This window comes from Lolium perenne, chromosome 5, assembly GCF_019359855.2.
Source record: "Lolium perenne isolate Kyuss_39 chromosome 5, Kyuss_2.0, whole genome shotgun sequence".
Classification (NCBI taxonomy): Eukaryota; Viridiplantae; Streptophyta; class Magnoliopsida; order Poales; family Poaceae; genus Lolium; species Lolium perenne.
Genome location: NC_067248.2, coordinates 32,929,236 through 32,990,183, shown reverse-complemented (window position 1 = coordinate 32,990,183; position 60,948 = coordinate 32,929,236). Strand labels below are relative to the sequence as shown.

Sequence of the window (60,948 nt, the reverse complement as noted above, 5' to 3'; positions counted from 1 at the left end):
GCGAGTTCACTACGGGTTTGAAAGATTTCCTCGTAGTGGCTAATGCGAACAAGCAGGGGGGTTTTGTTATCTGTCCATGTGTTAACTGTAAGAATCAGAAGGGTTACTCTTCCTCAAGAGATGTTCACATGCACCTGCTTCGGCACGGTTTCATGCCAAGCTATAATTGTTGGACCAAGCATGGAGAAAGAGGGGTTATAATGGAAGAAGATGAAGAAGGGGATAATTTCATCGATGAAAGCTATCTTGCTCATTTCGGTGATACTTTCATGGAGGATGCTGAAGGTGAAGGGGAAGGTGAAGGGGAAGGTGAAGAAGAGGCACGTGATGAGCCCGTTGATGATCTTGGTCGGACCATTGCTGATGCACGGAGACGCTGCGAAACTGAAAAGGAGAGGGAGAATTTGGATCGCATGTTAGAGGATCACAGAAAGGCGTTGTACCCCAAATGCGATGATGGTCTGGAAAAGCTGGGCTGCACACTGGATTTGCTGAAATGGAAGGCACAGGCAGGTGTAGCTGACTCGGCATTTGAAAACTTGCTGAAAATGTTGAAGAGTATGTTTCCAAAGAATAACGAGTTGCCCGCCAGTACGTACGAAGCAAAGAAGGTTGTCTGCCCTCTAGGTTTAGAGGTTCTGAAGATACATGCATGCATCAACGACTTCATCCTCTACCGCGGTGAATACGAGAATTTGAATGAATGCCCGGTATGCACTGCATTGCGTTATAAGATCAGAGGCGATGACCCTGGTGACGATGTTGAGGACGAGAAACCCAGGAAGAGGGTTCCCGCCAAGGTGATGTGGTATGCTCCTATAATACCACGGTTGAAACGTCTGTTCAGGAACAAAGAGCATGCCAAGTTGTTGCGATGGCACAAAGAGGACCGTAAGTCGGACGGGGAGTTGTGACACCCCGCAGATGGAACGCAGTCGGATGGAACGTAAGACCCTGATGACCGGCATCCGGAATGGTTTCAAGGTCGTGCCAGCTACGCTCTGACCAAAGAAGAGAAGGTCATCTTTTTTGAATGCCTGAGCAGTATGAAGGTCCCGTCTGGATTCTCGTCCAATATAAAGGGAATAATAAACATGGCGGAGAAAAAGTTCCAAAACCTGAAGTCTCACGACTGCCACGTGATTATGACGCAATTGCTTCCGATTGCTTTGAGGGGGCTCCTGCTGGAAAATATTCGAGTAGCCATTGTGAAGCTATGTGCATTCCTCAATGCAATATCTCAGAAGGTAATCAATCCAGAAGTTCTACCACGGTTACAGAACGATGTGATCCAATGTCTTGTTAGTTTCGAGTTGGTGTTCCCGCCATCCTTCTTCAATATTATGACGCACCTCCTGGTTCACCTAGTCGAAGAGATTTCCATTCTCGGTCATGTATTTCTACACAATATGTTCCCCTTCAAGAGGTTCATGGGATTATTAAAGAAATATGTTCGTAACCGTGCTAGGACAGAAGGAAGCATCGCCAAGGGCTATGGAAATGAGGAGGTAATTGAGTTTTGTGTTGACTTTGTTCCTGACCTTAAGCCGATTGGTCTTCCTCGATCGCGGCACGAGGGGAGACTAAGTGGAAAAGGCACGATCGGAAGGAAATCAACGATATGTATGGACGGCCATTCTCTGACTGAAGCACACCACACAGTTCTGACCAATTCCAGCTTGGTGGCTCCATACTTTGAGAAACACAAGAATATTTTACACTCGGACAACCCTGGGAAGCCTGAACCCTGGATTAGGAAGGCCCACATGGAGACTTTCGGCAGTTGGTTGAGAAAACATTTAATGAATGATGATCATGTTGTAGATCAGCTGTACATGTTGGCCAAGACACCATCTTCGACTATAACGACTTTCCAAGGGTAAGAGATAAATGGGAATACATTTTACACGATCGCCCAAGATAAAAAGAGCACCAACCAAAACAGTGGTGTCCGCTTTGATGCAGCAACCGAGAATGGGCAAAAGGTCACATATTATGGTTACATAGAGGAGATATGGGAACTTGACTATGGACCCTCCTTTAAGGTCCCTTTGTTCCGGTGCAAATGGTTCAAGCTAACAGGAGGTGGGGTAAAGGTGGACCAGCAATACGGAATGACAATGGTGGATTTCAACAATCTTGGTTACCTTGACGAACCATTCGTCCTAGCGAAAGATGTCGCTCAGGTTTTCTATGTGAAGGACATGAGTAGCAAACCGAGGAAACGGAAAGATAAGAAAACGATCAGTACATCATGCGATGATCCATAGCGCCACATTGTTCTTTCAGGGAAAAGAAACATCGTGGGAGTGGAGGACAAGACAGACATGTCAGAAGATTATAATATGTTTGCTGAAATTCCGCCCTTCAAAGTGAACACCGACCCAAGCACTAAGTTAAATGATGAGGATGCTCCATGGATACGGCACAATCGTAAGCAAGCAGGGACACAAGGAAAGAAATGATGTGTAATAATTTATTGTACCAAACTTTGTTGAATGGATCATGTGAATTATATTACCCGTGATGTGTTTGGTGTCCATTTTCAAATGATTCAATTGACTCAAGATAGCACTGATGATACATGAAATTTGGAGTGATTCAGTCATACTCCTGCCTAGGTGTATAATATGCATACTCGTAGTCTTTATAGCCGCCGCCGTTGTTGACATAGGCATCCCAAATGGGCCTGCCGAAGATGGTACCCGGGGTTTACTGGAAGCCCAATACCCGAAGAATAAGAAGATTCGGGAGCCCAAGATTTACTAAGGAAAGATAGAGTTGTAATAGGAAGTGTTGTTTGTAATCTGGCGGGATGAGTTAGAAACCGTCCCGGACTCTGTAAACTTGTATAGCACGAATCCCTCGGCTTCACCTCATAGATAAGGGGGAGTCGAGGGACAAAGAATAAATCGAATCATTGTCTGCAAACCCTAGTTTTCATAGTCGTCGAGTACTTTTCGGCTGAAACCTTCGAGATCTACTTGCCCTCTACTTCTAACTAAACCCTAGCCTACAATCCATAGGTATTGATAAGTTAATCCCTTGTCAATTGGCGCCGTCTGTGGGAATTAGAGGCGTAAGGAGCTGATCTCGATGGCACGCTCAAGATCTTCGACATCGTCAACCGCAAGCAACACAATGGATCGAGGTAAACAGATCGCTACTGGTCTTGTCGATTTTGTTCCTCACCCACCCTCCCGTTTGGATGCATATGCGTATCTGGCGGAGCCCATGGAGATGACGTTCGGAAGGTTCCACTTTCGCGTCGAGAAGGAAGGATCGTATCGTGTCGAGATTCCGATTTCGTCGGGATCATCAGTGGCCGATTCCGATTTTTCAAGCTATGCATCGTCAAACGAGTCAGGAGAAGAAGAAACCTCGGCGACACGCTACGTCGCATCGAGCAAGAGAGAAACTCGCCAAGATCTTCAACGACATATCGTTTGAGTCATCTGCGGACTCGTATATAAGCGATGGCTCAAGCGATGTCGACAGTCATGACTTCATCGACAAATCTCTCACAGTGGGCAAGGTCTTCATCAATCTCAACGATGATGTCACCAAACCCAACATAGATCTGAGTACAAGGTATCATCAGATTTACGCCATTGAAGGTCAAGAGGAGACATCTGAGGCTTTCGACAGTTTGGGAAATCCATACGTCGATCCCTCCAATCTGCGACAAGGCTTGGGCAACAAATACGTCGGGCGAGCCGCGAGATAGAGTTCAACTTTCACAAGCAGCGTGGGACAGAGCTGCGAGAGCTATGAACGGCACAGAACCAATGGCTACCACAGCCACACCAGAAGAATTGCAAGCATATCAATATAGGCTCGCACGAGCTGCCAGGGAATTGGAAAAACAGACAGCTGAGTTGAACAGGAGAAAGGAGGCAGCTTCTGCATCCAGCAGGAGAAGGGCAGATTTAAGTCGACAATCTAGAACTACGGGTGATAGCCATCGGGAGGCGCGGAACAGAGCAAGATCAAGGCTGCAACACATACCCGAGGCAGAAAGAGAACACTTGGTTCAAAACCTCGACATGTCCTTTATGTCGATAGATACAAGAGGAAACATCATCCCTAAGACACCAGAGGCTGGGTATATGGCGACACATGCTTTTATCCTTGCATCTAAACCACCTCCGGGTGACCCAAGGGAAACACTGTACAATATGGCGGTAGCAGGAGTTGGAGCTATGGGGACAGCGTTTATATCAACGCCTCCCGAAGGAGTGGCAAGGCAAAACAGTCCGCGACCCGCAAAGAAGAACAGCCGGCAGCACTCGAAGGGCCAAGTGGAGCAAGAGACACAGCAGCACAAGCAAGAGTCGACAGAGCGCGGCAAAGCAGAAGGGATCATCGGCAATCCCCAGAACTTAACGACGAAGATATGTGCGGCTTACCATGCTTCACGAGGAGAGTCCGAAAAACGCGAGTCCCCTCAGGATTCAAGTTACCCGATAATTTCAAGAAATTCGACGGCCTTCAAGATCCAGAGGATTGGCTAGTCGACTATCTGGAGACGGTGAAGCTGACAGGAGGAACTAGGGCAACAGCCATGCAAAGCATCCAGGTGCACCTGAGTGGTGCCGCACGATCATGGATAAAGAAACTCGCTCCAGGATCCATCGACAACTGGGAAAGTTTCGAGGACGTGTTCGTCAAGAACTTCAGATCCACGTGCAAAAAACCCGCATCGTTAGAGGAGTTGAGAGCGTGTCGACAAAAGCCTTATGAGCCAATGAGAAAGTACATCCAGAGGTGGAATATCATCAAAAACTCGGCAGAAAACATATCTGACGAGAGAGCAATAGATGCGTTTGTCGCAGGAGTCAGGCGTGGAGACTTTGTCGAGGATTTGGGAAGGACCAATCCAAGGACAGTATCCGCGTTGATGGAGATAGCAAATAAATGGGCAGATGGAGAAGACGCTGTCCACAACAAACGACACAGGTCGCGCAGGAGGACCGTGGTCGAAACTATCAACCGAGGCGAAGATTTCCTCGGACGTACGAACTACGACGCCCAGGACAAATTTCGGCAGGTTTTCGGACAAATACAGAGGCAACAGAGATGATTACCAGAGAAGCAGTGAACAGCGAGGTGATAATAGGGATGATTCACGCAACAGTGCAAAATAGTGGGCCGAGGTTTCCAAGACCTTTCGTGTCCCCCGAGGAAATGCTGAACGGACCGTGTCGATGCACTTCTTCCTCGACAAAGAACGGGAAAAGACAACGTGGCACCTGCAGAAAGACTGTCGAAATTTTCGTGCAATGTTCAGATACGCGAGAAAATGCTCACGCTCGAGCAGCACAGAGAAACCCTCGGGAGCCTAGGAGCGAGGTTCATCTACCGCCACCTCCCGCGATTACAGAGAGGACAATCGACACCAGCTAAGAATAGCGGCAGCACCTGCACCACCACCCTATGTTGATCCTAACTCCAACGGAGCAGTGTTGATGATTCAAGGGAAGGCCGTCCAATAGAGCTCAAAAAGTAATCTCACGACAGGTGTTTATGGCAGAGAAAATGCCTCCACCAACAGTTGAGTACCTTAATTGGTCAGGACAAGATATCGGCTTCACAATAGCAGATCATCCGCAGCAAGTTCCTCGACCAGGGCAGTCAGCACTTATTCTGCCAAAGCTAGCTATCGCAGGATTTGATGTCTCTCGAGTGTTCATAGACGGCGGCAGCAGCTTGAACCTCATGTATGCAGATACATTGAGGAAGATGAACATATCCTTAGCAAATTTGAAACCAACAGACACAAGATTCCACGGCATCACACCAGAGAAACCAAGTTATCCATTGGGAAAAATCAATCTCGATGTTCAATTTGGGACCCGAGAAAATTATAGAATCGAGAAGCTCGAATTTGAAGTCGTGGATTTTCCATCACAATACCACGCTCTGTTGGGACGACCCAGCATATGCTAGATTTATGGCAAGTACCACACTATACATACCTGTTGTGGAGGTTGCCCGGACCAAGAGGACCAATCACGGTCAAGGGAAGCTTTGCCTTAGCCGATAAGTGCGACAAGGATTTTCACAAAGTTGGCGTAAACTTTCGGGATGCAAGCCGAGTACTTGGCGTCAAAAAGCATGACTGATTACGACGCATCGCGTACGCCGGAAGGCCAACTAATGAATCAAGTTTCAACACTGGGCAAAATTCTAAGGAGGTGCAGATTCACCCGTCGGATCCAAAAAGACGACATCTATCGCAAACGATATGGATATCGCATAGGAAAGCGCGTCAAGTTCCTCCGTGAGAACTGGAAAATCTTTGCATGGTGTCCAGCTGACATGCCAGGAGTACCTGTGGAACTTGCCGAGCACCACCTAAATTTGGATCCAACAAAGAAAACCAATCAGACAACCTTTGCGGCGTTTTTCGAACCAAACCGCAAAGCCATGCTTTCGTAAAATAAATCGACTCGAAGAAGCTGGTTTTATCGTAGAAATATCTACAGAAGCCACATGGGTAGCTAACCTGATGATGGTGCCGAAGAAAAACACGACAGTCCTTCGCATGTGCGTCGACTTTACGTGTCTCAATAAACATTGTCCTAAGGATCACTTTCCCCTCCCAAGGATCGATCAAATTATCGACTCCACGGCAGGTTGCGAACGTCTTTCCTTCTTGGATGCATACTCTGGTTATAACCAGATCAGATTAAAAGAAGATGATGAAGCCAAGACAGCGTTTATTACACCTTACGGCGTGTTTTGCTACAAGACAATGCCCTTTGGTCTAAAAAATGCGGGAGCAACATATCGAGGATGATGCGAAGTGTTTAGCAACACAGATCGGGAAAACGTGCAAGTATACATCGATGATGTCGTCATAACATCAAAAAAGGGGACAACATTGATCGAGGATCTCAAAGAAACTTTTGACAACCTCGACAAATTCTGCCTCAAACTGAACCCGACGAAGTGTTCTTTTGGCGTCCCAAACAGGAGAACTTCGGGGTTTCTAGTTTCGGCAAGAGGGATTGAAGCAAACCCCGACAAAATACAAGCCATAGTAACAATGAGAAAGCCAATAAAGTTGAAAGAAATACAAAGCAGCTAATCGGGCGAGTCGCAGCTTTGAGCAGGTTCGTCGCCAGGTTAGGAGAAAAAGCGTTACCATTTTATGCGCCGATAAAACAAGGAGATAAATTCCAAGTGGAACGAAGAGGCCGACGTGAGCTTTCGAGGATCTGAAGCGAAAAATCTCGACACCACCAATCCTGGTGGCTCCAAAGGAAAAGGAACCTCTCCTATCGTATATTGCAGCCACGCCCCAAGTGGTTAGCACAAGTATTAGTTGTCGAAAGAGAGGAAGAAGGGAAAATCCATGGAGTGCAGCGGCCAAGATACTTCGTGAGCGAAGTCTTGTCACCTTCAAAACAAAGGTACCCTCAGTACCAAAAGCTAGCATATGGAGTGTTCACGACATGCACGAAAATTGCGCCACTATTTTTCGGCACACCCGATCATAGTGGTCAATGAAGCTCCCTTGTCAAATATACTGAATAACCTGAAGTTACGGGTCGTGTCTCCCTTTGGGGAATAGAACTTTCCCTCGGGACATCACGTATGAAAAAGAAAAGCAATAAAGTCGCAAATACCGCGCACTTCATCGCAGAATGGATGGAGTTGCAAAATACAGGACCTCCAGATTTATCGAGAACTTGGACCATGAACTTTGATGGGTCCAAGAGACTAGAAGGAGCTGGCGCAGGAGTAGTACTCATATCACCGTAAGGCGACAAATTGAAGTACATCCTCCGGATGACGTTCCTTAACGCATCTAACAATGAAGCAGAATATGAGGCCCTCATACACGGGATGAAGATGGCGAAAGATCATGGAGCAACTCGATTAAAAATCTTTGGCGACTCACGCTTGGTGGCTCAGCAAGTTATGAACCAATGTGATGCAATCAATGATAGCATGATGGCATACAAGGAGGTGTACAACGAGCTTGAGAAGTTATTCGATGGATGCGAAGTAAATCATATTAGCAGGTTGAGCAACGACGAAGCCGACGTTCTTGCAAACATCGGGTCACAAGGTGCCTTCCAATTCCCGCCAGTGTGTATTCTGGGGAAGAGATAACAGAGAGATCCACTAAGCCAACAAAGTCAAAAAAGAAGGAGAAGAAACCCTCGGGGCTGCCAAGGAAAAGCAAGAGGACGAAGAAGAGGATCAGGACTTGGTCATGGTGATACAGATACCGTGGATGCAGCCGTACATATCATACATCATGAGGAAAGAAATACCCGATGATCCAGCTTGAAGCAAGGCGAGTAATTCGACGCTCCAAAGCTTTTACGGTGGTCAAGGGAGAATTGTATAAGCGAAGTATTTCTGTGCGTTTTGCAAAGGTGCGTTACACCCGAAGAAGGAAGAGTAATCCTGAAGGATGTACACGAAGGAATATGTGGCCACCACGCAAGTAGTCGAGCTATCGCAGCCAAGGTTTTTCGGGCAGGATTCTACCGGTTGACGGCAATCGAGGACGCCAAGGACATAGTAAGAACTTGCGACGCATGTCAAAGGTTCGCCGCAAAACCTCACTCTCCAAAGAAGCAGAGCTAGCACCAATACCATTGTCTTGGCCCTTTGCTCAATGGGGACTTGATATGGTGGGTAAGTTACACAAATCCTGGCCAGGAGGAAAGGAGTACATGCTAGTAGCTGTCGATAAGTTTACAAAGTGGATAGAAGCGAAGCCGATAAATTCACCAGATGGAGCATCCGCAGTAAAATTCGTAAAAGGCCTCGTCTTCAGATTTGGAGTGCCCCACAAAGCATCGTCACTACAACGGCAGCAACTTCACATCCCATGAATTCAAAGATTATTGCGAAGAGGTGGGTATTAAGCTGAACTTTGCGTCGCTTGCACATCCTCAAACCAATGGGCAAGTCGAGAAAGCCAATGGCATCATCTGCAATGGTATCAAGAAGCGCTTGTTAGGACCACTGGAAAAGCTCGACATACCTGGCCGTAAGAACTACCAAGCGTGTTGTGGAGCATCCGAACAACACCAAACACAAAGAACGCAGGAAACTCCGTTTTCCCGGTTCATGGAGCAGAGGCAAGACTACCAATCGAGATAGAGCACAACTCTCCACGTGTCGCTGAATATGATGAAGAAACGTCGAGAAGAGTGCTAGAAGACGACGTCGACGCACTTGATGAAGCCCGAGATGAAGTATTATCTCGGGTAACCAAATATCAACAGGACTTGAAGAATTACCACAGTCGACGTTTGCGGCCAAGATCTTTTCAGGTGGGAGACCTAGTTCTTCGGCTCACGCAAAAAAGTCATGAAAAACTCGAGTCACCATGGCTTGGCCCTTACATTGTCACGGAAGTAATTGGAGGAGGAGCATACAGAATAAAGGACAAGAAGACAGGGGTGGAGGAGCCAAACCCCTGGAACGTGGCGCAACTTAGGCGTTTTTACGCCTAGAGTCAAAATATAGTCTTTGTAAAGCTTCAATGTACAGAAACGCCCGCGAGTTTTCAGACGCACTCTTTTCCTTTTTCGGGGCACCGAGTGGGGCCGGAGAAGGTTTTTAATGAGGCGGGCTCGCGGTGCTGCAATATAATAAAGATAGTGACAATATAACTTTTCTTCTTTATCGACATGACCAAAGTCTTCGCTCCGACGAATTTCAATATAGTTCATCGACAAAAGGAAAAACTTGCCTTGGTATTCAAATACCTCGTGAGTCAACAAAAATACAAAATAGTACTCAATAAAAAGCTTGGGGGCTCATATTCGCCTTAAATATATAAATGCCTTGGTTCAAAACCTCGCAAGTATACAAATATAGTAAAGAGTCACCGAAACACTCGGGGGCTAAACAAACAGAGAAATATAATGATTGCTTTACAATATAGTCATGGATTACAAAGAAAAAATATCTACAAGAAGAAACTAACTAGTCTTGATTCAATATGTCATCAAGAGTAACCCTGTTTTCCTCAGGAGCAGCACCAAGAAAATCGGCATAATGGCCATCGGCAAAAAAGTCGGCATCCATCCGAAGTAGGTCTTCAATCATTTCTTCGGCTATAGGCGTAACCTTCGTGTTAATCCTGTCAACACCAACTCTCCGACGTTTTACTTTTTGGTGAACCTTCTCGACAACCTGGGTAAGGTCAAGCTTCGAGTGGCAGATTTGGAGCATGATAAGAGCAAATCTGGCGCCAGCTACTAGTTGAGCTTTGACAAAATCATGGATACTGCGAGCATCCTTGAACCTTTCCATCAATTCAGGAAGAGTTTTTGGTTGGACGCTCCGAGGAAACATGGAGTTGTAAACCATGGACAAGGTCTTGGTACAGAAGTCAAGGAAATCGCGAGTTTGAGAGGCGCGATCTTGAAATCTGACAATTTGGCGGGTCCTCTCTGGGGTAGCCCAAAACAACGAACCATGGTCCAGGGAAAGATTAACAAGGAGGGTTGTCCTAGCATTTACCCTCTCTTCCTCGGCAGCAGCATCAACAAAGGCACCTATCAAAACAAAGAAGTGGAAACCTCTAAGAAACAGTAGCATGAAGATAAAAAATATCAGCGGACGAAACAGGCATACCCGACATATCTGCACTGGCTTCATTCATTAATTCGAGCATGAAATTTTCTCGAGTAGTTGCCTTTTCAGCCTCGGAAGCAGCAATTTCCTTAGCAGCCACGGCTTCGTGAGCTTGTTGAAGAGCAATTTTTTCGGCTTCAGATGACTTACGAGATTGCTCCATCATCACAAGTGTTTGCTTCTTCGCATACTGAAGTTGCTGCCGAAGTTCATCCAGTTCTTGCGACAAGGTATCGTCGACAGGTGCAGTATCAGCAAAAGCTCTCCTCGCACGAGAAGAAGGCGATACATTGGAAGGAGCGGAAGTTGGAGTATAGTTATCAAATATCAACTGAAATTTAGACAAGACAACATCAAATGACAGATAGAGTTTTTCATTAATTTCTTGGAATCATTACAAGGGCACTACAGTAGAGCTAAAGAAATGAGTGTCGCCAAAACAACTACTTTGGCAACAAAAGCAAAAGAAACAGAAAAAGAAACAAGGAGGCATGCAACTAGACCTCCGGCCTCGAGGAGCTAGGAGTCGAAGCTGGCTTGATCCCCAGATACGCCAAGATCTTCTTAGTGTTGGGCTTGGCTGCCTTGATCAGCGACCTCCATCTCGAATGCTCTATCTGGCTGGTGTCGCCAACCTTCATCCAATCAAGCGTCTGTTGGCTGTCAGCAACCAGGGCAACAAGATTTCGACAAAGCAACCTTCATATTCTCTGACGCATCTTCAATCCCAGGTCTTCCGACGAATTGAAAAGCTTGGCAAGGGCAAGGAAAGTCGAAGGTTCCTCTTTCTTCGGGAAGAAGTAGGGGAACAACGCCGACAAACTTGCACTGGCATTGGCCACGCCTTCACGAATTTCGCGCCCATGGAACTCCAGAAGAGAAAGTGCATCAAGGAGAGGGTCATTGACGGGATTCTCCAGATCAAAATCTTGGTTTGTTTGGGCTGCCACACGAGACAAACCATTAGTCAAAAACCAAGAAACAGGAAGTACAATAGAAGGGGTTGATGATATTACTCAGCGTACGTCGACTTTGCGACTTCAGACGCTTGATGATCTCTTGTTCACGCACAGTTTGTGCAGTTTTCTGCTCATCTAAGGCAGATTCGGCATCTTTGAGCCTTCTCTGCAGCTCCTCGACACTAGCAGCTTTCACCTTGGCTTCATCAACCTCGGCCTTGGCTTTGCTAGCAGCAAGTTCAGCTTTCTTGCGAGCCGCCTCACTTTGCTCGAGTTTTTGAGCAAGTGCGTCGACACGTTCGTTGGCCTCTCGAAAGTTTTTCTGTCGAGATATGAAAAAGAAAGAAAAGAAAGTTCAAAAAATAGCGACAAGCAACAGGAATAGAAAGTCAAAGAAAAATAGCAAGTATAAAAGTCGTTACCTTCGGCTCGCAAGCATATTCACGGTACCCAACAAATTGGGACCCGATCCGAAGAAGCTCTTTGATCATTGGCTGTTCAAAGGTAAGTACATCAAAAGAAACGTCGGCATGAAAAAGAGAAAAGGTGTGAAAAAACAAAATAAGGAAAATATAGATGCCGACAAACTTACATCATCTAAGAGCAGAGTCGACGAACTGCCCAACTGAGGGGCAGGATCAACAATCTTTTCAACCCGTGCCCTTTTTGGTGAAGGGGCACGGGGGCTCGAAGGAGGAGTAGATGTATCAACATTTTGTTGAGGAGGCGACGATTCCTCCCCTTCAACCGGTTTTTCTGAAATAACTAAAGTATGTGACGTGCTCGTTCGAGCAGCCACATCTAAAGTTGGTGTTTCTTCATCATCACCGTGACAAAATAGTGGCAGCATAAAAAGCAAGGCAAAATAAAATTCTTCAAATAGAAAAGGAAAAGAGCAAGGAACCTACGAGCTGATGATACTCTCGATGTATGGATCATAAGCTGCTTTTCGAGGTAAAGGAGCAGCTTTCTTCGGGTTTCGAGGTCCCGGAATCTTCGGCATTGCTCCTTTTCCTTTTGCTCTTCGGAGAAACAGCAGGAGGAGGAGATTGCGCTGATGTTGTATCTTCAGAGGCAGCATCCTTCTCAGAGATCCCGCAGATTTTCGAGAATCATGCGGGTTCATTCACAAAAGAGGGGGTCTCTGGTTGACATCATCGACAACGGCTCTTTCTTCGACCTCTCCATCCTCGGGAAGAGGAGGAAGGGAAGCCATAGTAGGATGATTCTACAAAGAAATAGTGACAAAAGAGAATAAGTGAGATACCACCGCAAATAAGATACGAGGAACAGTTCAAAACAAGATAAAACTTCGAGAAGACAAAATACCTCGGGAAGAGGATTGGAAGCACCGTATGGTTCCACTCGACAGAGGAGGGAATAGGATCCTTCTTGCCTAATCGAGAAATTCTTCGAACCAATTTTTCCAAATCCTTTACAGAAAGATCACCGGAGATTCTCGTTGGCGTCATTTTCACCAGAATCACGTCCAAAGGGGATTTTTGCGAGCCTGAAGAGGCTGCACTCTAATCCTAAGGAAGTAGGCAGTAATTTGAACACCAGATAGCTCTTTGCCTCGAGTGTTTTGAAGATGACGGATACGAGCCATGAGCGCCTCTCGTCGCCTTTTTCTCTTCTTCGAAGCTTCGCATCCCAGAACGGCGACGCTGAATCCTGGCACTTCCGTCAAAAGGAACTATGTTGTGCTCCACAGAATTGGCGCTTTCTTCGTGGATGTAGAGCCACTTTTTGCGCCATCCTTGGACAGAATCAGGAAACTTGACGTCGAAATAATCGACATCAGTCCGAACACAGATAACAACGCCACCTATGTTATAAGTGACGTTGTGGGAGCCATTACGGCGGAGGCAGAAAATGCGCTTCCACAGAGCCCAATTGGGAGTGATTCCGAGGAAGCATTCGCAAAGTGTGATAAAAATAGAAATGTGAAGGATGGAATTGGGAGTCAACTGGTGCGCTTGAATCCCATAAACAAAAAGAAGGCCGCGGAGGAAATCGTGGATTGGGGTTGAAAGGCCGCGGATCAGGTGATCAACAAAACTAACCCGATACTCCATTGGAGGCTTGGGGTAGCTTTCTTCGCTAGGAAAGCGGATGGCGTCCTCCTTCGTCATGAGGCCGAGCCTCTTCAGCGTGTTGATGTCTTGATTGGAGATTTTGGATCTCTCCCACTCAAAATCCTCGGCGGCCATCTTGGATTCCGGCGTGCTGTGGCGAGTCAGACGCGTGCGCGGTGGCATCAACGGCAGTGGGCAGAGCAATGTATGTGCGTACGGAAGATTGGAGAGAGTTGGGCGCAGGGGAAGTTTTGCGAAAAGGAACAGGTGAGCGGCGCAAGCGAGGGGATGAACGAAGGTTGAAGAAGGGTTTATATAAGATTCGGGTGAAGCAGTGTGCCGTTGGATGAAGAAATCGTGTGGTGAGGATGGATCTTCTAGACACAAGGGCAAAAGAGTATTTTTACTGAAATAGGCGTTACCGTACGTGCGCCAGGAAAAGCGGAGGACGTGTGTCCACTACTTGCACGACGTGTCAACATGGTCGAAGCAATGGACCCACAGGGCAGAGAACTCACGACTATTCGAGAAGGATGAAGTAAATTTGATTAAGGGAAGTATGTCGACAAGAAAAATAAAAGAAAAGTGGCGACAGAAAGAATTATTCAATACTTCGGGAGCCTTTGATCAAATACAAGTTTTTGCCCAAATGCTCGGGGGCTACTTCAGAAAAAAGTAAATTTTCGAGTATGACAAATATAGAAATTGCGGGAGCCTACAACCAAGCACAAGTCCTTGGCTGTAGCCTCGGGGGCTACTCCCATCGAGAACGCTGTTCGCGCACCCGAGAGATAAAAAAAGAGAGAAGAAGAAAGAGATCATATTGGGAAGTAATGAAAATATAGCGACAAGGTGGACTAAAATGTTGAGCCTACAACCAAGCACAAGTTCTTGGTTGTAGCCTCGGTGTTTACTCCCATCGGGAACGCTGTTCGCGTGCCCGATGAAATTAACAAAAATAGAAAAACAAGAGAGTATATTTCGAGTTATAATTAACTCTACATATACTCCCATCGGGAGAACAATATAAGTCATATATGACTCGATAAAATGTGCCATTCCAACAGCCGGAAAAGCACTCGACAATATATTCTCAGAACGCCGAAGTTGCGATCAATTTCTGAATGCCGCAAATTTGCGAAGGTAAGACCCCAGATCCGTTCGCCGGGCGTGGCATCGCCAAAGACTGCGCTCGTTACTTTTATCCGTATCAACGTATACGAAGAAAAATCCTAACGGACGCGTTAGGTACCCGATAAATTTGATCGGGACTCGACGTAATGGTAAGACCTTAAGCGGCACTGTCGACGTTTACACCAGTATCCCGAGATCATGTCCGGGGACGTGATTTTGAAGTAGGTTTTTGCGGATTGCCACTAGAGCAGTTAACTAGTACCTGATCCGTCAGATGAACTAGCCCCAATTACCAGTATCCCTGTACAATATAGAATTTTATGTGAAGAAATATAAAAGGTTAAAGCTTTCGAGTAAAAATAAACAATGGAGATTTTCCCTGACTCTACGATTCAAGCAAAATCTCGGGGGCTACTGACATAGGCATCCCAAATGGGCCTGCCGAAGATGGTACCCGGGGTTTACTGGAAGCCCAATACCCGAAGAATAAGAAGATTCGGGAGCCCAAGATTTACTAAGGAAAGATAGAGTTGTAATAGGAAGTGTTGTTTGTAATCTGGCGGGATGAGTTAGAAACCGTCCCGGACTCTGTAAACTTGTATAGCACGAATCCCTCGGCTTCACCTCATAGATAAGGGGGAGTCGAGGGACAAAGAATAAATCGAATCATTGTCTGCAAACCCTAGTTTTCATAGTCGTCGAGTACTTTTCGGCTGAAACCTTCGAGATCTACTTGCCCTCTACTTCTAACTAAACCCTAGCCTACAATCCATAGGTATTGATAAGTTAATCCCTTGTCAGTTGTACTGGTAGTCATCGCCTTCTAAGTTGCCGCCGTCGTCGTCGCTGCTATCGTCGCTGTCGTTGGGCGGCGCTCGTGGCTCGAACTGAGGGTAGTGCAGGCGGGGGATATCACCGGCCGTGATGTAGTCCATGACGCTCTGCAGAGTCCGGCCGTACCACCATAGCCGACGGCCGACCTCGTGGAAGTTCCCAGGAGGCAGACCGTCCTCCTCATACCTGGCGAGCGCCCTCTCACGCCGATTGATGAAGAAGGCATCCCAAGTATGCTGGTTATCGGGATGCCAGCGGGGATTCATCCGCTGCTCCGGCGTGAGGTCGAGGAAGTAGTGGTTCGTGATGGCCGCCCGGCGCGCAGTACCCTGAGGGACGGGTGGGACCGGCACGCCGCCGGCGCTTAGGCTCCAGCCGGCGGGGACGCGGTAGCTCGGTGGGCAAGGGTAGTTCGAGGCGCAAAGCTCCTCCACCTGCTGGTAGGTTAGAGTGGGTGCGGTGGAAGCCATGAGAGAGTGATGAGAGATTGTAGAGATGTGATAATGCTGGCCAAGCCGGGCTACATATACGTAGTGACAAATGGCGGGAAAAATGGGAGCGGGAAGACAGGAGGCGGGAAGAAAGTGGCGGGAAGAAAGAGGCGGGAAGAAATTGGCGGGAAGAAATTGGCGGGAAGAAAGAGGCGGGAAGACAGGAGGCTGGAAGAAAGAGGCGGAAAGACAGAGGCGGGAAGAGGGGGCTGGCGCCGGAAAGACAGAGGCGGCCAGGAACAACTGGTGGGAAGAACTGGTGGTAAGAGGGAGGCGGAAAGATTTTTAAATGAATTAGTTTATTTTTCTGAATTTCTTGATATATTATTTATATTTTTAAGATTTTTAAATGAATTAGTTTTATTTTCTGAATTTTTTGATATATTATTTGTATTTTTAAGATTTTTAAATGAATTAGTTTTATTTTTCTGAATTTTTTGATATATTATTTGTATTTTTAAGATTTTTAAATGAACTAGTTTTATTTTTCTTTATTTTTTGATATATTATTTGTATTTTCAGATTTTGAAATGAATTAGTTTTATTTTTCTGAATTTATTGATATATTATATGTATTTTTAACATTTTGAAAAAGAAAAGTATTTTGAAAAATACCTTTAGTCGCGGTTGGCCTCGCCAACCGTGACTAAAGGGTATTTTTCCGCGGGAAACGAAAACCCGGCGAAAAATACCCTTTGGTCGCGGATGGGGTCGCCAACCGCGACTAAAGGTACCCCTTTAGTCGCGGTTGGGGTCCCCATCCGCGACTAAAGGGCGTTCCCTATTTAAACGCGTGCGTGCGCGAGGCGGTTCACTTCTCTCTTCTTCCTCGAACACACAGGCGCGCTCCGGCGATCGATCTCCTCGCTCTCAGACGCCGTCAGGGTGCTCACCACCGTCACCCGCCGCCAACGCCCGCCGTCGCCCGCCGCCAACGCCGGCCCCCAGCATTGTCGTCCTCCACCGCCGTAAGTCAACGCGCCGCGCCTCTCCGGTACTGTCGCGCGCGCCGCCGCCTCCCTCGCCGGCCGCCGCCGCGGCCCTCGCCGCCCGACGCGACGTCGCCGCCCGCCTCCCTCGCTTCGCCGCTCGATCGCGTGCGCGCCCTAGCTCCCGCCGCCCTCGATCGCCCGGCCAGCGCGCACCGCCGTGGGCGCCATTGGCGCAGAGAGAGAGATGAGCAGAGGGAGAGGAGAGAAGTGCCAGGGGCACCCTGGCCGGTTTTTTTTGTTTTTTTGTTTTTTTTTAAATCGTAACTAAGTTTTTTTAATTAAAATTGTAACTTAAATAAATTGTAAACCTGTATATATGTGAAGAACTAATTTGTAACTTAACTAAATTGTAAATGTGTATATGTGAAGAAACTAAACAAACTTAGTTACAAATTCAAAAAACAAAACTAAAGACTTAATTAAATTTGTAACTTAATTAAATTGTAAACGAAAATAACGCGCTCGTCCTCGCCTCCCTCTTCCGCGACACCCTCTCCCACCCCTTCCTCGCCCCCTCCTTTTGCCACCGCCATTTCGCCACCGCCACCGGTCTTTCGCCACCACCCTTTCGCCACCGCCACCGGTCTCTCGGTCACGCGGTCACTGCGTCCCCCCTCTCGCCTCCCTCGTCGCCCTCTCTCTTTATATGTAGAAGAGATGTGATAATGCATATACACAATTAATTTGTTTTGACTACATGTTTTCAGGACTGACATATGGCGGACGATAGAGCTGACCCGATTATGGAGAACTATGATCCGGACGCTGAAGACCATATGTTCGGCATCATAAACGGCGATATTCTATATGTGCCGACCAGATAAGAAGAAGATGATATCTCTTCTTATCTGAACCTTGACGGTGAAGATGAAGGGCGCCGTCAGCAAGATGATGCCGAAGAAACATCGATAAACGACGATGTTCAATTGGAAGTAGCAACCACCTCCGGCGCCGAGGTATATATATACATTGAGCCTCTGGTGATACAAACTAACTGATTTGAATAAATATGTGTGTACTAACGCGCGCGACACTCTTTCTTATTTTAGCCCTCGGCCGGATCGTCGAAACAATCGAGTACGTCGTCAAAGCGTGGCGCAACCAAGACGATGAAACAAGGAGAAACATGTACCATCGAGGTTGTCGACAGTGCAACCGGCAGGCCGCTGGAGCCCCGCAAGAACGCCACCAAGTTTATCAGCCAATGCGGAGCCGTTGTTAGAGACAACGTCTCGATCACCGTCCAGGAGTGGAATGAGCCAAAGAAGGCACGTCTTGTTTTCACTTTTGTCGATAAGAGAACAAAAAAAGATTGCTTCAAGAAGCTTATGGAACATTTCGTTCTATCTCCGGAATACAACAAATTCGATGAGAGGAGGAGGCTAGTCAAATAGTTCGCTCTTCATAAGATGTCAGACGCATTCCAGAAATTCAAGCAAAATCTAGCCCATGACTTTGTCAAGCAGAACAAGACTCTGGATTTCAAAGGACAATATGAGAAACTGCAACATGATTGGCCAGAATTTGTGAAGCAAAAGAAATCGGAGCAGTTCATTCAAATATCGAAAAAAAATAAGGAAAATGCGGCTAAGAAGGAGTACAATCATATTATGGGGCCAGGAGGGTATCGCCTTTGGGAGCCTAGGTGGGAGAAGATGGAGAACGAGCTGAGGGTGCGAGGAATCCGTCCAGGTACAGAGGGATGGGACCCAAGGGCCAAAAGCTGGTGGTACGGGCATGGGGAATCGCTGAACCCGGAGACATGGGAGTGTGTTTACCGGGGCAAAATAATTAAACCCACCCAAAAGCTTATTGAGGCAATGAGGGATGCTCAAGAGGGGAAGATCAAGTTCAACAGAGAGAACGACGCGCTGACAAAAGCCCTCGGGAATCCTGAACACGGAGGACGTGTACGAGGCATGGGGCACATTCCGTGGAAAATAGGGTTCCCCCAGAACGATGACCCGTACGGTTACAGAAGCCGTAAGAGAAAGATGGATCGGGAAGCAGATGTTGTGGTGCGGTTGGCATCGGAAATGGATGTGATGAAGAAAACCGTGAGTGTACTAGTAGCCGAAAGAGATGCAGCTCGGGCGTAGCATGAAGATCATCCATTGGATCTCGGAAGCCAGCAGCGGAGAAGCAGTGTGGCTTCCACGGAGGCCCCACCAGCTGGTGCACCGACGATCGAAATTACTGCACCGGAGCCTCTGGTGGTCGAAATTACTGCACCGGAGCCTCCTCGCTACCCCGTGGACGATATAAAGGAGATGAAAGAATGTCATCTGTATTATCCTATCGGGAACATGTCGATGAAGGTAGCCATCGGCAGTGCTTTACCATGTTTACCTGGAGCACTCCACCACAACTACCCCATGCAAGAGGGCTATGCTCGTGTCACGGTGGAGGACATAGTCCAAGGGTTTGAGGACCTGGACATTGACATTGCTACACCTGAAGGGGCGAGAAGACTTGGAGATGTCAAGCACCATTTCATTCTATGGCAAAAGAAGTTTATCAAGTTTCCAGGCGAGGCGCCAACAAGTCCACCCCCCTACGGTGGTGGTGGTGGTGGCGGTGGTGGTGGTGGTGGTGCTTCACCTACACCTCCTTCACGTCAGCCGACGCCGCCCCCCAATTCACCTCCGGCGGGTAAGCAGCCGCCACCCCCTAGTCCGCCCCGGGTGGGTAAGCAGACGCCGCCCCCCAATCCACCTCCGGCGAAGAAGCAGAAGCAGTAGTCCTGGAGTATTAACCCGGACCCTTATGTACCTAAGATAACAAAGGTACCGGAGCCATCACTGAAGCTTCTCCCCACGAGGCCTTGGGAACGTAGTGCCGAGGAAGTCGAGGCGGCCGCGACTGCTGATTATGAGAAATGGAAGGCGGACTGCAAGAAGAAAAGAGAGCCCGAGCCCAAGCCAGTATTTTCTGATGAGCAAAAGAAGTGGGCTAAGTCATTTTTGAACACACCGTCCCAAGCCGCGAAGAATCTGCCTGACGACTATGCACGTGAACTTCGTAAGCAGGCACGTATGTTCAAGGAGAAGAAAGAGGAGGCCGAGAAAGCGGAATTAGAAAGTGCACAAAGCGGGAAACGAGTTGCCCAGCTCGGGGAACAAAGTAAACAATCGATTGCCCCGCTTATAGTGACAGCCGCCGGTCCGGATGCCCCCGATATCATAGAAGCTGCGGCAGCACAGGGATTGACTGTAACGAGTGCCAGAGAACAAGCAGCCAACTTAGGTATTACTCTTCGTGAATTGTTAGGCCTTGATGAGGCGCCAGTGAAGGAGGTAGTACTTACATATGTGAAGAATGGGCCTCTCGTCGAGCCTGCGCAGGAAGAGGATCTACCTCCACAAATGAAAGGTCTGCTGAAATGGTACAAGGGTTACATAAAAAATAAAAACGCCAAAGAATATATTTATGCGGAAGTTGAATATGAGCATCACTTCAAAGATTACTCTGTATAAATTCATCTGAGTGAATTGTTCCAGCTTTTCAATCTGCGCGAGCTCGACAAATCTATCATCAGTTGCTACGTTTTGTAAGTGATTTATTTCTTCCCCATCTCGTTCATAGTGCCTGCACTATATATATATATATATATGTCCTAACTATATTGTTGTGTCCGCTATTATACATGCAGAATGAAGATTAAGGAATGCAAAGTAAGGAACATCCATGATGTTGGGTTCATTGACCAACACATCGTTAATGGATATACGTTACAGCATCACCCCGCCGACGTGGAGGCAGACCTGTGGCAGTTTCTTACAAAGCAGGAACTCAAAAGTGATATTCTATTTCCTTACCATTTTGGGTGAGTGTTTATGTCTTGAGCACATTCTCTTTTGTTTACTCCATGCATGGTATGTGGCCGGCTAATCGATGAGTTATGCATGACGTACTGTGCATGTATCGTATCCGCAGGTTCCACTGGATTCTGCTAGTAATTAAAGTTGACAAATCAGAATGTCTCGTCCACGACTCTCTGACTCTGGATACAAATCTTTGGACCGACATGAGAAGAATGCTGCAGAAGTAATTATTTTCATTCATTTGCGCTCTATATTGATCGGCCTATTTCGTTCATTTCCTAATTAAGCTTCAAGTAATTAAGTAATAACTCTCTTGTTCATTTAATTTTCTTTGCCTCGTAGGGTTTGGAGACGGTTCTCAGATACAAAGGTCGGTGAATTCAAAAAAGAGCTACATTATATTTCATGCGGTCAAAGGCTGTTATCACCAGATTTTGACCAAATCAGGAGGTGGGCCGTAAGGGAGATGGGCTTGGAAGATTACACGTGGAAGATCTCTGAAGCGGCCTTGCACGAAGAGTTTGGGCTAGATTGCCCATATATCTGTAATATAGTAGATCGCATCTTAGATTAGAAGATAGAGTTTTACCCGTGCACGGTTAGGTGCACGCCTAAATTAGAAAGTCCCCTGGACTATAAATATGTATCTAGGGTTTATGAAATAAACAACAACCAACGTTCAACCAACAAATCAATCTCAGCGCATCGCCAACTCCTTCGTCTCGAGGGTTTCTACCGGTAAGCACCATGCTGCCTAGATCGCATCTTGCAATCTAGGCAGCAGAAGCTTTATGTTGTTCATGCATTGCTCGTACTGAAGCCTTTTTGATGGCGAGCAACGTAGTTATCATAGATGTGTTAGGGTTAGCATAGTTCTTCGTATAACATGCTATCGTAGTGCAACCCTTGCATATCTAGCCGCCCTTACACCTATCTTAGGTGTAGGGGCGGCACCCCGCTTGATCATTATTTAGTAGATCCGATCCATTACGGTTGCTCCTTGTTCATCAAGGATTAGTTTAATATCTGCAATAGTTAGGCCTTACAAAGGGTTGGAGGATCCAGCGGCACGTAGGGTGTCGTTTGCTAGTCCTAGACAGGATGTTCCGGGGATCAACCTCGTGTTGGTTTTTAGGCCCTATCTAGGATCGGCTTACGATCACCGTGCGTGGCCGCGAGGCCCAATCGTGAGTAGGATGATCCGATTATGCGGTGAAAACCCTAAATCGTCGTAGATCTCATTAGCTTTATCTTGATCAAGCAGGACCACCATATATTCGTGCACCTCGTACGAATCATGGGTGGATCGGCTCCTTGAGCCGATTCACAGGATAACCTGAGAGCCGATCGAGGCTCGTATTTAATGTTTACGTGTATGCCATGCAGGAAACTAAGCGAGGCATCTCCATCACCTTCCTGACCAGGTATAGGTCAGGTGGCACGCCCTTGCATCAGCATCGGACGTGTGTACCAGAGGCTTTGCGGGCCGTCGCTCGGAGGGACCTCGGCCAGCCGCAGCCCTAGGTTGTTCCCGGCTCTACTGTGTTGCCCGTCGCTGCCCGCCGGTGGGTTTTGACTGCAACACATTCTGGCACGCCCCGTGGGACAAGCTTCGACATCAACCACCTCGCCATCTACATCTGAGATGGCGGACGGCACTCCAGTCATGTACGAGGATCTGACCGACGAGCTCAAGAAGAAGTATGACGAGATCAAAGTCATCCTCGAAGCCGACCTCATCGGCTCTTTCCACAGAACCCGTTCGCATGGCATCAGGTGGAAGGGGTTCTCGCCTAATGGTGCGCTCGATGGGATAGACCTCTCTGCCCCGTCGGAAGAACGCACCAGGTCCCTGCGGCAGGAGATCAACTACTTGGTGGCTCATTCGCTACACCGCCACTCTGAGAACCTGGTAAACACGTTGGAGCGTGTCGCTCTTCGCGTGATCCAGGAGATCATGAGCCACCAGTACTCGCCGTCAGGACCAGCTCTCGGGACGCATCAAGGAGAGTTGCCACTCCAGTCCCGTCCACCGCTGCCATTTGCGTTGGCAGCACCAGAAGTGCCGACTGCACCGGCATTCGTCGTCTACAAGATCGGTGGTGACCCTAGTGACTACCAGTTCTTGCATGAGGCGCCTAAGGAGATCCCTCACGGGTACACGTGCACGTACGTGCCAGATTGCGGTAACTGGGCGCTCACAAACCAGGCCACAACATCAGGGACTTCTGGGAAAACAGGAGGGACGTCAGCGACAGATCTTGAGAAGCAGACGTGGCTAACTAAGTACGCCACCCCGACGAACCTCCAGAGCTCAGCTCCTGCAGCTGGCTCAGAGCTGGAAAAGCAAGCATGGCTGGCTAAGTACGCCACCCCGGCAAATCTTCAGAGTTCAACTCCTGCAGCCAGCACAGCGGATCAGATCAACACCATATTGAGAGACCAGTTCGGCATGGTGCCGAAAAGGAGGGCAATCGGCTATTCCAAGCCGTACCCCGACGACTACGAGATGATCCCGCTACCACCTAAATATCGGCTCCCTGATTTCTCCAAATTCAGTGGATCGGATGGTTCCAGCTCCATCGAGCACGTGGGCCGGTATTTGGCACAGCTAGGAACGGCCTCAGTGTCGGATTCGCTACGCGTGAGGTTTTTCTCACAGTCCCTCACGGGATCGGCTTTCGGGTGGTACACCTCGTTGCCACCAGACTCGATCCGGACTTGGAAGCAGTTGGAAGAACAGTTCCATATGCAGTACCACTCAGAGGTTTCCGAGTCTGGCCTTGCCGATCTAGCACAAATACGTCAGAAGCGTGGGAAGCGTGACAGAATACATCCAGCGCTTCAGGACTCTTAGGAACCGATGTTATTCGGTTCGTGTGACTGAAAAGGAAGCAGTCGAGTTGGCAGTAGCGGGCCTTGCAACACCGCTCAAGGACATGGCCTCCCAAGCAGACTACCCCTCACTGGCGCACATGGTTCAGAAACTGTCGGCATATGAACAGCGCCACCCGGACCTGTACCAGGACAAATTCAAGCGTGCAGTAGTCCTGGTCGAGGCAGGGGAAGATGAAGTTTCTGCGGGAGATCAAGAGGTAGCAGTGGCTGAATGGACTCGGGGGGGAACCCCCGTGTCCTGCAAATGGGTAAAGCCACCAGGCCCGCCCAGGGGGTTTGATTTTGACGTGACCAAAACTGAGCAAATCTTCGACCTCCTGCTCAAGGAGAAGCAGTTGACGATTCCTGAAGGTCTCAAATTCCCCACGGTACAAGAGCTGAACGGAAAGCCATACTGCAAATGGCATAAGTCGCTCTCCCATGCCACCAACGACTGCAGGGTGTGGCATCAACACATCAAATCGGCGATAGAAAAAGGACGTCTGATTTTCAACCAGTACGCCATGAAGGTCGACACCCAACCCTTCCCCACCGTTAACATGGTGGAATGCACTTACCCTGAAGGTTGCCAGCCATGATCCTCGTTCAGCATCAACATGGTAGGACCTGGGCACCACTCTGGCAAAGATGGAGACGAGGGCAGCTGCTCTCGTAGCAAGGACACAGAGGAGGCCGCTCCACGCGATCGGCTCCGTCATGATGGCAAGCGCTACGTCACAGAGGGAGAAGTGAAGAACATGAGATATCAGCGACCCCTCTCTGATCACCTCCTCAACAAGTATGTGAGTCAGTATGACCAACGCCGACGGTCCAGCTATGATGATGAAAGAGATCGTCTGGCTAGAGAAGCCAGAAGATATCGTCGGCATGATCGCGATGAGGAGGAGCACGAGCGCCGTGCCGAAGAAAAATCAAGGGAGCAAGATGACAACGACAGGCACTGGGACTGCCCCTTCTTCAGACACTGCTGGGATTCAGGAATGAGCCGATTGCCCACAATCGGCAATTGCCCAGAATGCAACCAGAAGAAGAAGGAGGCAGCCAACGTGTCTGTGTTCAGGCGCTTAGGGCCTCTCCCGCCACGAAGCAAACGCACTGAGTCCCCTCGGTGGGAAGATCTCGAGGATTCAGAGGACGAGGGACAAGAATAAGAAGACAGGTACCACCGGCCAAGGTGGTGCCCTGATGGACTCAGCCGTTCACAAAAGCGCAGGGTTCAGCGATTGCGCGGCCTGGAGGAAGCCGAAAGGTTATACTTGCATACGCTAAGGAAGGCACGACCTGATCTGGCTGTGAAAGTTCAGCGAACCCTGGACGAAGAGGGTCGTCCACGGAAAATGGAGTGGCGTCCCAAGCAAAGGAAAGCCGATGATGAAACATCGGCTGGTACAAACATGGTGCTCGTCCTTCCGACGGAGCTTAGTGCTCCACGGTTACACGATGTATTCAAGGTGGACGACAGCAAGCGCATCAAGTCAGAGGTTGGGCTGGTTTTATCCACCAGCCTGACCGAGTAGCTGAAGCAAAGCGATGAGCAAACGTGGCGAGGCTGATCCTTGTGATCGGCCCCAAAAATCTATGAAGGGACATTACAAAACCTTCAGTCAGCGCTTCAATCGATATGGAGGCCGATTCCAGCAATCGGCCAAAATTATCTTCACCACATGTTCTGCTTGTGTTCAACATCGATCTACTGGGCAGCGGTCATGTCGGCGGATGAAAGTCAACACGAATCCTCGCAGAGCCGACGTACAAGTACAGTGCCCTGGCTAACCACAAAGCCGATATCTGCAGTCACCTGGCAGATTCGGCTCGGGGGGCATATAGGCAGATAAACATGTGTAAACATGTGCGCAGTGAAACATTATGGGCCGATTAGGAAAAATCGGCCAGTAAAAAAAAAATTTCATAACAACATACAACCGATGCGCAGCCATCGACTTTAGTACAGTTGCACAAGGCCAAGACCTACTGGTTATGTGCTCAGGGCTCACATTGTCGCCAAGATGGCCAACCCTTTGCGTCAGTTAAGCTGTTGGTGTTTCATCTACAACATCGGCACCCAGTGGAAGGAAACTGATCGATGGGGGCAAGTCTGGCTGATTCTTCATGGTGGCTATCTCGGATTGCCAGATTACCTAAGGTCAGAGCCTTTTTGTTTGATCTGTACATCCATGCCGGTATTCTCGCCTTGATTGAGGCTCGGGGGGCAGCTTGCCCTCAAATATCTTTGTTTTGGAGAGCCGATTTCGTCGGCTGGTTCCATATTAATAACTTGGAAGCCAATGGTAACGTGTTTGGCTGATTCATCACTATTCTCGCCTTGGGTGAGGCTTGGGGGGCAACTCGCCTGAAAGTTACTTGGCTCTGGAGAGCAAATTTGGTTGGAATCGGCTGGCTCTACATCGCAACTGTTTTGAAAAGGGGTGCTTTTGCTACAAAGGTATCAGCTTTAGCATCCAAGCTGATTCAGCGACAGTTCCAGGGTCTTTGTAAAGACACCTGCTCAAGACTAAACCCACGGCTTACTGCGATCAGCAATGCTATCATCATCGGTAAGACTGGCTAATTTGGAGGGATGACTGAATTGACCTGTCTCACAGATTATCGTGAGAGACCGATGCGTTGCCATCAGTCATTGGACATTGATTGGGCTAACGGTCGACAAAGTCAGATGAGGGAAAATCGGCTGAATCAGCATACAGGACATCGGCAAAGTCAAAAGAAGTTTTCATTGATAATAAAATTTCTTACAAGGAGAAGCCGATTGTTCAACAAAAGGGAACGGATTATTACTGCCAACCCTATGCTAGCAAATCCCTACCCTAAGGGCTGTTGCTGTCGTTGCCGTCGCTGAGGTAGCTGCCGCCATTGCTGCTGTCGGCAAGTTCTTCGTTGCTGCTACTGTGACCTTCAGCAGAGGCCTCCTCCTCATCATCATCATCGTCCTCGTCTGACCAAGTCCAGCCCCGAATACGCTTTGGTGGTGGTTCGTCGGAGGAGGTGTCGTCCTCCTGTTCCTTCTTCAGGTCGGAGGAGACGTCTTCTTCTTCGTCGTCCTCTTCTTCTTTGGTGACGGAGGTGAATTTGCCCCGGAAGGGAGGGTCGTCGTCATCGCTCTCCGCCTCCAGTGCTCCGTCAACCAGGTACCAGAGGTCATCTTCCCCGTCGGTTAGGGGCATGGCCCCATCTGACCGGACGAGGTCCTCACCCTCCGGCACAAAGTCGAAGTCCCACTCCCGCTTGTCCCAATGTTTGGGAGCCCGGCGGTTGTACGCCTCCATCTGGTCGTGCTCTGGAACCAACTCGCTTGAGGAAGAGGATTGGAGAGAGACGGAAGAGGAGGAAGAAGACGACATGGCTGAGGGAGAAGAGGGTTTTTTGGTGCCGATAGCTAGAACAGAGGAAGGGGATGAAGAGGGCTAATCGATCGGCACGGATAAATAATGAGAAATCTGGTGGAAATTTAATGCTGTTGCAGTTTCCGAGGAAGTGATGCCAAAGCTATCGAATTTTGCAGAGAAGCTGGAAAGACAGGGCATCATGATGAAGAATACTGCGACAGGTCTGCTCTGCCACGACGTGACCCTTCGAAGGAAAAATAGAGTGGTTTTGAAATTATCATTGCCAAAACCAGGGGGGCATGTGTTATCACCAGATTTTGGCCAATTCAGGAGGTGGGCCGTAAGGGAGATGGGCTTGGAAGATTACACGTGGAAGATCTCTGAAGCGGCCTTGCACGAAGAGTTTGGGCTAGATTGCCCATATATCTGTAATATAGTAGATCGCATCTTAGATTAGAAGATAGAGTTTTACCCGTGCACGGTTAGGTGCACGCCTAAATTAGAAAGTCCCCTGGACTATAAATATGTATCTAGGGTTTATGAAATAAACAACAACCAACGTTCAACCAACAAATCAATCTCGGCGCATCGCCAACTCCTTCGTCTCGAGGGTTTCTACCGGTAAGCACCATGCTGCCTAGATCGCATCTTGCGATCTAGGCAGCAGAAGCTTTATGTTGTTCATGCGTTGCTCGTACTGAAGCCTTTTTGATGGCGAGCAACGTAGTTATCATAGATGTGTTAGGGTTAGCATAGTTCTTCGTATAACATGCTATCGTAGTGCAACCCTTGCATATCTAGCCGCCCTTACACCTATCTTAGGTGTAGGGGCGGCACCCCGCTTGATCATTATTTAGTAGATCCGATCCGTTACGGTTGCTCCTTGTTCATCAAGGATTAGTTTAATATCTGCAATAGTTAGGCCTTACAAAGGGTTGGAGGATCCAGAGGCACGTAGGGTGTCGTTTGCTAGTCCTAGACAGGATGTTCCGGGGATCAACCTCGTGTTGGTTTTTAGGCCCTATCTAGGATCGGCTTACGATCACCGTGCGTGGCCGCGAGGCCCAATCGTGAGTAGGATGATCCGATTATGCGGTGAAAACCCTAAATCATCATAGATCTCATTAGCTTTATCTTGATCAAGCAGGACCACCATATATTCGTGCACCTCGTACGACTCATGGGTGGATCGGCTCCTTGAGCCGATTCACAGGATAACCTGAGAGCCGATCGAGGCTCGTATTTAATGTTTACGTGTATGCCATGCAGGAAACTAAGCGAGGCATCTCCATCACCTTCCTGACCAGGTATAGGTCAGGTGGCACGCCCTTGCATCAGCATCGGACGTGTGTACCAGAGGCTTTGCGGGCCGTCGCTCGGAGGGACCTCGGCCAGCCGCAGCCCTAGGTTGTTCCCGGCTCTACTGTGTTGCCCGTCGCTGCCCGCCGGTGGGTTTTGACCGCAACAAAGGCTAAGAATGGTGACGATATTCAGCCACCGGGGACCAATCTATGTGGATACTATGTCTGTGAGATGATGCGGAAATACACCTCTGAGCGCGTTCCGAGTGATACCAATGCTCAGAGGAATAACCTCCGGATGATGCTTAGTCCAGAAGCTCGCTTCCGACCACTTCAAGAGGAACTAGCTGGATGGTTCAGGAGGGAAGTCCTCGATCCTAAAGGAGAACACCATTACGAGGACGTAGAACTATACATGCATTAAATTATGTATGGAAACTTGTTCAAACTTGTATATGGTCATCCGATGATATTGAATATATATTGTATATTCCTCTTGAATTCTTTTTGGTTCTAATTTCAAATTTGTTTGAAATTGTACATTCATATGCATGTATGTAGTACCGTAGAATATGTGAAACTCCTTCAAAATTACAATAAAGCACAAAAGAAATAAAACAATACAAATTAAACAGAAAATAGGTTTAGGGGGGGGGAGGTTTAGGGGGGCCTAAAACCCTAAACCTGCGGCGGCCTTTAGTCGCGGTTGGCCAGAAGAACCGCGACTAAAGGTCCTCCGCCCCGACGGTCGCCTGGCGCCCACGTGGACGGGCCTTTTGTCGCGGTTCGTAAGCAACCGCGACTAAAGGGGGGGCCTTTAGTCGCGCTCATTTGGTCGCGGTTGCGCAACCGCAACTAATGGCAGTTGCGAACCGCGACCAAAGGCCCTTTTTCCACCAGTGTAATGGTGGATTGGTTAGTCTTGATATGATCCTTATTTATCAGGAGGTATAAGTGCTCTCTCTTTGCAATTACATATTCACTAATTTTCAATGATTTTGTTGCAGTGTCCATGCTAATGATAGAGAAACCTGACATCTAACAGGGTAGTTATATATGGACGAGGAACAAAGAAAAAGCAACGGGGCCGTGCTTTCCACAATACTTATATGCTAGATGATTGTCTTCTTTTCTGTAAGTCTCAAAAGGTTTTTTTTACAATCGTATGATATATTTTCATGAGAGAGAAAATAATTTGCCTCTATAGGGAGAGACTAAGAATTTGAATACTGTAGAAAAAAAAGTTGATAGTCAGAGACAACTAAAATAATTATCACCGATCTTCGAAGTACTGTTGGCATCCAAGTTTGAGAGAAGTGGGCAAGAACATGAGCATCATCATGTGCGCTATATTCATCCACGTCGGCGTCATGATGGTCCAGAATGTGAACAACATTAGCGGCCATCACTCAGCAACCTCAAGATTGTGCTGGCAGCGTGCACATTGGATTTGCAACCATTTGCTAGGTCGACCAGAGCAGCTTGCAGTCACATCCTCGGCAAGGCCTTGGTCCTCCATTTTAGTCTCATGGTTGGAGCCGTCGCTAGAGATTGAAGCCGCCGCCGTAGGAAGAATAGCGTTGGCCGCAACCAAAAGACCTGTGGGGAGCCGTCGCTAGATCGACGCTGGGGGAGCACGAGCACGTGCATGACTGGGTGGAAGCGATTGGCAACATGCAAGCCTCCACAACCTTGCCGACTGCGTTCTACAACTCCCTACACTCCAGCGTTGTCCAAATCGAACGCTGATATTGGGCACCTCAAAGATGAGAAGTCTCGGGTACTATGGAGAAATGAGTCTTCATTATTTTTTCCGTGAAGTAGTGAGGGATATGAATACAAGAAATTGTTGCATGTACATATGATTGACACACATGTAGATAATAAAAAATAAACATGTCTAGCAACAGTGCGAATGTACATTGTGTCCATGTTAGATGTAAATAGCATGGACATTTAGTGTAAAAGTTTTTTCTAACCCAAATCAAATATGCATGCACATGTATATGTACTCACACATATTAAAATATCATGTAATAGTAAATGCACCATATTTCTTAAGGACACTAAATATGAGTGTTCATGGCCTTAAATATTAACGGGAACTCAAAATATGTAAGTGGGCTATTCAAAGCCGAATAAAAGGCATGTGTACACTCGCACAACTTATACTGAATTAAAGAAGATATTTTATACAGATAGGGAATACACCAATTTCAGATATTTAAGATCAACAAAGTCGCCAAAGACACATCCATATGAACTGAATAGATATTACATAAAACAGATTTAACTTGCAAAATTCAAGACAATAGCATAAGAGAAAAAATTAACTAGCCCGTGCAGGAGCACGGGTTGATGACTAGTTCTTGAATAATTAGCTAGCTTAGTTATACATCATTATTTGTAATTTTCATTTTTTTCCTTTTCATTTTATTCAATTTCTAGAATGTGTTGTAATATTATAATTCATAGAATGTTATATTGTTTTATATTCTTATTTATTCAATTGTTTATTGAATTATCCATATTTGAATTATAATATTCATAATTAAGGTTTGAATTTGAAATTCAAACATAACATGTTGGAATTCAATCATGCAACTTAATTTGAGAAGAAATTGGTTCCCCTCTCTTCTCGAAAACCCTAGTTGAGTTTAGTGAAGTCCAAGTTTATCGCACTCTCGAAACCCTAATCCTATATGGTGTCAAGAGAGAAACTTGTCCCCCTTAAGATGCAATTTTTCTTTAAAAGCACGAAATTTCCCCAGATTTTACGATGCAATGCACATCCCTTCCTAATTTCTACCCCTCGATCGTCTCTAAAGCTGGGATATTACATCCTTTCCTCCTTAAAGAAAACTTCGTCCCGAAGTTGTGGTTGTAATACCTGAACAGTTCTGGATATGACTTCCTTTAATCTTCCTCCTTTTCCCAGGTGGCTTCTCTCTCAGGATGATGCTTCCACTGAATCTTGCAGTATTTGATTGCTCTATTCCTGAGTTGTTTCCAGTTTTCCTCGAGTATCTTGGCTGGCTTTTCTATATATGTCAAATCTGGCTGTAGATCTAACTCATCATGAGATACTGGCTCATCTGGGGTCTTTAGGCATCTTCTGAGTTGTGATACATGGACTACATTGTGTACTTGAGCTAACCTTCCCGGTAGATCCAATTCAAAGGCTAACCCTTAGTTCTGGCTCAGTATCTTGAAAGGTTCGATGTATCTAGGGCTAAGTTTCCCCTTAACTCCGAATCTCTGGAGACCTTTCATATGACTTACTTTAAGGTATACCATGTCTCCAACTTTTGGTTCCCATGTCCTTCTCTTTTGGTCTGCATAACTCTTCTGTCGGCTTTGGGCTATCTTGAGTCTGTCCCTTATCACATCAATGATCTGTTGCTTTTCCTTCACATAATTAGGATCAAACTCTTTGCTTGAACCTGCCTCGTACCAACAGCTAGGTGACCTACACTTCCTTCCATACAGAGCTTCAAATGGTGCCATCTTGATGCTGCTTTGATAGCTGTTGTTGTAAGAAAACTCTGCTAATGGTAAGTGTTCCTCCCACGATCCTCCAAATCTAGGGCACAAGCCCTAAGCATATCTTCCAATATCTGGTTTGTCCTCTCTGTTTGTCCTCCTGTCTGAGGATGATAGGCGGTGCTATAGTCTAACTTGGATCCTAAAGCTTCGTGAAGTTGTTTCCAGAATGCGGATGTAAACACAGATCCTCGATCTGACACAATTTTCTTGGGTACTCTGTGTTTACTTACTATCTCTTTGATGTAAAGATCTATGAGCTTCTCTCCTTTGTCCTGTTGATTTACTGCTAAGAAATGTGCACTCTTCGTTAACCGGTCCACGATTACCCATATCATATCCTTCTTTTTATTGGTCATGGGTAGTCCGGTGATGAAATCCATTCCTATTTCATCCCACTTCCATTCTGGAATTGGCAAAGGTTGCAACGGTCCTGCTGGACTTTGATGTTCTGCCTTCACCCGTTGACAAGTATGGCATTCTGCTACATACTGTGCAATTTCTCTCTTCATGTTATTCCACCATAACAATTCTTTTAGATCCATATACATCTTTGTACTTCCTGGGTGTATTGAGTACGGTGTTTGATGTGCTTCCCTGAGTATAACTTCCTTGATTTCATCGTTATCTGGAACACAAATCCTTTTCTGAAACCATAGTGATCCCAACTCTCCTCGGTGAAATTCTGATGGTCTTCCTTCATCAATCCTTCTCATCTCCTCCACGATGATCGGATCGTCCAATTGACCCATGATAATCTCATTCTTTTGGTTCACACTTAGTTCATCGGATACTTGTAAAGATGATAGTCCCTCATGAGCTTCCTTCTCCCAGAGTTGTATCTGTGCTTGGCTTATCTCCTTCTTCAACTCCGGTGGTAGTTCTTGTTCAACTCCTCCGGTACTCTTTCGACTTAAGGCATCGGCTACAACATTAGCCTTTCCTGGTGTGTAATTGATGGTCAAGTCATAGCCCTTGATCAATTCGAGCCATCTTTTCTGCCTCATATTCAGTTCCTTCTGAGTGAAGAAGTACTTGAGACTTTTGTGATCTGTGTATAGCTCACACTTTGCTCCATAGAGAAAATGTTTCCATCCTTTTAGTGCAAACATAACTGATGCTAACTCAAGATCATGTGTTGGATAATTGACTTCATGTGGTATGAGTTGTCTTGATCCATATGATATAACTTTCCAATCTTGCATGAGTAGACATCCTAGTCCATGCTTGGATGCGTCACAATATACTGTATAGTCCTTTCCCACTTTTGGCACTGCTAACACAGGTGCTGTTGTTAACTTCTATTTTAAAGTCTGAAAACTCTGCTCACACTCATCTGACCAAACAAACGGTGTGTTCTTTCTCAACAACTTGGTCATTGGTCCTGCTATCTTGGAGAATCCTTCAATGAACCTCCTCTAGTATCCTGCCATTCCTAGGAATCCTTGGATTTCCTTAACATTCTTTGGTGCTTCCCATTCTAAAACTGCTGCCACTTTGCTTGGATTTACTGCTATTCCATCTTTGCTGATGACATGTCCAAGGAATTCTACTTGGTCTAGCCAAAACTCACACTTGCTAAATTTGGCATAGAGTTGATGTTCTCTTAAATGTTTGTAGAACTGTCCTGAGATGCTCTACATGTTCAGTTTTATCCTTGGAATATATCAGGATATCATCGATGAACGCGATGACGAACTTATCCAGATATGGCATGAATATCTTATTCATGAGATTCATGAATATTGCTAGGGCATTGGTTAATCCAAAAGGTACGACTAAGTACTCATGATGTCCATACCTTGAAACAAAAGTAGTTTTCGGAACATCTTCCTTCTTAATCTTGATTTGGTGGTAACCCGACCTAGGGTCAATCTTGGAAAAGATTCCTGCTCCTCTAACTTGATCAAACAGATCCTGTATTCTGGGAAGTGGATACTTGTTCTTGATAGTCACATTGTTCAAATTCCGGTAATCTCCGCACATCCTTCAACCTCCATCTCTTTTATCCACGAATATAACTGGTGATCCCCAAGGTGATATACTCTCCTGAATGAATCCTTTTTGTTCTAAGTCATCCAATTATTCTTTGAGTTCTTTCAACTCCTTTGGTCCCATCTTGTATGGTGCTTTAGCAATTGGGGCTGTTCCTGGAATTAGATCAATGGTGAACTCTATCTCCTGATCTGGTGGCATTCCAGGTAACTCCTTCGGAAAAACATCTTGGAATTCATTGACTATTGGTATGTCCTCGAGTTTCACTTCTTTCATATTATTCAATTGTAACTCAACCTCAATCTGAGTATGCTTATCTCCTTGGTAAATCATCCTTCCTCCATCTGGACTTTTTAATGACACTGTCTTGTTCGCACAATATATTAAGGCTCCATTTGCCTCCAACCAGTTCATACCCAGAATGACATCTATGTCTTTCATCGGTAGAACGAACAGGTCTACATCGAACTCACATCTACGGATCATAATGATCTGCTCTTTCTTAACGTGGGTAACTAAGATTGTTCCCCCCGTAGATAGTATGGTAATGGGTGTTTCTAATTTAGTGCAATTAATCCCATGTTTGATGATGAATTGCTGAGAAATGAATGAAGTAGTTGCTCCCGTATCAAAAAGTACTTTGCCAGGATGAGTGAGTATCTGAAGCGTACCTATGACCGCTTTATCCGAGTTTATCACCTCCTCCAGACTGGTGCAGTTTAACTTTTCGAAGGGCTTCTTATTTTTCCAATTCCCTCCGGAATTCCCACTACGATTTCCAACTCCCCCAGACTGTCCACCTCCATTCTTTCTATTAGGGAAATCCTTCAGCATGTGTCCTTCATGGCGACAACCAAAGCAAATCACTTTGGGCCTCCTACAATCCTTGTAATAATGTCCCTTTACTCCACAGATACGGCAAACAATCTGGTTTGCGGACTGGAATCCTTGGTTCCTCCTATTGTTATTGTTGTTGTTGTTGTACCTTGGCTTGAAACTCAAACTGGTATTGGGCTTGTTGCTGACAAACTTTTTCGGCTCAAATCTGGCCTTCTTCCTCTTTTCCTCCTGAAGCTCTTTGAAGTCATCTTCTAGAGTGATGGCTGCATCCACCAACTCCTGGAACTCAGTAGCTCTCAACATTCTGAGCTGTACCTTGAACTGAGGATTCAATCCTCTCATGAACCTCTTCTTCCTTTTGTCTTCGGTGTTCACCTCCTCAGCAGCATACCTAGACAGCCCTGAGAACTCTCTGACATACGTCAGAATGGCCTTATCTTTCTGTTCGAGATTCTCGAACTCTCGATGCTTTATCTCAACTACACTCTCAGGGACATTGGATTCCCTGAACTTCCTCTTGAACTCCTCCCAGGTGAACATCTTCTCAGCCGGGTAAACGGCTACAATGTTCTCCCACCAAGATGCGGCGGGTCCACACAGTAAGTGTGTAACATATCTGACCTTTTCCAGGTCGTTGCATCCAACAGTGTTGAGCTTATGCTCAGTATCCATCAACCAATCCTCCGCGTCCATGGGTTCTGGCGCGTATGCGAATGATATTGACTTTGTGTTCTGAAAATCTGACAAGGTAACACCCTGGTTTTCTCGCCTTTCCACCTTTTTTTGCTGCAGCAACTCTTGGAAGAATCTGTTCTGCTGCTCCATGGTCAGACGTTGCCTTTCCTCCAAAATTTGCATGTATTGGAGGAAGTTCTGTTGCGTCATAGGTGGTGGTGGTGGAAACTGATTCCTCGCAGCTTCATCTGCCTCTTCCTTCTGTTTTGCCTCACGCTCGAGGTGCTGTGCTTTGCTCTCCTCGCCCGTCGCTCCAGACATTTCCCCTAGTTCTGAAACACAAAATGGTAATCATAATTACTCCATGCGCAAGCTTTCTGAGCTCAACCTTGTGCACAGAACTAGTCACACAATGGAAATCAAGAAGCAAATGCAAATCATACAAAACATATACCCTGTATATACATACTTAAGTGGTTTATTACAATACTCAGTAGTAGCGTGAGTATGCAAACTCACTTATTGAAGTATAATTACAACTTATTCAACTATTACATACTACAATAAATGTGGTACAACTGTATTGTAGTCTCGCCTCCAGTGGTAGTCACTAGTCGTGGCTCACTCCCGGTACATCCCAGGCTTCCATCCAGTTGAACGGGTAGTCCTCCTGACAGAATCTGGGATATATGGTCTCCCAGTCGGCTGGTAGTCAGAATCAGAAGATGATCCCAGAGAAAAATGTGTCATCATGAAATGATTATTTAATGAAGCATAATCATCCCACATGGGATACTCCCCTGTGACTCCACCGCAGACTCAATCACTATATGATACTCCTCATAGTATCCCCTACTATACTGATGGTTATGATACTGGTTCCCGGTGTCTTGGTTTATCTCGGGATTACATCTCACCGACTCACTCTCAGTCCCCATATCTGATACCCAACGCCATCCTGTGGAGTTCTCAATTGTATTCTTCGAGCGTTGGCGATTCCCGGATTCTTCTCCGCCCTCATATCCATCTTGTGAGCTACTAGGAAAGTACCTAGGTGTGATAGGTGTGTTTTGGGGTTCTGGGGCATCTATATCAATATAGTCACCAGTTGAGAAAACTGGTGTAGGAACTTCGCTCTCCATCGGCTCCTTTCCCTTCGCCTCCTCTTTGGGCTCCGTGAACTCATCCAACATTGTGTCAATCGCCCCCGACAGATGTCGGTTCAGCTGAAAGAACAATGAAAAGAGGTTCCTGCAGTTATCCATATACTTTGCTGCTTCCGCAGGCTTTCTCTTCGCCAACTTGAAATGATTCAAAGTTGGATCGTCATCCTCCTCCATATGGGGAATGTGTGCAAACTCAGAACCTATAAGGTCCTTAGTCTTGTGCTCACGTATGTCTGTGATGGTTTTCATTATGGCGATATGGTAGGTTGTTCTTATAGTCCGAGCCTCCCCCGCAGGCATAACTACGCTCAATCCTAAGGATTATGGTAGTTGTAGTCCTACCCTGCACTTCGCCAGTACTGTACCATCGTAATACATATACTTCATTACCCGAATTTGGGGATCGCACCCAAACTCGAGTAACATGGCTCTGAGTATATCCGCAAGTCCCCCGTTGTAATCATCCAACGTGGATTCTTTCACCTTCACATTACGTCCTGAACGTGAACTTGCCATAGTTGGATGTAGATAAGAAAGAATATAGTATTAGTAATAATGCATCATAATAGTGATAATAAAGAATTATCGCACTAAAAGATATGATTTTTTTATTCTCAATTGAATATACACCATATTTTAAAAAAAATTCTTTACTAATCCTATTTGACTCCTAACGTTCGTTCCATTTACTAGGTTCCAACCTAAGGTCAAAGCTTTTGCTCTGATACCAACTGTGGTGACCCTGCATACCACTGCTGTTGCGGTCAAAACCCACTGGCGGGCAGCGACGGGCAACACAGTAGAGCCGGGAACAACTTAGGGCTGCGGCTGGCCCTGGTCCCTCTGAGCGACGGCCCGCAAAGCCTCTGGTACACACGTCCGATGCTGATGCAAGGGCGTGCCACCTGACCTATACCTGGTCAGGAAGGTGATGGAGATGCCTCGCTTAGTTTCCTGCATGGCATACACGTAAACATTAAATACGAGCCTCGATCGGCTCTCAGGTTATCCTGTGAATCGGTTCAAGGAGCCGATCCACCCATGATTCGTACGAGGTGCACAAATATATGGTGGTCCTGCTTGATCAAGATAAAGCTAATGCGATCTACGACGATTTAGGGTTTTCACCGCATAATCGGATCATCCTACTCACGATTGGGCCTCGCGGCCACGCACGGTGATCGTAAGCCGATCCTAGATAGGGCCTAAAAACCAACACGAGGTTGATCCCCAGAACATCCTATCTAGGACTAGCAAACGACACCCTACGTGCCGCTGGATCCTCCAACCCTTTGTAAGGCCTAACTATTGCAGATATTAAACTAATCCTTGAAGAACAAGGAGCAACCGTAACGGATCGGATCTACTAAATAATGATCAAGCGGGGTGCCGCCCCTACACCTAAGATAGGTGTAAGGGCGGCTAGATATGCAAGGGTTGCACTACGGTAGCATGTTATACGAAGAACTATGCTAACCCTAACACATCTATGATAACTACGTTGCTCGCCATCAAAAAGGCTTCAGTACAAGCAACGCATGAACAACGAGCATAAGCTTGTGCTGCCTAGGCAGCATGATGCTTACCGGTAGAAACCCTCGAGACGAAGGAGTTGGCGATGCGCCGAGATTGATTTGTTGGTTGAACGTTGGTTGTTGTTTATTCCATAAACCCTAGATACATATTTATAGTCCAGGGGACTTTCTAATTTAGGCGTGCACCTAACCGTGCACGGGCAAAACTCTATCTAAGATGCAATCTACTATATTATAGATATATGGGCAATTTAGCCCAACTTTGCATATAAGGCCGATTCACGTATTTCTTCCGTATATAATCTTTAAGCCCATCTTGATCGCGGCCCACCTCTGACTTGGTCAAAACCTGGTGATAACACATGCCCCCCTGGTTTTGGAATTGATAATTCCAAAATCACTCTGTTTTTTCTTCGTCGGGTCATGTCATGGCAGAGCAGAACCGTCGCAGCATTCTTCATCATGATGCCCTGTCTTCTCAACTATTCCGCGTGATTTGACCGTTGTCTTTGGGCACCGCCTCCTCGGAAACTGCTGTGGCATTGAATTTCTACTATAGCCCCTTTATTTAACCGCTCTGCGCAGTTTGCCACTTCATCACCTTGCTCTGTTCTGGCCATCGGCACCCAAAAAACCCCCAATCTCCCATAGCCATGTCTTCCTCTTCTTCCTCTTCCACCTCGTCGGTCTTCTCTGACTCTTCCTCATCCCGCGAGCCGACGCCGGAGTGGGGCTCGTTGGCGGCGCACGACATTCTCGCCCCAACGACGTGGGACAAGGAGGAACACGATTCCTCCATCTGGTCTGAGGATGACAAATCCCTGACCGACGGAGAGGGCGACCTTCAATTCCTCGTCGAAGGGGAAGAGGAGGCGGAGAGCGAGGACGACCGCTTCTCCTGGGACGATTTCACTTCCTCCGAGGAAGAGGCGGAGGAGGACGACGACAACGACGACTCCCTCGAAGGTTACCCACCAGCGAAGCACCTCCGCACCTGGTGGGATGACGACAGCGATGACGACGATGAGGAAGATGAGGCTCCCGTAGAAGGCTACGGAAGCTCTGATGAGGAGCCTCTCAGCAGCCGCGCTGGAGGCAGCGACGACGAGGGCAGCAACGGCCCCTAGATTAGGGATCAATAGTAGAAGTTGGCTTTTGCCCTCTTCTCCCCTGAGCAATCGGCTCTTTCTATGTAAGAAATCCCTCTATTAATGAAGAAAATATCCCTCAATTAATTTCGCTTCCTTGTCAACTTTGCCGATCATCGAATGGAGTTGCCGTATAGAGAGCCGATAGCAGAACATCGGCTCGCATTGCGATCTGAGGCCAAGCTGTTGCCTAAACACGCAGTCCAACATGCCTCAATAGGCCTAGTTCTCGTCCAAACCATCAGATTGAACTCCTCAGCAACCCACTAGGAGATTCGTCTCACATATCATGATTTCTGGTCTGAACCGATTCCGTTAACTTGCTAATTTGAGCTTATTCCTCTAGAGTCGATATCAGCGTATCGGCTTTGTTATTCTGAAGTCGATACCCGTGCATCGGCTGTACTTGCATACTGTTATCTCCGTATGTTTTCTCAAGTCGATGCCTGCGCATCGGCTGTGATTTTTTTTTACTGGCCGATTTTAAATCGGCCCTCACATCTTACTGCCCGCCATCCCACATGCTTGGGAAATACTTCTTGAGGTGTTGACCATTGACAGCTACTGGGAACTTCTCGCCGTCCAACTCTTCCAACATGTATGCATTACCCTTCAAGGCCTGGACAACTTTGTACGGACCGTGCCAATTAGGAGACCATTTGCCATATGCCTTGTCCCTGGTTCCTAACGGCAACACAGCTTCCCATACTAGATCACCAACTTGAAACTCCTTTGGTCTAACCTTTTTATTATAGGCACGAGCCACCCTGGCTTTGTTGTCCTTAATCTTCTCCAACGACCAAAGCCTATGCTCTGTTGCGTCCTCAATAGTGTCACTCATCAAGGCTGCATATTCTTCAGCTGTCAGATCATTCTGAAACGTGACACGTCTTGATCCAGCCGTAATTTCCCAAGGCAATACGGCTTCCTGTCCATAGACAAGCTGATACGGTGAAGTCTTTATAGCTCCATGGCACGACATGCGGTAGGCCCATAACGCTTCTGACAACTTCTCATGCCAATCCCTAGGGTTCTCGTCAATTTTCCTCTTGATCAGCTTGATTAGACTGATTGGACGCTTCAGCTTGCCCATTAGCTTGAGCATAGTACGGAGATGATCGGATCAGTTTAATCCCCATGTCATCGCAGAACTTCCTGAATTCTTTAGAAACAAAGACCGAACCCCCATCGGTCGTGATAGTTTGGGGAATCCCGAACCTATGAATGACGTGTTCTTTCACAAATTTGATCACATCTTCTGATTTCACCTTTTTCATAGGGACGGCTTCCACCCACTTGGTGAAGTAATCTGTGATAACCAAAATCCATTCATGTTTTTTGCTCGACGCCGGATGGATTTTGCCGATCATATCCATGCCCCACCCCCGAAACGGCCAAGGCTTGATGATAGGGTTCATCGCTGATGCTGGTACCATCTGAATCTTCCCGAACATCTGGCACGCTTGGCACCCCTTGCAATAATTGAAGCAATCTTCAAGCATGGTGGGCCAATAAAACTCTGATCGCCTGATTAACCACTTCATCTTATGAGCCGACTGATGAGTTCCACAGGCGCCTTCATGCACCTCATGTAAGAGCCGATTAGACTCAGTTGGCCCCAGGCACTTGAGTAGTAACCCTTCCAACGTCCTGTAGAACATATTGTCTCCTATGAGGACATACTTCATGGCTTTGTACCTTATCCGTTTAGGTGCCCCCCGAGCCGAATCTTTTAAATAATTGAAGATTTCGGCTCTCCAATCATCCTGTTCCAGGAATTGTACCTGAACTTCCGACCCGTCAGATATATCAATATAGCCTGACGCCATTTGTGCGAGATTGTTGGCCTCGGTATTTTGGGATCTTGGGACCGAATTAAAGTTGATGTACCGAAACTATGTCATCAACTCACGGCATTCCATCCAATATGGGAAAAGCGATTCACTTTCGCACTTATATTTATCCGTGAGCTGGTTAATCACCAACTTGGAGTCTCCAAAAAGCTCTACCGCTTCTGCCCCGGCTTCCAGTAGCAACTCCATTCCCTTACGTATTGCCTCATATTCTGCTACGTTGTTGGTGCAAAGGGTAGATAATCTGATGGAGAAGGAGTATTCTGCCCCCCGAGGCGACACGAGCAGAATGCCGATGCCACAACCATCGTCACAAGCCGATCCATCGAAGAACATAGCCCATGCACGTATAGATAGTGCTGCTATATTGGTACTGATCCGTTCAGCGATAAGATCGGCCAACGCTTGTCCCTTGACTGCTTTCGCAGGCTGATACCGGAGATCGAACTCTGACAACGCAAACATCCACTTACCAAGTCGGCCTTTCAAAACAGGGGCCGACTGCATGTGCTTGACAACATCTGACTTGCATATGATGATGATCTCTGCCGTCAAAAGGATGTGATGAAGCTTGGTGCAGGTGAAGAACAGGCAGAGGCAAAGTTTCTCGACCTCAGGATATCTTGTCTCTGCGTCCAGCATCCTTCTGCTGAGGTAGAAAACGACCTTTTCAACGCCCTCGTAGAGTTGCACCACTACCGAAGCGATGGATGTGTCAGCTACTGACAAGTAGATGTAGAACGGCCTTTCTTGCTGGGGCGGAACTAGCACAGGCGGCGTCGTCAGATACCGCTTAATCTTATCAAACGCCTGTTGCTGTTCTGCCCCCCAGTGAAACTCGTCATCAGATTTAGTTTTCACCAGCGCCATGAATGGCTCGATTCGCCCTGACAGATTAGAGATGAATCGTCGGACAAAATTGATCTTGCCGATGAGACGTTGGAGCTCCTTCTTCGTGGTTGGCGGCTGCATGGTACGCACCGCCTCCTGACTTTTCAGGCCGATCTCAATTCCCCGTTCATGAACCAGAAAACCTAGGAATTGACCAGCCGTCACGCCAAAAGCACACTTCTTCGGATTCATTCTCAGTCCGAATTTCCGAGTTCGGCCTAGGACGCGCCGTAAATCATCCAAGTGTCCCCCCATGGAGACAGATTTGACTACCACGTCGTCGATATAGATCTCCACCAACTTACCGATCAGATCATGAAATATATAATTCATGGCTCGTTGGTACGTTGCACCAGCATTCTTCAACCCAAAGGTCATGACCACATATTCAAACAAACCTACTGCCCCTGGTACTCTGAATGCGGTCTTGTGTATATCTTCCGGAGCCATGAAGATCTGGTTATAGCCGGCGTTGCCATCCATGAAGCTCAACACCTTGTGGCCAGCAGCGGCATTTATCAACGTTTCTGCCACAGGCATCGGATATTCGTCCTTTGGAGTGGCTCTATTGAGATCTCGGAAATCGATGGCCACACGCCATCGGCCGTCCTTCTTCTCTACAGGAACGATACTGGAGATCCACTCAGCATACCTGCATGGCCTGATGAACCCGGCGGCCAACATCTTCTCGATCTCTTTCTTGACTTCTTCCAGAATTTCGGCCCTCATCTGACGTGCTCGTTGTTGGAACGGCCGAAATCCTTTCTTAAGGGGGAGCCGATGTTCAATGATGCTCCTGTCCAGCCCAGGCATCTCCGTGTAATCCCATGCAAAGCAATCTGGGTATTCCTTCAACAGAGCTATCATCTGTCCCCTGAGCTGTGGATCTAACTTCTTGCTGATAAAAGTCGGTCGCGGCTTATCCCCAGGACCAATGTCGACTTCCTCTAGCTCATCAGCCGATGTAAACCCATACCCTAGCTTTCCGTCACCTGTGAGGTCGACGCCATATACTGGGAGAGCAGGTGGTATGGATAATACGGGCCGATCGCTAGAATCGGCTTCCATCTTGATCATCACCAGGATCTTTTGGCAGTGTCGGGGCCGATCGCGTGGAGCAGCTTCTTCCTTATCTTCGCTATGAGAGCAGCTGCCCTCGTCTCCACCCTCATCAGGGTGGTGCCCCAGTTCTACCATGTTGATGTTGAACGAGTATCTTGGCTGGCACCTCCCAGGGTAAGTGTCCTCAACCCTGTCAGCGGCGCATGACGGTGGATTAGGCGCTTCTGGTGCTGCCAATGTGAATGACGACGATGGACGGGGCTGAAGTGGCACTTCTCCTTGGTAGGTCCCGAAAGCTGGTCCTAATAGAAAGTGCTGATGCTTCATGACCTCCTGGATCATCCGAAAGGCAACATGCTCCAAAGTATTCACCAGGCTCTCAGAATGGCGATGCAGCGAGTGAGTCACCATGCAGCTAATCTCCTGGCGCAGGGACCTGGTACGTTCTTCTGACGGGACGGATAGGTCCACTTCATCGAGCGCGCCTTCCGGTGAGAACCCCTTCCACCTGATGCCATGTGAACGGGTTCTGTGAAAAGAGCCGATGAGGTCGGCTTTGAGGATGGCTTTGACCTCATCATACTTCTTCTTGAGCTCGTCGGTCAGATCCTCGTACGTGACTGGAGTGCCGTCCGCCATCTCAGACGTAGATGGCGATGTGGTTGATGACGAAGCTTGTCCCACCGGGCGTGCCAGAATGTGTTGCGGTCAAAACCCACTGGCGGGCAGCGACGGGCAACACAGTAGAGCCGGGAACAACTTAGGGCTGCGGCTGGCCCTGGTCCCTCTGAGCGACGGCCCGCAAAGCCTCTGGTACACACGTCCGATGCTGATGCAAGGGCGTGCCACCTGACCTATACCTGGTCAGGAAGGTGATGGAGATGCCTCGCTTAGTTTCCTGCATGGCATACACGTAAACATTAAATACGAGCCTCGATCGGCTCTCAGGTTATCCTATGAATCGGCTCAAGGAGCCGATCCACCCATGATTCGTACGAGGTGCACGAATATATGGTGGTCCTGCTTGATCAAGATAAAGCTAATGCGATCTATGACGATTTAGGGTTTTCACCGCATAATCGGATCATCCTACTCACGATTGGGCCTCGCGGCCACGCACGGTGATCGTAAGCCGATCCTAGAGAGGGCCTAAAAACCAACACGAGGTTGATCCCCGGAACATCCTGTCTAGGACTAGCAAACGACACCCTACGTGCCGCTGGATCCTCCAACCCTTTGTAAGGCCTAACTATTGCAGATATTAAACTAATCCTTGAAGAACAAGGAGCAACCGTAACGGATCGGATCTACTAAATAATGATCAAGCGGGGTGCCGCCCCTACACCTAAGATAGGTGTAAGGGCGGCTAGATATGCAAGGGTTGCACTACGATAGCATGTTATACGAAGAACTATGCTAACCCTAACACATCTATGATAACTACGTTGCTCGCCATCAAAAAGGCTTCAGTACGAGCAACGCATGAACAACGAGCATAAGCTTGTGCTGCCTAGATCACAAGATGCGATCTAGGCAGCATGCCAATGGAAACTCTTTTATGATGACATTGAGTCCCAAATATGCCAGTAAAGTCTCAAGAGCTAGATTTTGGTTCAGACAAAGGTGGATGCTTACCGGTAGAAACCCTCGAGACGAAGGAGTTGGCGATGCGCCGAGATTGATTTGTTGGTTGAACGTTGGTTGTTGTTTATTCCATAAACCCTAGATACATATTTATAGTCCAGGGGACTTTCTAATTTAGGCGTGCACCTAACCGTGCACGGGCAAAACTCTATCTAAGATGCGATCTACTATATTACAGATATATGGGCAATTTAGCCCAACTTTGCATATAAGGCCGATTCACGTATTTCTTCCGTATATAATCTTTAAGCCCATCTTGATCGCGGCCCACCTCTGACTTGGTCAAAACCTGGTGATAACAACTGCATGTTGTAGTATGCTAGTCGTTTATATAACATTCACGAAGTATCAATCCGCAAATATTACATCCCTCAGAGTAGTACAACATAACATAGCTGGTCCATAACTCATTCATTTATTATTACAAACCATATGTACATATCATCACGGAGTTCCTCCAGGGTCCAGAGAGGAATACTCCTGGGTTCCAGGTGAACCTGACTTAGCTTACAATATAGAAGTCTTAGTAGGTCATACATTTATTCTACTCGAGCAGCGAATTACTAGAGTGTTCGCACTTCTCGGTTACTACTACTACTACTCCACGGTCCTAGACTTGTTCTCCTTCGGAAACGTCCCCGGCTCCGTAGACTATAAGGTAGTCTACTCCTTCTACACCTCCGGAGAGGTCTGGCTCTTCATAGCAGATCCCATCTGCTCCTTCTTGGTCGTCGGTGTCCTCCTCAAGACAATTCAGGCAATCTAAGCATGGGGTTATAAGAGGTATGAGTACGAGCGTACTCAACAAGTTCATTATAGGAAAGAGGTGTTTAATGCACTAGCTACGGTATTAGACCAGAAAGTCTAATACCAATGCAGGTTTTGAGAACCATTTCTTCAAAAGGTTGCTTTTATTTAGAAGAACTATGTCCGTCAGCCTTCACCGGTTTACTAGAACTTCATGGAGTTCCTTTCCGGCAACGTTCGCAGTTCCAAAACCCGGAATAGGGAGTGACAGCTCACGATTCATTACACTCTGCAGAGGTGTGTTGCTTTACCCATAAGAGATCTTAACCTTGGTGCCAACTGGGCAGCTTTCCCGTCCACACTTCCAATGGTGTGAGGCCCGGTATAAGGTCATAGCCAAGTTATACTCCTCCGCTACCTCGCACACCCACCCTTTGTTGAAATCCCCGACCCTGGGTCCTCGCCGGTGTACTTATACCAATTAAGGATGGCCCCCGACCATGACAACAGTTCTGGGCTCTACCATAAACTCCTGTGCCGGTAGATGCAACCCATCATAGACCGCATTACCGTGAGGACTTTAACGGGTTCCCCACCTTACCGCTTGTCCCTCGGGATCAAGTGTCTACGGTAAGCGCATCCGTTGATGAACGAGAGGTGGAAGTACAACTGACTATTCCGTCCCACTCCAGATCTTATGGTTAACACGAGTTTTACGGCACAAGAATCACTGGACGACATTTGTTGTTTAATCCTAGATAGATATAAACCCTTGCAATGGAACCTCCACCATATCAACACATACCATGGTTCCATTGCCCACCACATACTCATATTCATAGTTATGAAAATAGTTCTTTTGACTTTCATGCAAGAGTGATAAGCATAGTACTTTGCAAGTAATTTGTTAAAAATACTCAAATGACATGAGCAAGCGATCAAGTTGCCTGGCAACTGCGATGGAATGCAGTTGGATTCTTTGGATTGACCCTGATCCTCTATTTCTGAAAGAAGCATCATTGACCGATAAGGGCAATGGTTAGAGAAGCAATTATGCATGCTTTCAGTTTTTAGGGTTTGTTTCCCCCTTCCCGATGCTTTATTGTTTCATGTAAGTGGTGATTACTAAGAATAATTTAGGGATACTCTGTTTAAGGTAAAATACTACCTTGGAATGTTGCCACGGTGTTTTTAAAGTCCTAAAGGTGTCATGGACTTATTTTCATCATTAAAAATGTGAGGGTTTATTTTTAATGATTATAATATTCATGAAATTATGACTTAATTTCATTTGTCTCAAAAATTCCATTTCATATTTTATTGTGTTAGAGAATTTTATGCTGAGTGATTTTCATATTTTTATTTATTTTTTTAGAGCTATATTTATTTTCTAGAATTTTTGGAGAGATTTGATTAATTTGGCAATTTCTGAAAAGGCAGAAATACCCCTGGGCCCCACCTGTCAGGTGGCCGAACTGGTTAGATTGGACCAGCCCACTGGGCTCGGTCCAACCGACCCAGTCGCTCACGTCGCTCCTCCTCTCCTAACCCTAGCGCTCCCGCACGCTCCTCGACCGTGGTCGCCGTCGCCGCTTTGTTCCGGCTGCTTCCGGCCATCTCCAGCGACAAGATCGGCCGCAATCGAACCGCCGTTCGACGGCGCACCTCATGGTCCGCGTCGATATGTGATTCGCCGCCGTCTCTGTTCGCCCCCAACCTCTCTGTGTCTCGAGCCGCACGGATCCGTGACGATCCGTTGCTCGCTGGCGTTCCTGGCGCTGTGGCGCCGCCGTGAGCCCCACCTTGGTGTGCTGGGTGCTGCTGCTCTATCGTGGCCTGGCTCGGCTTGGCCTGGCGCTGCCGTTCGCGCGGCGTGTGCCACCGTGGCCGCGAAGGCCGTGACTGCTGCCATCTCCCCCAGGTGCGTGCTCTACTCTATCCCTCTCTCGGTTGTTCTTCCTCCTCTTCCACCACTGGATGCCTTGGCATCCATGGTGATGTGCTGCTGCTATGTGCTGCTGCTGCTACCACCATGCCCTAGCCTATGCTATTGCTTCTGTGAGCATGCATGTGCTGCTTCTCTTCTTATGCTTCTCTACCTTACTTGTTGTGCATGGTTCTATATGATCCTAGAGGCTACTGGCTTGCTGATGCTTGTATTGCTTGTCTGCAGCTACTCCTGTTACTGCTAATGATGCCATGCCTTTGCTCTGCATTCATTTATCTGCCCCTAGCTTGATTTCTGTGAAGAATCCTTGCCAATGGCAAGTGCCAGTGCTTCTGGTTGTTGATCCTAGAGCCTGTGCCTCATGGTGGTGCTCCTTGGAGCATGGTTGCTAGTCATACAACCCTACACATGGTTGTAGTGTGCTTCTGCATACAATTATAAGATGCTGATATGATTATATATGATAGATTGGTTGTTTATATTTGGTCTTGGATGATCTTGTGATCCCCAGACTTACTGGTGGCTTATGTGTATGCTTGATTCAATTCAGCTACTGCTATAGCTTGTGTATATAGCTCTTCACCATGTACTTGTGGTTGTTGTCCTTGTGAATCTATTGTTGTTGCTCTTCTAGAGTTTATGTGATGCTCAAGCTGGTGCTGATGCATGCTGGTGCTTGCTCAGGTCCTTGCTATTGCTGGCAATAATTCATTGGATCATCTGCAAGGTTTGGTGCATGGTTTATTTATCTGTTTCGTTTATCTGTGTAGTTCTAATTCATTAAATAGATAAATGATGTGAACTGCCTTGCAGTAATGATCATATAAGTGGATTTAATTGAGCTAGAGGGATGCCAACCATTTGTTGGGGACCCTAGCTCCCTTTGAACCCTTCTGGGTAAGGATATGATATTTGGCCTGATTGTTTTGTGGTTGAGGTGACCTCAACAGCAATTCTTTGTTGTTCTTGGTAGCTCCCACCTCAAGTGGCTTGCTGTGCATGGACAAATGCTTACTGGCTGATCAAGTTTGGTTGCCAGAAGCCTTTTGATGTTGACATCATTCTGGACAATAAACTGTCCATTAATCTAATGGTTTATCAGGCTATAGGTGCTTTGTGAATCTGACTAACTATATAGGATAAATCCATGATGGATTTCTTTGGTTATGTCACTGTGTTGACATAACCATTGTTCCCTTGGTAATTTCCTTCTAGCTAGGTCACTTGTTTGCTAGCACCAAATGGCTTGGCAGCCACATGATGATACAAACATGGTTCTACCCTTCTTTTCTTCTGCGATGCAAGTGTATGCTTATCGATGAGCAAAACATGGTTGTTTTGCTCGAGATCATTTGTGTGTACCTCACTCCAGCTCCTAGTTTATTTGCTGATATAGAGGGTTTGCTTCTGGTTGATGTGTGAAGCTTGCCCTGCTCCTTCTGCTGGCTTGTGATGCTTCTTCTGGTGACTTTCTCAACAGCACAGTTCCTGTTGGAACTGTTCTGGATGGTTTGATGAATTTTTGGATGGATGGAAGAGCTTTGGTGTTCTTCCTGTTCTTCCTGTTCTAAGGTTATGGCTGTGCTTACCCTTGGAGATCCTGTCGATGGATTTCTAGGGTTTGGGCTGTGAAAAGTTTATATACTATCTCCCCTTGCTCCCCTGGTCGACAGCACTCCATTTCCTTGGTACTTCACCCTTGGCTGTGTGTGTGCTGCGAGACATGCAGCACACCCTGTGAGCTGCCTGTGTGCTTCACAGGTTGGGACTTGGTCCTTTGGCTTGGCTTCCCTGGTAGTGTTGAGATTATCCTCTCAATTTGATTATTTTTGCACTAAACTGCCAAGTGGTTTTACCACTTGGCCTAATTGTGTTACTTGTCTTTTCTGTTTCTTATGCAGGATTTAAGAAGATCATCAAGAAGTTCTTCATCGAGTGTTGATCAAGAATTCTTGAATAATTAGCTAGCTTAGTTATACATCATTATTTGTAATTTTCATTTTTTCCTTTTCATTTTATTCAATTTCTGGAATGTGTTGTAATATTATAATTCATATGGATATTGTAAATGACAATGTATCTTGTGTGATAATCAATAAAGCTCAAGGTTTTCTCTAACGAGCTTTACTTATATATTATATTGTTTTATATTCTTATTTATTCAATTGTTTATTGAATTGTCCATATTTGAATTATAAAATTCATAATTAAGGTTTGAATTTGAAATTCAAATATAACATGTTGGAATTCAATCATGCAACTTAAGTTGAGAAGGAATTGGTTCCCCTCTCTTCTCGAAAATCCTAGTTGAGTTTAGTGAAGTCCAAGTTTATCGCACTCTCGAAACCCTAATCCTATATGGTGTCGAGAGAGAAACTTGTCCCCCTTAAGATGCAATTTTTCTTTAAAAGCGCGAAATTTCCCCAGATTTTACGATGCAATGCACATCCCTTCCTGATTTCTACCCCTCGATCGTCTCTAAAGTTGGGATATTACAACTCACGAGAGAAGTGCCCCGGCTTCCCACAAGTGAAACAACCATCTCCAGGAGTTCGAGCTAGGGGATTGGGATGGGGGTTGTTTTTGTAACCTCCTCCTCCAGATGGTGCTGTGGAGCTGAACGATTGGTGTTGTAGTTGCTGGGGCGATAAGCTAGAGTTGATGCGGGGGTTCTCTAGGGTTGGTTGGATGGTCTTGATGGGGGTGGGCTGTGGTACTTGGGGTTGTTGGGTCCACTCTGTTGTTGTTGCATCTTGCGCTTCCTGGTTTCATAAGCAGCCTTGCGCTTGGACTCCACCATAATGGTGGCATCCACTAGCGCCTCCAAGTCAGGGTAGGGTACAACCACGAGAATACTCTGGATCTCCTCGTGCAAACCATTCAGGAAACAATCTCGCTTCTTTTCATCAGTATATGTGTCCTCACGGGCATACCTTGCCAAAGTGTTAAACTTTTCGACATAATCCACCACAATGGAGTTGTTCCACTTCAGGTTGAAGAACTCATCACGCTTCTTCTTGATCAATCCTGTAGGGATATGTGCCTTGCGAAACTTGGCGGTGAACTCTTCCCAGTTGATGATGTGATCAGCGGCTTGCATAGCTTTGACATTCTCCCACCATGCTATCGCAGGACCGGAGAGAAAGTGGGTGGCGAGTAGAACTTTCTCATGCTCTCCAACGGCATCGACTTCTAAGTTGTTCTCTATGGTGCGGAGCCAGTCGTCTGCGTTGATGGGATCAGTGCAGTTGGAGAACACGGGTGTGTTGGTGTTCTGGAAGTCCCTAAGGCGTGATCTTGGAGCTTCCTCGCCATGTCCTTCTCCTTTTTCATTGTCACGGTTTCCCGCAGCGGCTTGAGCAATATGCCGAAGTGCAATGATGTTGGCTTCACTTTCTGCGTGAGCGCGCTGGCGGTCCTCCAACTAGAGGCGTAGGATTTGGGCCATGTCGGGATCCGGGGCTGGTGGTTGTGGAGGGTTTTTGGAACCGGAACCTCCACAGCAAGTTTCAACCATCTGGGGAGATAAGGGTGTGAGACAAGGTATGAGATAACGGAAGAACTTCGGAAGGCAAGTCCTTTCCAAGGGGAAGGGAATGTATATGCATGAAAGAAAGATTTTATCGAAAAACGAGAAGAAGCAAATCAAACACATAAGAAAACAACCAAAGTCATATCCGTTGATACTACGAAAAGATCCAAGGTTCACAACCATCACAAGGTCACATAAGGACCAACATAGTACGGTGCTACATCGGGGACATCATAACTTAACATAAGTCTCGCGGGTGCACAAACTAGAAGTCATCGAGAGGGGCGGGAAGGCCATCGAACGGGGGCTTCTCGGGGTCTTCCTCCTCATCATCCAGAGTAGCCTCAACGGTGTGGAGGGGCGCGGGGTCCTCGGCCTCGTCGTTGATGAAGGCGCGATCCTCGTTGTCCTCTTCATCAATCCCATTGAGTCCCTCCTCCTCCATGTAGTCCTCGTCGTCGCTAACGAGAGTGGTGTCCTCCTTACGAAGATTCTCGCCCTCATCCTGGAGGCTCTCCAGCTTGTCCTCGGCATCGCGAAGGGCGGCCTTGAGGTGCATCACCTTCACCTTAAACATGTAGTTGGCCTTACGAACACGGAGCTTCTGCTTCTGCTGGCGGCGGTACTTGAGCTTGGCTAGCTTCAGATCCAACTTAAGTCCCTCCATCTCGTGCTTCAGCACTTCGTTCTCCATTGTGTTGGAGTCGAGGCTCAGCTGAGTCTTGTACAGCAGATTCTCCATCTAGGCAGCTTGGCGTCCGAGGGGGCAGGTGTAGGGAGTCATAGTGGGAATCCCCTCCTCGTTGCGGCGTCCCAGGAGAGCGTGGGGGAGCCTCTTGGCCTCCAACTCGACACGGTGGTGGAAGACGATGCGTGCGAGGGCTGCCTGCAGCACCCTCACAAGTCCCTCCTCCCACGTGCGGTCGAAGACCTGGACCTCGATCTCCTCGATGTTCTTCACATGAGAGCCCCGGAGTGTACATACCACCATCTAGGACAGCTCGCCATCCTTGGTGCACTCCATCTGTCCTCCCTTCACCTCGGGAAGCAGGCGTCCAACGGCCCGCGACACCTTGATGAGGGCGGTCTCAAACAAGAAGCGGGGCTGATCATAGCCCAGCTGGCGGCTCTCGGTGAACATCGGTGGGTCCATCTACACAAGATTTTAAGTTTGTAATTAGTAACATGATCAAAGTGTGCAAAATTTTAAGTACATAAAGTAAAACATTAATGATTAATGCAAGTAATATTAAGTCTAAGAGAATTTAGGGGAGAGACTAGGCATTATTTCAGTGTATAGTCATCTCGTTTTTTATATAGAAAAATAGTTTTTGTTCTACCTTAACGCCCATGCTAACTAAGGTCTCCTATGGTCAGGATGGCTCTGATACCAGCTCTGTGGGGACCCCGGACTAACTGTCCGAAGTACCTTGTTATGCATTCCACTCGCGATCCCATAATCAGTGTGTCGTGAGTACATAACCGAACTGAATATCCAGATTACAACATCCATTACAAGTACCGAATAAAAGTCTTACAATAATAGGGTCACATGACCTAGTCTTACATAAATGCCACTTCGGGCGAGTTCACACAAACATAGCAGCGGATACACGTCAACAGCGTCGGGCCCAAGTCATGCCTTATACCTACAGGCAGCTGACTTGGAGATCGTCCTAGGTCGCATAGTTGTCCAGGTAGCCTCCGTCATCTTCATAGTCCTCCTCATAGTTTGGCCAAGTTAATAGCCAGGGATAAAGCCGTGAGTACATTTGGAATTGTACTCGCAAACCATCACGAAGATACTAACAAGATCTAGCTAGTGAGACAAGAGAGGAAGAAAAGTTTCTCTTGTGGATAAAGCATGCATAAGAGAGTCAGTTTCTCATGTGGATATAGCATCCCGACGTTCCAGTTGACGGGGACACTAAGGAAGTCCTAAGACATCTCTATATCTTTGTTGAAGAAGAGGTAGCATACCGCCATCTCAATTGATGGGGACACTAGGGAAGTCCTATGACATCTCTATATCTTTGTTAAAGAAGAGGTAGCATACCGCCATCTCAATTGATGGGGACACTAGGGAAGTCCTATGACATCTCTATATCTTTGTCAAAGAAGAGTCCTTGTACATGAAACACTAGGAAGGGGTAACCCAATTTTTGTTCCAAAACCCTCGACCATCTCAATATGGTCGACACAACACCTTTCCCGTACCCTTCTAGTACATCCAACACACTCACTTTCTTTGGAAAGCATTTGCAAAAACTCGACACAGCTCGGTAAAGGCCATCCCAACCGTCCATGACCGCGGACGCGGCTATTCGAATAGATTTCACTCCACGGAGTTTGCGCACTTTCCCCACAAGAACCAATAAATCCGCCGGGATCATCCCCGGGTCGTCATACGAAAGTATGCGAGTATCGGATAATTAGTCAAAGCCTTTCGGCCATTCAACTTACCATGGGATCCTACCCTATGGAGTATGTACCTCCCCGGCACCGTGGCAGCTCACCTCACTTTGAGCGTGACTCCACCGCCACATCAGGAGACCCATAGTGTCTTCCGGACGGGTAGCCCCGAAGATATCCCGTTATACTATTATCTCCACCAATGACAATCCGGACTCGGGGGGTACTCTTACCCTTGTATAATTTTGTGGTATCCCATGATATGAAGAATCGAACTACGAGCTAAGCCCCGTGCCCACGTTGAGGTAATGTGGTTGTGCGATTTAGTTGTTCCGGGTGAATACAAAGAAACGTGTGTCATTTTTCACCAAACCCAAGTCACACACACACATTCCTTTTTTCCACATCTTTGACAAGATCCTTTTTCCTTCATAAACCATACACTTGGGTAAGGTTGACTCACCCAAGTTTTTCATAAACATTTACAGTAAGGTAAACCTTGAGGGGTTCCCAACCTAAAGTTTCATGAGTTGAACTAATAAATCACTATGGCCGAGATGAGAGTCATCACGCCATTAAGGGTATGAAAAAGTAGTATTGGAGTGGATCATACTTGCTTAAGGTAAGCATGTATTATGACAACGTAAGAGAGGATTTACTCTCAGATTTGTGGTGCTAACTACCCAACTTATATAAAAAAGATATGAATTAACCACATAATTTCCACTAGGGTGCATAGGCATACTCCTCTCAAGTTGAGAATACACCAAGATCATGGCATTGATACCTCTATACTACAAAGGGGGTGGGTGTGGTGTAAGTTATTCTCCCGAGATGAAGCATGATCAATTTAAGCACACAAGATAGCCAAGTAGGATAGCACGGCCCTATTACCATGCATCCAACAATCACTAAGACAATACTGGAGTATCACCACTAGGGATTACCCTACTTGCAACCAAGCATAGATGACAACATTATGGAGAACAACACACATAGAACCAAGGTGCTATGGATAGCAACAAATGACATCCAACTAGACACCGAATCAGAGATCAAAAGATGGCTTGCCTTGGTTGGCTTGTCCCTGGTCCTCTTCAAAACCTTCTCCAAAATCCTCCCCTTCAACTTCTCCCTCGTTCGCGTCTAGCGTCGCAAAAATAAACAACACATACAATCAATACCAAACTCAAGATCCAAGGTTAAATGAAATGTAAAAGAAAACATGCAGGGGAGTTGTGTGACAGTAACAAATCATGGGTTTGGACATTTTTAAAACAAAAGGGGTAGCTAGTTTTGAATAATTTAAATAGATTCTAATTCTATCATTGCATTGACACACATACATTCATAACCAGAGACAAAATTTCATGAACACAGACTAGTGGTATTTTTCGTAGATGGTCCGTGAAAAAACAAGATTAACACAATTGGATTCATTCACAAATATTAATATTCCAATTTTAGGAATTAGAAATACTAACCAGAATACAGTGATCATGTTTTATTCATTAAAAATGGTACACAAATCCTAAAAATATGAGGTCAGTGGAATCTGGTAGATATTTTCATTCTGGTTCTACTGCAATTGAAATCACCTCAATCTGATCTACCAAATTCAAGTTATTTACAAAAAGGCTCGCAAATACATTTCATGTTTTAATTTCTGTTTCAAATTTTTAAACCAAATTTGGTTGGGCAGGAAACTCTGGGCCGTGCCAGTGCGGCAGTGATGGGCCGGCCCAGTGGGGCTCTCCATGCGGTAGGAAACAAAAGAAAACGAAAAGGGCCGAGGGCCGTGGTAGGCCAGGCCGACAGATGTGGCCATGCACGCCGACGTGGCCGGGCATGCGCCATGCGCCGCCCGATCTGGATCCGACGGTCCAGATCCGGTGCGTCGTCTTCGTCCGCGGCACTCGCCGGCGCGGAAGAATAAAGGGGGCGGCTAGGGGGCTTACCGGCGGCTGGCGGTGGCGTGGCGTCGTGTAGGCGTGCGGGTGGCGCGGGTGTGCGGCGTGTGCTTGTCCTGGTGGCGTCCAGGTGCGTCTGCTCCTGCTCCCGCGTCGTCGACTGCGGCACGGCTGATACATCTCCGACGTATCGATAATTTCTTATGTTCCATGCCACATTATTGATGATATCTACATGTTTTATGCATACTTTATGTCATATTTATGCATTTTCTGGAACTAACCTATTAACGAGATGCCGAAGAGCCAGTTGCTGTTTTCTGCTGTTTTTGGTTTCAGAAATCCTAGTAAGAAAATATTCTCGGAATTGGACGAAATCAACGCCCAGGGGCCTATTTTCACACGAAGCTTCCAGAAGACCGGAGAGCTAACGAAGTGGGGCCACGAGGCGGCCAGATGATAGGGCGGCGCGGCCCAAGCCCTGGCGGCGCCGACCTATCATGTGGGCCCCTCGTGACGCCCCTTGACCTTCCCTTCCGCCTACAAATAGCCTTTGTCGCGAAACCCCCAGTACCGAGAGCCACGATACGGAAAACCTTCCAGAGACGCCGCCGCCGCCAATCCCATCTCGGGGGATTCAGGAGATCGCCTCCGGCACCCTGCAGGAGAGGGGATTCATCTCCCGGAGGACTCTACACCGCCATGGTCGCCTCCGGAGTGATGAGTGAGTAGTCTACCCCTGGACTATGGGTCCATAGCAGTAGCTAGATGGTTGTCTTCTCCTTATGTGCTTCATTGTCGGATCTTGTGAGCTACCGAACATGATCAAGATCATCTATCTGTAATGCTATATGTTGTGTTTGTTGGGATCCGATGAATAGAGAATACTATGTTATGTTGATTATCAATTTATATCTATGTGTTGTTTATGATCTTGCATTCTCTCCGTTATTAGTAGAGGCTCTGGCCAAGTTTTTGCTAGTAACTCCAAGAGGGGGTATTTATGCTCGATAGTGGGTTCATGTCTCCGTGAATCTGGGGGAGTGATAGAAACCTCTAAGGTTATGGATGTACTGTTGCCACTAGGGATAAAACATTGATGCTATGTCCGAGGATGTAGTTATTGATTACATTACGCACCATACTTAATGCAATTGTCTGTTGTTTTCAACTTAATACTGGAAGGGGTTCGGATGATAACCTGAAGGTGGACTTTTTAGGCATAGATGCATGCTGGATAGCGGTCTATGTACTTTGTCGTAATGCCCAATTAAATCTCACTATACTCATCATATCATGTATGTGCATGGTCATGCCCTCTCTATTTGTCAATTGCCCAACTGTAATTTGTTCACCCAACATGCTATTTATCTTATGGGAGAGACACCTCTAGTGAACTGTGGACCCCGGTCCTATTCTTTACATCTGAAATACAATCTACTGCAATTGTTCTACTGTTCTCTGCAAACAATCATCATCCACACTATACATCTAATCCTTTGTTACAGCAAGCCGGTGAGATTGACAACCTTACTGTTTCGTTGGGGCAAAGTACTTTGGTTGTGTTGTGCAGGTTCCACGTTGGCGTCGGAATCCCTGGTGTTGCGCCGCACTACATCTCGCCGCCATCAACCTTCAACGTGCTTCTTGGCTCCTACTGGTTCGATAAACCTTGGTTTCGTACTGAGGGAAAACTTGCCGCTGTACGCATCACACCTTCCTCTTGGGGTTCCCAACGGACGCGTGTTGTACGCGTATCAAGCAGATTTTCTGGCGCCGTTTTTGTCTTGCTTTATTTTATTTACTACTTTGTTTGCTGCATTAAATCAAAATAGAAAAAAATTAGTTCTAGTTTTACTTTATTTACTGTCTTGCACTCTATATTAAAAACACAAAAAATTAGTTACTTGCATTTACTTTATCTAGTTTGCTTAATTTACTGTTGCTAAAATGGGTACTCCTGAAAATACTAAGTTGTGTGACTTCACAACCACAAATAATAATGATTTCTTATGCACACCTATTGCTCCACCTGCTACTACAGCAGAATTCTTTGAAATTAAACCTGCTTTACTGAATCTTGTTATGCGAGAGCAATTTTCTGGTGTTAGTTCTGATGATGCTGCTGCCCATCTCAATAATTTTGTTGAATTATGTGAAATGCAAAAGTATAAAGATGTAGATGGTGACATAATAAAATTAAAATTCTTCCCTTTCTCAGTAAGAGGAAGAGCTAAAGATTGGTTGCTATCTCTGCCTAAGAATAGTATTGATTCATGGACTAAATGCAAGGATGCTTTTATTAGTAGATATTATCCCCCTACTAAAATTATATCTTTGAGGAGTAGCATAATGAATTTTAAACAATTGGATACTGAGCATGTTGCACAAGCATGGGAAAGAATGAAATCTTTGGTTAAAAATTGCCCAACCCATGGACTGACTACTTGGATGATCATCCAAACCTTTTTATGCAGGACTGAATTTTTCTTCACGGAACCTATTGGATTCAGCTGCTGGAGGTACCTTTATGTCCATCACTCTTGGAGAAGCAACAAAGCTTCTTGATAATATGATGATTAATTACTCTGAATGGCACACGGAAAGAGCTCCACAAGGTAAGAAGGTAAATTCTGTCGAAGAAACCTCTTCGTTGAGTGATAAGATTGATGCTATTATGTCTATGATTGTGAATGATAGGACAAATATTGATCCTAATAATGTTCCGTTAGCTTCATTGGTTGCCCAAGAAGAACATGTTGATGTAAACTTCATTAAAAATAATAATTTCAACAACAATGCTTACCAGAACAATTCTAGTAACAACTATAGGCCATATCCTTATAATAATGGCAACGGCTATGGTAATTCTTATGGGAATTATTACAACAATAATAGGAACACACCCCCTGGACTTGAAGCCATGCTTAAATAATTTATTAGTACACAAACTACTTTTAACAAATCTGTTGAAGAAAAGCTTGGGAAAATTGATATACTTGCTTCTAAAGTCGATAGTCTTGCTGCGGATGTTGATCTTTTGAAATCTAAAGTTATGCCTCATGAAAATCATAATAATAAAATTGTTACTACAGCAAATGCCATCCAAGTTAGAATTAATGAGAATATAAGATTGATGGCCGAATTGCGTGCTAGGTGGGAAAGAGAAGAAAATGAGAAAGAAGATAATATAGCTAAAGTTTGGACTATTACCACCACTAGCAATGCTAATGCTTCACATGTTGCTGCACCTCCTACTGATAATGGTAAAATAATTGGTGTTAGCAATGTTTCCACTTCTAATGCAAAGCGCGAAAAACTACCCGAAACTGCTAAAACTGCTGAAACTGCCTGTGATAAAACTGCTGAAATTTTTTCCAACATTGGGGATGATGATCCCATTGCTTTAGATTATAATGGTTTACATTTTGATGATTTCCACATCTCTGAAGTTATAAAGTTCTTACAAAAACTTGCTAAGAGTCCTAATGCTAGTGCTATAAACTTGGCTTTCACGAAACATATTACAAATGCTCTCATAAAAGCTAGAGAAGAGAAACTAGAACGCGAAGCTTCTATTCCTAGGAAGCTCGAAGATGGTTGGGAGCCCATCATTAAGATGAAGGTCAATGACTTTTATTGTAATGCTTTATGTGATCTTGGTGCAAGTATTTTTGTTATGCCTAAGAAGATTTATAATATGCTTGACTTGCCACCATTGAAAAATTGTTATTTGGATGTTAATCTTGCTGATCATTCTACAAAGAAACCTTTGGGGAAAGTTGATAATGTTCGCATTACCGTTAACAATAACCTTGTCCCCGTTGATTTTGTTGTCTTGGATATTGAATGCAATGCATCTTGTCCCATTATATTGGGAAGACCTTTTCTTCGAACCGTTGGTGCTATCATTGATATGAAGGAAGGTAATATTAAATATCAATTTCCTCTCAAGAAAGGTATGGAACACTTCCCTAGAAAGAGAATGAAGTTACCTTTTGATTCTATTATTAGAACAAATTATGATGTTGATACTTCGTCTCTTGACAATACTTGATATACACTTTCTGCGCCTAGCTGAAAGGCGTTAAAGAAAAGCCCTTATGGGAGACAACCCATGTTTTTACTACAGTACTTTTATTTTATATTTGAGACTTGGATGTTGTTTACTACTGTAGCAACCTCTCCTTATCTTAGTTTTGTGCATTGTTGTGCCAAGTAAAGTCGTTGATAGTAAGGTTCATACTAGATTTGGATTACTGCGCAGAAACAGATTTCTTTTCTGCCACGAATCTGGGCAAAATTATCTGTAGGTAACTCAGAAAATTATGCCAATTTACATGAGTGATCCCCAGATATGTACGCAACTGTCATTCAATTTGAGCATTTTCATTTGAGCAAGTATGGTGCCTCAATAAAATTCGTCTTTACGAACTGGTCTGTTTTGACAGATTCTGCCTTTTATTTCGCATTGCTTGTTTTGATATGCTCGATGGATATTTCGATTCCATTGACTTTCAGTAGCTTTGTGCAATGTCCAGAAGTGTTAAGAATGATTATGTCACCTCTGAAAATGTATATTTTGATTGTGCACTAACTCTCTAATGAGTTGTTTTGAGTTTGGTGTGGAGGAAGTTTTCAAGGATCAAGAGAGGGAGATGATACAACATGATCAAGGAGAGTGAAAGCTCTAAGCTTGGGGATGCCCCGGTGGTTCACCCCTGCATATATAAAGAAGACTCAAGCGTCTAAGCTTGGGGATGCCCAAGGCATCCCCTTCTTCATCGACAACATTATCAGGTTCCTCCCCCGAAACTATATTTTTATTCCATCACATCTTATGTGCTTTGCTTGGAGCGTCGGTTTGTTTTTGTTTTTTGTTTTGTTTGAATAAAATGGATCCTAGCATTCATTGTGTGGGAGAGAGACACGCTCCGCTATTGCATATGGACAAATATGTCCTTAGGCTTTACTCATGGTATTCATGGCGAAGTTTCTTCTTCGTTAATTTGTTATATGGTTGGAATTGGAAAATGATACATGTAGTAATTGCTAAAATGTCTTGGATAATGTGATACTTGGCAATTGTTGTGCTCATGTTTAAGCTCTTGCATCATGTACTTTGCACCTATTAATGAAGAAATACATAGAGCATGCTAAAATTTGGTTTGCATAATTGGTCTCTCTAAGGTCTAGATAATTTCTAGTATTGAGTTTGAACAACAAGGAAGACGGTGTAGAGTCTTATAATGTTTACAATATGTCTTTTATGTGAGTTTTGCTGCACCGGTTCATCCTTGTGTTTGTTTCAAATAACCTTGCTAGCCTAAACCTTGTATCGAGAGGGAATACTTCTCATGCATCCAAATCCTTGAGCCAACCACTATGCCATTTGTGTCCACCATACCTACCTACTACATGGTATTTCTCCGCCATTCCAAAGTAAATTGCTTGAGTGCTACCTTTAAAATTTCTATCCTCTACCTTTACAATATATAGCTCATGGGACAAATAGCCTAAAAACTATTGTGGTATTGAATATGTACTTATGCACTTTATCTCTTATTAAGTTGCTTGT

At 46.3% G+C, this 60,948-nt stretch overlaps 1 protein-coding gene across 1 annotated transcript; it reads right to left on the bottom strand.

Moving 5' to 3' along the window:
* Nucleotides 1–9,727: 9,727 nt before the first annotated feature.
* On the bottom strand, nt 9,728–11,289 carry LOC139831231 (uncharacterized). Its single transcript, XM_071820570.1, has 3 exons — nt 11,118–11,289; nt 10,615–10,945; nt 9,728–10,535 (listed from the first exon to the last, which is right to left on the bottom strand). The coding sequence occupies exons 1-3, from the start codon at nt 11,253–11,255 to the stop codon at nt 9,961–9,963; spliced, it is 1,044 nt and encodes a 347-aa protein (XP_071676671.1). The 5' UTR covers nt 11,256–11,289; the 3' UTR covers nt 9,728–9,960.
* Nucleotides 11,290–60,948: the final 49,659 nt, after the last annotated feature.

Excerpts from the sequence above, each read along its gene's own strand:
- LOC139831231 (XM_071820570.1), bottom strand. The coding sequence starts at position 11,255 with ATGAAGGTTGGCGACACCAGCCAGATAGAGCATTCGAGATGGAGGTCG. Across the intron at positions 10,946-11,117 it reads CTAGCTCCTCGAGGCCGGAG|TTGATATTTGATAACTATAC; the intron begins GTCTAGTTGCAT and ends TCTAAATTTCAG. Across the intron at positions 10,536-10,614 it reads AGCCAGTGCAGATATGTCGG|GTGCCTTTGTTGATGCTGCT; the intron begins GTATGCCTGTTT and ends TTGTTTTGATAG.